The following is a 72,089-nucleotide window of genomic DNA, read 5'->3' as shown; positions in this document are numbered from 1 at the left end:
ACACAATTAGTGATATTCAGTCTGTGTTTTTATGGGTAGTGTATGTGAGTTAGTATGAAAATGTTCAGAAATAGTGAACTGTATGAGTACAGAATTTCACAGAAATTCTATATACAGTAGTACAGCCCTCAAATATTTCATTCACCTACTCACATTTTGCGAGTGGAAAATGAGGGCTGGCGAGCGTGCGCTGCCTCGGAGCCACCGCCGGAAAGCGTGGTTGAATGGGAGCCCTTCTCCCAGCGATTGCCCAGGGGAAGAGAAAGGAGAGCAGGCGGCTTGTTCATCAGAGCGTGGGGAACATAGCTGTGACAGCTTTCATTAGAATTGTCGAGCGTTCCCTGTACTCGCTATCGCACACAGCCCCACCTCCTAGCCCGGGTACTTTGGTAGACATATCACCCGTCCAATGCCAGGATGTGTGATGTGTATCAAAGTACCTGGGCCAGGAGGCGGGGCTGTATGTGACAGCGAGCAGTGGAAACACTCTGCAATTCAAATGAAAGCTGTTACAGCGATGTTCCACTGCGCTCTGATGATCCGGCCGGCAATCCTCTTCCTCTCCTCTCTCTTCCCCTGCACATGTGGGCTGCATTGATGGACACAGGTAGGCTGCATTGATGGACACAGGTAGGCTGTATTGATGGACACAGGTAGGCTGCATTGATGGACACAGGTAGGCTGCATTGATGGACACGGGATGGCTGCATTGATGGACACGGGATGGCTGCATTGATGGACACGGGTAGGCTGCATTGATGGACATGAGTAGGCTGCATTGATGGACACGGGTAGGCTGCATTGATGGATATGGGTAGGCTGCGTTGATGGACACAGGTAGGCTGCATTGATGGACACGGGATGGCTGCATTGATGGACATGGGTAGGCTGCATTGATGGACACGAGTAGGCTGCATTGATGGACATGGGTAGGCTGCATTGATGGACACGGGTATGCTGCAGGTAGGCTGCATTGTTGGACAAAGGTGAAGCAGCATTGATGGTCACAGGTAGGCTGCATTGATGGACACAGGTGGGCTGCATTGATGAGCACAGGTAGGCTGCATTGATGGGCACAGGTAGGCTGCATTGTTGGACACAGGTAGGCTGCATTGTTGGACACAGGTAGGCTGCATTGTTGGGCACAGGTAGGCTGCATTGTTGGGCACAGGTGAAGAGGCATTGATGGACACAGGTAGGTTGCATTGTTGGGCACAGGTAGGCTACATTGTTGGGCACAGGTGAAGCAGCATTAATGGACACAGGTAGGCTTCACTGTTGGGCACCGGTGAAGCAGCATTGATGGACACAGGTAGGCTGCATTGTTGGGCACAGGTGAGGCTGCATTGATGAGCACAGGTGAGGCTGCACTGATGGGCACTGATAAAGTTGTTGTTAATATTTATTTTTTGTAACTTAATTCTGCATAAAACATTTAAGTGTCATTTCATGAGATAATTTATGAGGGCGTGTTTAGGGGTGGGGCAGGGTAGGGGTTGGGTGGGGCAACTGGTGGCGAGTAACCCTTAAGGTCTGGCTAGTATCCCAGGACTTGAAATTTTGAGCCCTGCAGTAGTATATTTATAAAGTGGGAGTGAGAGATCGAAAGAGAGTCCAGAGGAGGACACTGATAAGAACAAAGGCTGCCCATATGGATTCAAGAGGAAACAAATGGTCCAGTGGAAGAGGCACTCACGGGTCTTGTATTGAAGCAATGCAACAGATTTATTAGTTGATGTTTCAATAAGGCAATGTTTGTCAAGCACTAAATCAGTATCAGTGTAAGATGCTTCAATATACTGTATACATACAGTATATATATTTCACCTTTTGACCTCAGAGTTACTGTATGTAGACTTAAAACTGAATGAGTTTGCTGAAGCACTGTGTATCATAAACAATTGCCATACTGTTGTCATCTCTGTGTTGCAGACCAATGCTGTTGATCTCCTGCAGCATCTTTACAACCAATTCCTATCCACATGCATGCATCCACCCCCCACCCCCACCCTTACACACACAATGGTTGCATGGCATTTCTCAGGGTGGGTTTCCCAATGATGACAAAAGTGTACCATGCATTCTATGTGCTTGAAAAGCCACTTGTAGTCTCTATTAGAAACCAGTGTGACAGGGTGACATTGCAGAAATACAGTTGGGAGATAGGGAAACTGTCACTTTAACAGGAAGTACCTGAACAAGGAACTTCATGGCAGGATCGCCACAAGCTGGAGATTTAAATATGTTGAAAATTACTGAAATTACATTAAAAATGGAAAGCTTATATGAGATTTCAGTGATTAGGATCTATATTGGACACCACACCTCTACCATTTAAAGAGACTCGGTCAACGGAACTGCAAAGAGGTCAATTGAGGAAGCTGCCTCTGTTGGCACTCATGGAGGCACAGTGAGGCGACACTGAGAATGGAGTGTCCTTATTGGAAAAGCCATCCTCAGTGCAGATCATAAACACTGAGCCTGATAAAATTGGAGGGTATCCCATACATGTGGCCTGGTGTAGTTCCCCTAGTTGGCCACTAGGTGCCCCCAAAGTTTGAGAGTGAGAATCAGCTTAGAAGCTGCTTGGCTTAGGTGCCAGTCCTGTCCTTGGTAGAAGAGGGACACCCTCCTGGGTGAAGATATACAGTATTAGGAAGGGGGAGGGGGGTTGGTAGAAGAGGAGTGCGGTAACTTTTACACAGTGAAGCTGAGCCTGCACTTTAAACACCAAAGTGACTGCCTGTTTATGTGTATCGGCTACTGCTGCCTGAAGCAGCCATTTATTGCTGTGAGGGGCAGCAAAAATGGCCATCTCAGATGGCATCCATCCAGACGTAGCCTTGTCTGTCAGCTATTTAGAATGTAAGCTGTTGCATTGGATGATATTGTATATGATATCATAGTCTGTATCATTGGTGTGCGCAGCCTATTACATTAGGGTGTGCACCCAGAGCACAAACACACGTGTGTATATCAGCAGAGCAGTGGGCCGTGTCAGTAGAGCAGAGATTGGTGTCAGTAGTTTCTTATTTTTATAATTATTTACAACTTTATTTCTTTTATTATTTTTTTTCAATATCATTTTTGACAATGTTTTTTCTAGGAGTGCCATTGGGGGGCATGGTGAAATAACAGGGGTCTAAACAGACTCCTGATTTCTCACTTTTGAGACAGAGAAAGGGACTGAGGACAGAGATTCCTCAGCTGCACTGGACAGTGAACAAATAGGAAGTGCTCTGTGCTGAGCGGCTTCATGTTCATTTACCAACTCAAGCGTATTAAACATAGTTTACTATGTTTCGGGTTAAGAATGAACACAGGAGCGATCGGTACAGATCACTCACTGTGTTTATTCAGAAAAGGAAGGGGCCGAAAAATGAAATATTTATTTGCCCCTTCCTCCGCTCTCTATCCTAAAACAACCCCCACTGGAGAGGGGGGAAGCTTGCAACATTGCAGGGGGGGCAGGGTGCACCAGGAAGCAGGGGGAATTGGTACAGCATGGTGTGCTTAGGGTGTGCCCAGGCACATCCGGCACACCCTGTGCCCACGCCTATGGTCTGCATTTAAAGCCAAATGCCAACATGAGTGAAAAACAGTCAAGGTTCAATAGCTCTTCCACATTGTATGTTAATGAGGCATAGCTCAATCTATGTGGGAACAAAGACACTGAGAGGCTTTCCAGAAATTCTTAGAACCAGCCATGACACCTTCTCCTTAGAAACATCTAAAAGGTAAGGAGTATTTTTTAAACATTTTTAGACATGCTGTGTGAATGGGAACACATGACATGTAGTGGGGTTTTCTCCAATCTGACGTGAAAAAGTAGAAATACCCTTTGAGTTTTGTGCAGATGATTGTGTAGCACTACCCCCATAGGAGCCAATGGGCCCAATGACATCGCATGACGTCAGAAGGGGGAGGGGTCACCTGGTTATGTCGCTGGGTGGCCCCGTCCTTGCCTATATAAGAGCTGTCAAAGTGAAGAGAGAGCAGTCGGCGAGAGCCCTGCTATGGAGGCGGAGCGTTTTCAATTTTTTTCGTTGTCTGTCGGGCGGCATGATTGATGTTGGATTTACATAGCGGGACAATTTTTTTTATTTTGTATTTTTTAATAAAGCATTTGTCAAAAACTATCTCTTGTGGTTTTTACTTTTTGACACTTTTTTGGTGAATAAGTAGGGGTATGATGTACCCAATACCCATTAACATGGGGGGGGCGGGATCTGGGGGCCCTCTTGTTAAAAGAGGCTTCCAGATTCCGATAAGCTAATGTACCTCAGGGCAGCCCGTACATTTAAGCCCCTGCATGGCTTCACGGGGGGGTGGAGCCATGCAGAGGACAGAGGAGGAGACTGATGTGTTGCCCTGTGGAGAGGTGAAAGGGGCACAGGAGCAGGACACATGTATGTGGAGAGGTAATATGAAGGTGGACAGAGGAGGAACTACTGTGAGGGGGTGAAGAGGACACTACCATGTTCGCAGCCTCGATCCACCTCCTGTATCATGTCCGCAGCCTCTGTCCACTACCTGTATTATGTCAGCAGCCTCTGTCCACCTCCTGTATCATGTCCGCAGCCTCTGTCCACTACCTGTATTATGTCAGCAGCCTCTGTCCACCTCCTGTATCATGTCTGCAGCCTCTGTCCATCTCCTGTATCATGTCTGCAGCTTCTGTCCACCTCCTGTATCATGTCTGCAGCCTTTGTCCATATCCTGTATCGTGTCCACAGCCTTTGTCCATCTCCTGTATCGTGTCCGCAGCCTTTGTCCACCTCCTGTATCATGTCCGCAGGCTTTGTCTACCTCCTGTATAATGTCTGTAGTCTGTATCAGGAGGAGTGAGATGTATGTGGACTGTGGAAAGGAGACTATAGAAAAAAACAGAGCCGCCAAGCTGGCCAGGCCAGTCAGGGGGGGGTTGCTGACGTAAGGGGGGAGTAAATACAATAATGTAAGGGGGCGCTGATATAAAGGTTTCCCTTAGTACCCCCTTTACCTTAGTGTATTCTCTACTCACCAGAGCCCCCCCTTACGTCAGAGTTCCCCCTTAGATCATGATCCGCAGCGTTCCCCTTTACATAAGAGATCCCTTTCACTCTAAGGGGAATCCTGCAGACTCTGATGTAAGGGGAAACTCTGTGCTGACTGGGTTATAGTAACCTGACCTTCATGTCAATTTAGAAATATGGTTTTTGACTTTTGTTTAACCTAAACACATTGCTAATAGCATTAGCTATGAGTTTATAGTTTAAATATTGATATTTGCACTGTTTAGCACTGAAAACTGTAATTTTAGTAACTTTTTTTTGCAATGTCAGTAAAAAAGTTGCCCGGTAAGTAAATTTCATGATTTTTGCTCGTAAAAAAATTGGTGCCGTTTGTAAATTTTGTCGTGCTGCCAGAAAAACTTCACTTGGGGGGGGGGGGGGGGGATTGGCAACACTGATGTAACTAATCCTAGCACCTACTTAGGTACTTAGGAGTGTGCTACAATTGCACATGATGAAATTACAATCATATTGTTTCTGCTCCCAACAAGAATACAACAATATTGAACAGGTGTGGACAGTAAATACCACCAAGTGGTATTGTTGGCCAATATACTAACGACCCTTAGACATTCATCTATTAATCAATGTCACTAGTCAGCAAGCCTTTGTTGGCTGTTTTATGATCTTCGTCAGCCCTAACACAAAGTCATATTTAGTATGCTCTTAACCACTTCACGGTTTTACTGCTGATGTCTACCAAATATATATATATATATATATATATATATATATAGTGGGGACGGAAAGTATTCAGACCCCCTTAAAATTTTCACTCTTTGTTATATTGCAGCCATTTGCTAAAATCATTTAAGTTCATTTTTTCCCTCATTAATATACACACAGCACCCCATATTGACAGAAAAACACAGAATTGTTGACATTTTTGCAGATTTATTAAAAAAGAAAAACTGAAATATCACATGGTCCCAAGTATTCAGACTCTTTGCTCAGTATTTAGTAGAAGCACCCTTTTGATCTAATACTGCCATGAGTCTTTTTGGGAAAGATGCAACAAGTTTTTCACACCTGGATTTGGGGATCCTCTGCCATTCCTCCTTGCAGATCCTCTCCAGTTCTGTCAGGTTGGATGGTAAATGTTGGTGGACAGCCATTTTTAGGTCTGTCCAGAGATGCTCAATTGGGTTTAAGTCAGGGCTCTGGCTGGGCTATTCCAGAACAGTCATGTCGTGTTGTTGTGAAGCCACTCCTTCATTATTTAAGCTGTGTGTTTAGGGTCATTGTCTTGTTGGAAGGTAAACCTTTGGCCCAGTCTGAGGTCCTGAGCACTCTGGAGAAGGTTTTAGTCCAGGATATCCCTGTACTTGGCCGTATTCATCTTTCCCTCGATTGCAACCAGTCGTCCTGTCCCTGCAGCTGAAAAACACCCCCACAGCATGATGCTGCCACCACCACGCTTCACTGTTGGGACTGTATTGGACAGGTGATGAGCAGTGCCTGGATTTCTCCACACATACCGCTTAGAATTAAGGCCAAAAAGTTCTATCTTGGTCTCATCAGACCAGAGAATCTTATTTCTCACCATCTTGGAGTCCTTCAGGTGTTTGTTAGCAAACTCCATGCAGGCTTTCATGTGTCTTGCACTGAGGAGAGGCTTCTGTCGGGCCACTCTGCCATAAAGTCCCGACTGGTGGAGGGCTGCAGTGATGGTTGACTTTCTACAACTTTTTCCCATCTCCCAACTGCATCTCTAGAGCTCAGCCACAGTGATCTTTGGGTTCTTCTTTACCTCTCTCACCAAGGCTCTTCTCCCCCGATAGCTCAGTTTGGCCGAACGGCCAGCTCTAGGAAGGGTTCTGGTCATTCCAAACATCTTCCATTTATGATTATGAAGGCCATTGTGCTCTTAGGAACCTTAAGTTCAGCAGAATTTTTTTTTCAACCTTGGCCAGATCTGTGCCTTGCCCCAATTCTGTCTCTGAGCTTTTCAGGCAGTTCCTTTGACCTCCTGATTCTCATTTGCTCTGACATGCACTGTGAGCTGTAAGGTCTTATATAGACAGGTGTGTGGCTTTCCTAATCAAGTCCAATCAGTATAATCAAACACAGCTGGACTCAAATGAAGGTGTAGAACCATCTCAAGGATAATCAAAAGAAATGGACAGCACTTGAGTTAAATATATTGAAAAGAGGGGGGCGAGAGGCTAACCTAGGTTATTAAAACAGTGCCGAATCCAATATGAAAGATAGATATGGAAAAGGGGTTCCCCTAGACGGACTTTAAAGGCACTTGGTGTTTAACTTAGCTAGAAATGTGTCGGAATGTACAACAGCATAATAATAAACACATTTTTTTTTAGAAACAACATTAAAACAATACAACGAAACATATCTAGGTGGTTCATTTATATCGTCATACAAAATGACTATATGAAAAAATGAAAAAGGGGAACTCTTCCCACACCCAACGTGTTTCGGGGTATAGTATAGTCCTTCTTCAGGGGTGCAGAGAAAGAGAAGAGAGGGATTTCTCTAAGATATAATTAAGATATATGGTTAATAATTTTACCATAGCATCTGAGAGCATAGTGCTGTATATTTAAAATAGTATAATTATAGCACTTACATAATATAGGATGGTAAAATAGTTGTTACAATGTTTCGTTGAATCACATTAAAAGCTTAGAATCAACATAGCACCGGTATGCATAGGTATTGATACTGGTAAAATTGCTGTCTAGCGACAACGTGGGCATCAGAGAGGTCTGTGCATATGTACCGAATAGTATTGTCCTTAAATGGAGGGGGTTCCCCCCCGCGTTCAATGGCAAGGTGGCGGCCAGAGCGATATACTGGGGCAAATGAAGTCCCTGGATGTAGAAAAGTATATCAAAAATATAATCCAGAACCTTGCTGGACATATAGTCTAAACATTTAAGTGATTAATAAAATGTGTATATACCTGTATATGTTGGTAAGATGATAAAAAAACAATGTTGAATCAAAAAGAGGAGGGGTGGATTTGGTAACTGAAAATAAAGCATATACATGATACTGCCATCAGAAGTCTATTTAATTGAGGTTAAAAGCATGATTGTAAGATGCTTAGAGGTATATTCAGGTATAACGGTAACTAACAAAATATTAGAATATTATTGTAAAAATTATATTGTAAAAAGCAGGAGAAAAATAGTTACATATTACCGTTAGCTAATAAAACACGGTAAATATTGTGTTGAAAACTTTTTGGGATAAGGCCCCTTTCACACTGGGGCGGTGGGGGCGTTGGCGGTACAACAGCGCTATTTTTAGCGCTGCTGTACCGTCGTTCTTGTAGCTGTATTCGGCCGCTAGCGGTGTGGTTTTAACCCCCGCTGGCGGCCGAAAAAGGGTTAAAATCACTCGTACAGCGCGGCTATAGCCGCGGTATTTCCGCGGTATAGCCGCGCTGTCCCATTGATTTCAATGGGCAGGAGCGGTGAAGGAGCGGTGAATACACCGCTCCTTCACCGCTCCAAAGAAGCGGTTTGCAGGACTTTTTTCACCGTCCTGCCAGCGCACCGCTTCAGTGTGAAAGCCCTTGGGCTTTCACACTGAACAAACAGCGGAGGCTGTTTAGGGGCGGTTTGCAGGCGCAATACCGCCTGCAAACCGTCTCAGTGTGAAAGGGGCCTTAGTATCAGATTTTGTGTGTGTAAATTAATTAATCAGTTTATGGTGTAGTGGAGAGTGTAGTAAAAAGTAGCATTTAGTTTTAGTTAGTTTACACTTTTTAATAAAAAAAAGAGTTTTTTTTTCCTCAAGCAAGAGTATAAACAGAGGGCTGGTCAGTGGTTATATAAATTAGTATTAGAGTATAGATTCGCATAGAGCAAAGAGTGTATGAAATAGGGTTACCTTAAACACGAGAGGTTGGGGAGACCTGCCACACGTCCCAGCATCAAGCTGTCCAGTGCCTGATCTGGAAGTGAGCTGGTCTGATTTTAAAAGGAGGAAACTCCAGTCAGCTGGCTCAATGAATTGCATTCAGCTGGAGCAGGAGGTGGTTGCCAGGGAGACCTGTGACTGCCCCCTGGGTCGAGTGTGCGCGGCGCATCCCCTGCCACGCATGCCAGAGCGTCAGCACGTAGGAGAGGCGTCACGCACAGCCAACCCACCGACACGGAGTACCTCACCGGCGGACTGCGCATGTCTGCCGGAGTGGCAAGATGGAGGCTGTGGGCGGTGTTGTTAAACGTCCAAACAGCCTCCATAAACGCCGCCCAGAATCTGGGCGGCTTTCCGTGCTGGGCAATCACTACGGGCGGCCATAGCGCCGGGGCAGCTAAAGGAGAAAACAAATTTCTCAGAAGAGAAGCGATGTTTAAATGTGGATGGAGCAAAGGGTAATCCATCCACATTGTATAATGAATGTATTGTCTGATTCCCAACTAAATATTGGCACGAGAACAGCAAAACCAGTTTACAGTAAGCAGCAATATAGTTACAAAAAACATGAGATAACATAACAAGTTTTATAAATAGCAGATTTGATCAGACAGGATTCATTATAGAACATAATATATATGCATCAATAATAAAAGGAAGTACTGAGATAGGGAGATAGGCAGGCATAAAGAGGTAGTTAATTTGCAGCTTCTCTGTTTAGAATAGTGGCTATTCTGTATATGTATCTATAATATAATATACTCATAATCAACTAGCATTTAATAATAGGGCAGGGGTGTGTATCCACGTCTGCACGAGTTTAGTCATGCACACACGGACGCACAGACCAGCCCATAGGTAGGTATTAGGAATACCAGAAGGAGAATATAGGTCTTTTGAGGGGGATATACAGAGCAAGAAGTGTGAGAAAGCTGACAATGGAATATAGTGTCACTAAACGTGTTTCTAGATATATTGGGAGAATAAGACAGTACCCTATATACTGGATGGGAAACTAGAGCGAGTAACAACAATGATGCAGCATATTTTAACAGAAACATAGATAGAAAAAGGCATCCTTAAGGTGTAACGGAAGGGGTGGGAGTTTATTTTTCCATTCCACCAGAACTAAATCCCTCAAGGAATGGTTTGAAGCATATAGCTTCGTTTAGGCCTGGGGGCAGAATGGCTTTCAATAAATAGATCCATCTCAATTCCCTTTGAAGGAGGGTTTTGTTCCAGTCCTCCCCCTGGGATTGGGATGTACCCGGTCGAGAATAAGGAATTTAACTTTGGGAAAAATCCCGCCGTGTACTAGGGACACATGGCGTCCCAGAGGTAAATCAGGGTCACAAGTTTGCATACTAAGAATGTGTTTGTACGCTCTCTTCCAAAATTATAATTTCATCTTTCCAATGTAAAAACAATTGCAGCTGCATTGTAACATGTATACCACCCCTGGGGTTCTACAATTAGCAAAATGTCTAGGGTAGAATGTTTTACCGTTAAGAAGACTTGGGTTTCTCTGCGTAAGCATGTATTTGCAGTAGTGACAAGAACCACATATATAGGTCCCTTTATATTTGCAGTGTGTTTTAGTTGTTTTGCTCCTAAATTCGCTGTTGACGATTTTGTCACTGATCGAAGTAGCTCTCCTGAATGTAAAGAGAGGTCTTTCCGGGACAAATTGACCCAATGATGGATCTAGGGTCAACATGTGCCAGTACCCCTCAAAGATCTTTTTGACTTGATATTGTTGTTGATTGGATTTGGTAATGATACATGATTCATTTGTATCATTACGTTTGGTGGCCTGAAGTAAGGTATTTCTAGGTTTCATCAAAACTTGTTTGAAAGACCTTTTCAGGGAAGCGTATGAGTAGCCTCTTATGAGGAGTCTGTCACGTAGATTACCTGCTTCTTCTATAAAGTGGTTCTCGTCTGTGCAATTGCGTTTAATTCTTAGGTATTGGGAATAGGGAATAGAGTTGATTAAGGGTTACGGGTGGAAGCTCGTGGCGTGAAGTATTGTATTTCCAGCAGTACTTTTTCTATATAGTTTGCTGCAAAGGTTTCCCTGTTTACCCTTATAGATTTCTATGTCCAAGAAAGTTATCTGATTTCTATTAAAAGACATGTTAAGTTTAAATTAAAATCATTCTTGTTCATTCTTAGAAGGCACTGCTCGAGTGCGTCGCAGGGGCTGTCCCAGATGACAAGAATGTCATCTATATAGCGATACCACCCCATGATGTGGTTGGTATACATGGTTAGATTATCGTCAGCCAGGAACATCTTCTCCCACTCCCCCAGGTACAGGTTGGCATACGATGGGGCACAGCATGTCCACATCGCAACCCCCTGCACCTGGAGGTAGTGGGAGCCATTAAAAGTAAACACATTATGTGTAAGTATGAACTCGAGCAGTGCTAGAATGAATTTGTTGTAGACATGTTCAGTAACAGTATTTTGTTGTAGGATATGTTTGATGGCTGCTAGGCCTCTCTCGTGTGGGATCAAACTGTACAACGTTTCCACGTCTATTGTTATTAGTAGAGCTTGATCCGGGACATTAAGTTCATCTAGAATTTGTAGAAGGTGAGCTGTATCTCTCACATATGATGGCAATGAAGATACATAGGGTCTTAGGAATTTGTCCACCACTTTGCTGGCGTTGTCACTAATTGAACCAATTCCCGAGATAATGGTCCTTCCAGTGGGTTTATGGGATTTTTGTGGATCTTAGGGAGTGTATAAAATGTAGGTACTTTGGGAAAGTCATTTCTGATGAAATTCCATGTCTGTTTATTAATTGTGTTGTTTAGAAAAGCAGAGTCTACTAATGCATAGAAATCTTTGTTATATTTTTGAACAATGGTTGGTCGGAATTCGGAGATACCAGTCGACATTGTTGAGAATCTTATTACATATGTTGACATAGTCTTCGTTATTAAGGACGACGATATTCCCACCTTTGTCTGAAGGTTTAATAGTGATTTGTCTATTCTCAGCGAGAGATTTTAGTGCATCTAGCTCCTTTTGATTTAGGTTTGAAGGACTCTTAGATTTTATCTTTAATTTTTCTAGGTCGTTATTTACTAGTTTCAGGAATGCTGCCGCATTTGGGCTGGTGCTGGGGGGTGGACAGAAGTCAGATTTTTTCTTTAATTTTGATTTAGATGGATTGGCTTTAGTATACGAATCATGTTCGTCGATAGATTGTAAAATTCGAGGTAAGTCTATTGAGTCGATAAGATCTGCTGTATCGTTCTCTTCAAGGAGAGCGATTAGCTGGTCTAAGGCTTGGTTCTCTTGGTCTGTGTTGCCCTGTTGTTTATGATAAAGTTTTTTTTAGAATTACTTTACGAACAAATAGCTGCAAATCCTTGTAAAGTTCAAATTTGTTTAGCTTCTGGGTGGGGCAAAAATTTAGTCCCTTCTTCAGGACTGATATTTCATCTTCAGATAGGGGGTGTGAGGATAAATTGATTACACTCAAATCTGGATTTGCCTGTGCTAGGGCTCCTTGTTGGGAAGTTAAAGTGTCAATTGTGTTAAGTGTTGAGGTTGGCAGTGTTGGATTGACGCCTGCTAAGATTCGGTCTAAAAAAGACGGTCATTTAGGCCCGATTCAAGTGGGGTGGGGGTTTCTGTGATAATAGAGGGTGTGACATCTTGTGGTGTTGATTTAATCGTGGGGGGGGTTAGTGGACTTTTCAGAAAGTGCCGAGCTGGTGTGAAGGGATTTGGGTGTATTTTCTGATACTTGTTTTTTAGCTTTTTGGTCTTGTGTTAAGTCGACATGGAATTGGCGTTTCATACCTGATGTAGGTTTCGGTTTTGGGTTAGTTGGAAAAGTGGTATGAGAAGTTGATTGGTTTGGATTGGGGTTTGGTCCACCATTGGGGTTACCTTTAGTACTATATTTGTTCTGATTCCACTTGTAGGCTTTGCCAGCCTCAAATGCGTTTTTGTCTCGTATGAATTTTTGGCCCTTTTTAATAAGGATTTCTTTATTAAAAGATTCCAAGTGTGTCTTTAGTCTTTTCTCTTTAGTTATTGCTGATTTATGTGTCTTAAATTTTTGTAGTTGCTCACACAGTTTGATGATCTCTGTGTCTAGGGTATTAGATCTTTTGGTGTATTCACCTATTAGGGTTTCCATAAGATTACATGAGCATGTCTGCAGTACGTTTTCCCATGTTTGTTTGAACCCACTGTCCAGATGATCTAATGTTGGGAAGATCTGGACATGGAGTCCAAGTGAGTTGATGTTATTATTAATGTAGTCCTGAAAAGATTTTACATGCCAAAACATGAGAGATTTTTTCTCTAAAAATTTTGATAGTTTGAAAAAGAGGGATGAAATCTCTGATTCAATTTGTTTATTGTCACCAAATTTTTTTTAGGTATCCCTGCATGAGGGATTCCCAATTTTCGCCTACAAAATGTTTCTCAATATCCATGCTGTTTGTTTCAGAGCTTAGTGATAGCAAAAAAGAAAATTGGAAGTATTATAAAGCTTTTGCCGATTTGTTCTACTGACTGTATTCAGTTATACTGCAAGAAGAAAGAATGTGCAAAAGCAGTATTCCAGGTTTATAAGTGTTTAAAACACCGGGTTGCCCCTCAGGCGCGGGAGTGGTATTTTCTACCGATTATTATAGTGAAAAGAGGGGGGCGAAAGGCTAACCTAGGTTATTAAAACAGTGCCGCATCCAATATGAAAGATAGATATGGAAAAGGGGTTCCCCTAGGCGGACTTTAAAGGCACTTGGTGTTTAACTTAGGTAGAAATGTGCCAGAATGTACAACAGTATAATAAACACATTTTATTTAGAAACAACAATAAAAACAATACAACAAAACATAGACACATCTAGGTAGTTCATTTATATCCTCATACAAAATGAATATATGAAAAAATGAAAAAGGGGAACTCTTCTCACACCCAACACGTTTCGGGATATAGTATAGTCCTTCTTCAGGGGTGCAGAGAAAGAGAAGAGAGGGATTTATCTAAGATATAATTAAGATATATAGTTAATGAATTTACCATAGCATCTGAGAGCATAGTGCTGTATGTTTAAAATAGTATAATTATAGTACTTACATAATATAGGATGGTGAAGTAGTTGTTACAATGTTTCGTTGAATCACATTAAAAGCTTAGAATCAACATAACACCTTGATACTGGTAAAATTGCTGTCTAGCGACAACGTGGGCATCAGAGAGGTCTGTGAATATGTACCGAATAGTATTGTCCTTAAATGGAGATATCAACAATATCAAGTCAAAAAGATCATTGAGAGGTACTGGCACATGTTGACCCTAGATCCACCTTTGGGTCAATTTGTCCCGGAAAGACTTCTCTTTACATTCAGGAGAGCTACTTCGATCAGTGACAAAATCGTCAACAGCGAATTTAGGAGCAAAACAACTAAAACACACTGCAAATATAAAGGGACCTATATATGTGGTTCTTGCCACTACTGCAAATACATACTTACACAGAGAAACCCGAGTCTTCCTAACGGTAAAATATTCTACCCTAGACATTTTGCTAATTGTAGAACCCTAGGGGTGGTATACATGTTACAATGCAGCTGCAATTGTTTTTACATTAGAAAGACGAAATTAGAATTTTGGAGGAGAGCGTACAATCACATTCTTAGTATGCAAACTTGTGACCCTGATTTACCTCTGGGACGCCATGTATCCCTAGTACACGGCGGGATTTTTCCCAAAGTTAAATTCCTTATTCTCGACCTGGTACATCCCAATCCGGGGGTCGGGGACTGGAACAAGACCCTCCTTCAAAGGGAATTGAGATGGATCTATTTATTGAAAGCTACTCTGCCCCCAGGCTTAAACGAAGCTATATGCTTCAAACCATTCCTTGAGGGATTTAGTTCTGGTGGAATGGAAAAATAAACTCCCACCCCTTCTGTTACACCTTAAGGATGCCTTTTTCTATCTATTTTTCTGTTAAAATATGCTGCATCATTGTTGTTACTCGCTCTAGTTTCCCATCCAATATATAGGGTACTGTCTTATTCTCCCAATATATCTAGAAACACGTTTAGTGACACTATATTCCATTGTCAGCTTTCTCACACTACTTGCTCTGTATATTCCTCTCAAAAGACTTATATTCTCCTTCTGGTATTCCTAACACCTACCTATGGGCTGGTCTGTGCATCCGTGTGTGCATGACTAAGCTCGTGCACACGTGGATACACACCCCTGCCCTATTTTTAAATGCTAGTTGATTATGAGTATATTATATTATAGATACATATACATAGCCACTATTCTAAACAGAGAAGCTGCAAATTAACTACCTCTTTATGCCTGCCTATCTCCCTGTCTCAGTACTTCCTTTTATTATTGATGCATATATATTATGTTATATAATTAAACCTGTCTGATCAAAACTGCTATTTATAAAACAATACGTTATGTTATCTCATGTTTTTTTGTAACTATATTGCTGCTTACTGTAAACTGGTTTTGCTGTTCTCACGCCAATATTTAGTTGGGCATCAGACAATACATTCATTATACAATGTGGATGGATTACCCTTTGCTCCATCCACATTTAAACATCGTTTCCCTTCTGAGAAATTTGTTTTCCCCTTTAGCCCCCCCAGCGCTATGGCCGCCCGTAGTGATTACCCGACACGGAAAGCCGCCCAGAGCTATATTCTGGGCGGCGTCTATGGAGGCTGTTTGGACGTTTAACAACATCGCCCACAGCCCCCATCTTGCCACTCCGGCGGACATGCGCAGTCCGCCGGCGAGGTACTCCGTGACGGTGGGTCGGGTGTGCGTGACGCCTCTCCTACATGCTGACGCTCTCGCATGCACGGCAGGGGATGTGCCGCGCACACTCGACCCAGGGGGCAGTCACAGGTCTCCTTGGCAACCACCTCCTGCTCCAGCTGAATGCAATTCATTGCGCCAGCTGACTGGAGTTTCCTCCTTTTAAAATCAGACCAGCTCACTCCCAGATCAGGCACTGGACAGCTTAATGCTGGGACGTGTGGCAGGTCTCCCCAACCACTCGTGTTTAAGTTAACCCTATTTCATACACTCTTTCCTGTATGCGAATCTATGCTCTATACTACTAATTTATATAACCACTGACCAGCCCTCTGTTTATACTCTTGCTTGAGGAAAAAAACTTTTTTTTTTTTTTTAAAAGTGTAGACTAACTAAAACTAAATGCAACTTTTTACTACACTCTCCACTACACTATAAACTGATTAATTAATTTACACACACAAAATCTGATACTTATCCAAAAAAGTTTTGAACACAATATTTACTGTGTTTTATTAGCTGATGGTAATATGTAACTATTTTTCTCTTGCTTTTTACAATATAATTTATACAATAATATTCTAATATTTTGTTAGTTACCTTTATACCTGAATATACCTCTAAGCATCTTACAATCATGCTTTTAACCTCAATTAAATAGATTCTGATGGTAGTATCATGTATATACTTTATTTTCAGTTACCAAATCCACCCCTCCTCTTTTTGATTCAACATTGTTTTTATCATCTTACCAACATATACAGGTATATACACATTTTATTAATCACTTAAATGTTTAGACTATATGTCCAGCAAGGTTCTGCGTTTAAATATATTTTGGTATACTTTTCTACATCCAGGGACTCCATTTGCCCCAGTATATCACTCTGGCCGCCATACCTAGGGGAACCCCTTTTCCATATTTGAGTTAAATATATGAGTGTCACAGCAAAGGGTCTGAATAGTTAGGACCATGTGATATTTCAGTTTTTCTTTTTTAATAAATCTGCAAAAATGTCAACAATTCTGTGTTTTTCTGTCAATATGGGGTGCTGTGTGTACATTAATGAGGAAAAAAATGAACTTAAATGATTTTAGCAAATGGCTGCAATATAACAAAGAGTGAAAAATTTAAGGGGGTCTGAATACATATATATATATATATATATATATATATATATATATATATATATATATATATATATATATATATATATATGTGTGTGTGTGTGTGTGTGTGACCCTACACTTCTGGGTAGCGGGAGCAAATTTATGAAGTTATGAAGGCCATAAAATAAAGATAGCACAAAATCCCCCCAAATCACCCCATTTTGGAAAGTAGACACCCCAAGCTATTTGCTGATAGGCATGTTGAGTCCATGGAATATTTTATATTTTGCCACAAGTTGTGGGAAAATTATTTTTTTTTTTGCACACAGTTGTCACTAAATGCTCTATTGCTCAAACATGCCATGGGCATATGTGAAAGTACACCCCAAAATACATTTTGCTGCTTCTCCTGAGTATGGGGATACCACATGTGTGAGACATTTTGGGAGCCTAGCCACGTACAGGACCCCAAAATCCAAGCACCGACTTCAGGCTTTGTAAGGTGCGTAAAATGGTGATTTCACTTCCTCACCATCTATCACTCTTTCGGAGGCCATGAAATGACAAGATAGCACAACCCCCCCCCCCCCCCCCACATGACCCCATTTTGAAAAGAAGACTCTTCATGCTATTTGCTGAGAGGCATGCGGAGTCCATGGAATATTTCAATATTTTATATTTTGCCACAAGTTTCCGGAAAATTACAATTTATTTATTTATTTTTTTTACACAACGTTGTCACTAAATGATATATTGTTCAAACATGGCATAGTTATATGTGTAATTACACCCCAAAATATATTCTGCTGCTTCTCCTGAGTATGGGGATACCACATGTGTGGGACTTTTTGGCAGTCTAACCGTGTACAGGACCCGGAAAACCAATCACCGCCTTCAGGCTTTCTAAGGGCGTACATTTTTTATTTCACTCCTCACTGCCTATCACAGTTTCGGAGGCCATGAAATGCCCAGATAGCACAAAAAAAACACAAATGACCTAATTTTGGAAAGTAGACGCCCGAGCTATTTGCTGAGGGGCAATGTTGAGTATTTTGAAGATCTTGCTTTTTGTCACAAAGTTTTGAAAATTGAAAAAAGAAAAAAAAAGTTTTTCTTTTCTTTCTTCATTTTCAAAAATAAATGAGATCTGCAAAATACTCACCATGCCTCTTACCAATGCCTTGGGGTGTCTACTTTGCAAAATGGGGTCATTTGGGGGGGGGGGTTGTGCTATCTGGACATTTCAGGGCTCTATAACTGTGATAGGTAGTAAGGAGTAAAATCACAATTTTACGCCTTTAGAAAGCCTGAAGGCGTTGCTTGGTTTTTGGGGTCCTGTACGCAGCTAGGCTCCCAAAAAGTTTCACACATGTGGTATCCCCATACACAGGAGAAGTAGCAGAATGTATTTTGGGGTGCAATTCCACATATAACCATGCCATGTTTGAACAATATAATATTTAATTACAACTTTGTGTAAAAAAAATAAATTGTAATTTTCCCGAAACTTGTGGCAAAATATCAAATATTCCATGGAAACAACATGCCTCTCAGTAAAAAGCTTGAAGTGTCTTCTTTCCAAAATGGTGTTATTTGTGGGGGTTTTGTGCTATCTTGACATTTCAGGGCCTCTGAAACTGTGATAGGTAGTAAAGAAGTGAAATCACCATTTTACGCCCTTAGAAAGCCTGAAGGCGGTGATTGGTTTTCGGGGTCCTGTACACGATTGGCTCCCAAAAAGTCTCACACATCTGGTATCCCTGTACTCAGGAGAAGCAGCATAATGTATTTTGGGGTGTAATTTCACATATTCCCATGGCATGTTTGAGCAATAGATCATTTAGTGACAACTTTGTGAAAAAAAAAGTGTAATTTCCCTGAAACTTGTGGCAAAATATAAAATATTCCATGGACTCAACATGCCTATCAGCAAATAGCTTGGGGTGTCTACTTTCCAAAAAGGGGCCATTTGGCTTAGCTTATGTCACACATCACCCACTCTTCTAACCACTTGAAGACAAAGCCCTTTCTGACACTTTTTGTTTACATGAAAAAATATGATTTTTTTGCAAGAAAATTACTTTAAACCCCCAAACATTATATATTTTTTTAAAGCAAAGGCCCTACAGATTAACCACCGCCTGCCATATAGCAAAATGACGGCGGCAAAGTGGTTTCAATATCCTGACCAGACGTCATATGGCGTCTGCAGGATATTAAGCCCCGGGGGCGAGCATCGTGGCGATCGTTGTTGCAACTCTGATCTAGGTAAAGAGTCTCAGATGGAGACTCTTTACCATGTCCAATCACAGCTGATCATGATATATACAGGAAGAGCCGATGATCGGCTTTTCCTCACTCGCGTCAGACAGACGCGAGTAGAGAAGAGCTGATCAGCTGCTCCTCTGACAGGGGAGGTCTGTGCTGATCGATTATCAGCGCAGCCCCCCTGAGGATGCCCACACTGGACCACCAGGGACGCCACTAGGACCACCAGGGATGTCAGCACTAGGTATGCCACCCTAGGCCACCAGGGATACCAATCAGTGCCCACAATGGATGCCAATCATTACTGGCAGGCATTACTGTTTGGCACTTATTGGCATCCATCATTACCATACGTTACAGTAAATCAGTACATCAGTGCCCATCCGTGTCGCCTATCAGTGCCCATCCGTGCCTCCTATCAGTGCCCATCTGTGCCGCCTATCTGTGCCCATCTGCGCCACCTATCAGTGCCCATCCGTGCCGTCTATCAGTGCCCATCCGTGCCGCACAGCAGTGCCACCTATCAGTGCCCCATCAGTGCCGCATATTAGTGCCCACCATCAGTGCCACCTCATTGGTGCCACCTCATCGGTGCCCATCAGTGCTGCCTTATTAGTGCACGTTAGTGCAGCCCCATCAGTGCCTATCAGTGAAGGAGAAAATGTACTTATTTACAAAGTTTTGTAACTGAAACAAAAAAATTTTTTTTTTCTTTAATTTCTGTCTTTTTTTTATTTGTTTAGCAGAAAATAAAAATCCCAGAGGTGATCAAATACCACCAAAAGAAAGCTCTATTTGTGGGAAATGCTAAAAATTTAGTTTGGGTACAGTGTAGCATGACCGAACAATTGTCATTCAAAGTGCGACAGCGCTGAAAGCTGAAAGTTGGAAAAAACTGGGCACGAAGGTGTATAAGTGCCCTATATTAAAGTGGTTAAAATGGTGGGTGTTGCAAATGTTTTTTTCACACAGTATTTGCGCAGCGATTTTTCAATCGCAATTTTTTGGGAAAAAACACACTTTTTTAAAATTTTAATGCACTAAAACACACATTATTGCCCAAATGTTTGATGAAATAAAAAAGATAATCTTATGCCAAGTACAAGGATACCAAACACGACATGCTTTAAAATTACGTACAAACGTGGAGCGGCGACAAACTACATTTTTAAAAGCCTTTACAGGTTACCATTTTAGATTTACAGAGGAGGTCTACTGCTAACATTACTGCCCTCGATCTGACCTTCACGGTGATACCTCATATGCATCGTGCAATTGCTGTTTACATATGACACCAGAACGACACTTGTGTTTGCATTTGCGCGTGAGCACGAGAGGACAGGGGTGCTTTTTTTTTTATTATTATTTATTTAGCTTTTTTATTATATTTTTAAACTGTTCCTTTCATTTTTTTTTTTTTTTATAATTTTTATTATTATCTCAGGGAAAGTAAATATCCCCTATGATAGTAATAGGTAGTGACAGGTACTCTTTTTTGAAAAAATTGGGTTCTATTAGACCCTAGATCTCTCCTCTGCCCTCAAAGCATCTGACCACACCAAGATTGGTGTGATAAAATGCTTTGCCAATTTCCCAATGGCGCTGTTTATATCTAATGCACACATGGTCGGACTTTTCGTCTACAAAAGTCCGACGGACGCCGACGGACCAAGTCCGGTGGACAATCCGATCGTGTGTGGGCTTCCCTGGACTTTCAGCTGACTTTTCCAGCCACAAATCTGACGGACTTTAGATTTGGAACATGCTTCAAATCTTTACGCCGTAACTCCGCCGGACCCAGAAATCCACTCGTCTGTATGCTAGTCCGACAGACAAAAACCAACACTAGGACAGCTATTGGCTACTGGCTATCAACTTCCTTATTTTAGTCCGGTGTGCGTCATCACGTATGAATCCGTCAGACTTTTGTGTGATCGTGTGTAGGCAAGTCCGGTCATTAGAAAGTCTGTTGAAAGTCCGCCAAAAGTCCGTCGAAAGTCTGTCGAAAGTCTGTTGGACGGGCTGTCGGACTTTTGTAGCTGAAATGTCTGACCGTGTGTACGCCCCATAAGTCATAAAATGCTCGTAGCTTCTGGTTTCTTAGGCCATAGAGATGATTGGAGCCCTTCTGGTCTCTGAACAGTTCTATGGTTCTATGCAGAACCAGTGGCTGCTTTCTCAGGTTCCCTGTTAGGTCAGGAGAGCCCGAGAAAACCATGGAAGGCGGTGGGGGGGGGGGGGTCCCTCCCACTACTTATAAAAGCAGTCTAATTAGCCACTGGGATTGCTTTTACATGAAAGCCAACCGCTGGCTGAAAAGAATGATACCAAGATGATACCTAAACCTGCAGGCATAATTCTGGTATAACCACTCAAAGTCCAGCAACATACCAGAACATTGCTGGTTCTTGTTGGGCATACATTGTAATGTTCTTTTTTTCATGCAGCCTGTGGGCTGCATGAAAAAAAGAGATTGATCGATAGGTATGCCCACCATTAGAATACCGCCCTTCATCCACTCACTTCTAATGATAGGCATACATGCACCATTTTTTGAGGTGGTGAAATCACCTCCTACATCGCTGGAGCCACTGATTTATGTATCGTGGGAGCAAACGCTGTTGCTGTCAAGATAAATAAACCAGTGCTGCAGCTGAATGGCATACCTGCTAAGCAAATGATGGTTAACAATAAAAAAAGTAACATTACAGTATAACAGTAATGCCCCGTACACACGGTGGGATTTTCCGAAGGAAAATGTGTGATAGGACCTTGTTGTCAGAAATTCCGACCGTGTGTAGGCTCCATCACACATTTTCCATCGGATTTTCCGACACACCGAGTTTGAGAGCAGGCTATAAAATTTTCCGACAACAAAATCCATTTTCGGAATTTCCGATTGTGTGTACACAAATCCGGCGCACAAAGTGCCACGCATGCTCAGAATAAATAAAGAGATGAAAGCTATTGGCTACTGCCCCATTTATAGTCCTGACGTATGTGTTTTACGTCACAGCATTCAGAACGATCGGATTTTCCGACAACTTTGTGTGACCGTGTGTATGCAAGACAAGTTTGAGCCAACATCCGTTGGAAAAAATCCTAGGATTTTGTTGTCGGAATGTCCGATCAATGTCCGACCGTTCGTGTGTACGGGGCATAAGACTTACCATACCTGCAAAGCAAATACAATAAAACATAGTAAAAATAAAACATTGCAATCTATGCCTAAAAATATATGGCGAAGCATGGGGGCAATCTGCCCCTAATGTTAGGAGCAAATCGCTCCTCCACCCCTGCCTCCATGCTTCGGCATATATGCTCTTTTTTTTTAACTATGGTGGTGAAATCACCTCCGACAGCGCTGGAGTCGCAGCTTTATGTATCGTCGGAGCAAACGCTGTTGCTGTCAGAATAAATAAACCCATGCTGCAGCTGAATGGTATACCTGCTAAGCAAATGATGGTTAACAATAAGACAAACATTACAGTATAACATACCATACCTGCAAAGCAAATACAATAAAACATAGTAAAATTAAAACAGAGAGAGAATGATAGATATAGAACAACAGTGAGCAAACAGTAGAGCGGACAGTAGAGGGCGAACATAAGAGAGAGAACAATAGAGAGAGAAGAAAAATAAAACCACAACTATTTTTGGCTTTTTTTTGTGTGTTTTTGTGTGTTTTTTTCACTTTTTTCACTTTTATAAAAACTGTAAAAAAACTGTAAACTGAACGTTGCAGATTAGGGTCTCTCAAAATGTGATGGCCATCACATCTTTCGAGACCCTGTGTATGTGTGCCCTACGCTAATACTCAACTAGTGTGTGGTAGCGTTCGAAACAGTCACCAATGCAAAGACCAGGTTGGTCAGGACAGGAGGGACAATAAAAGTGGGTATCACGCCTATATCCGCGCTTTCTACAGACACAACATTTTCTTTGGGGGTTTCTTTGGGTAGGGGTACCACAGAGGACATGCTGAAAATGCCTGTCATGCAGCCGGCTTAATGCATTTGGATTGGGAAGTTGGGCCACAGAACCGTCTGGAAACAGAAAGGATGTGATGATCTCTTCCTGGAATTTAAGGAAGGATCCAGTTCGTCCTGAAGCTTTGTATAGCACATAAGCATTCAGCAGAGCCCATTGAAATAAGTATACAGACACTTTTTTGTACCAGCATCTGTCCTTACGGGCAATTAGATACAGCGCCAACAACTGGTCGTTGAGGTCCACGCCTCCCATATTAAGGTTATATTCGTGGACACAGAGGGGTTTCTCCACAACACCAGTTGCCGTAGGAATTTGTACCGTTGTGTCTGCATGAAGGGAGGACAGAACGAAAACATTCTTATTATCCACCCACTTCACAGCGAGCAAATTATTACATCTCAAGCAGGCTCTCTCCCCCAGCCTAAGACGGGAATCTACAAGCCGCTGGGATAAGCCCCGGCGATTAGATCGCATGGTGCCACATGCGATAATTTGGTGATCAAACAAGTGACTAAAAAGTGGCACACTTGTGTAATAATTGTCCTCATACAAGTGGTACCCCTTTCCGAAAAAGGGTGACACCAAGTCCCACAAAATCTTACCAGCACTCCCTATGTAGTCTGGGCAGTTCTCCAGCTCTACGTAACTATCTCTTCCCTCGTAAACCATAAAAATATATGTATAGCATGTGGCCCTGTCACAGAGCTTATACATCTTGACCCCATATCTGGCACGCTTGCTGGGAAGATACTGTTTGAATGACAAGCGGCCAGAAAACTTAATCAGGGACTCATCAACGCAGACAACTTGATGGGGAGTAAAAAAGGCTGCAAAGCGTTGGTTGAATTTTGTAGAGCCAATCAAATTCAGAGTCACCCTGAGGATGACAGAGTCCATTATCGTTGAAGTGCATGAACCGCAAGATCTGCTTGTATCGTGTCCTGGTCATGGAGGCAGAGAATACAGGCATATGGTGAATTGGGTCAGTGGACCAATATGACCGCAATTCACTCTTTTTAGTTACGCCAATGAGGAGGGATAGGCCCAGGAAGGTCTTAAATTCAGAAACCGTAATTGGTTTCCAATCTCTGGCAAGGGTCAGCTGGGGATTAGTGGCGATGAATTGACCAGCATATAAATTGCTTTGGTCCACAATAGATCTACAGAGATCTTCAGTGAAAAACAGCAAATAAAAATCAAGTGACGTAAAATCAACTGTTTCCACCTGAATTCCGGGTTGGCCAGTGAATAGGGGAAGTACGAGTGCTGCAGAAATGGTGGGCTCCCAATTAGGATTGGCGAATGCAGCAGGAAGGGCACTATGGGCTTGACGGGCCTGTCTTTGTCTTCTTGGTGACAGTGGGACAGTACTCGTGCTAGCCACCTCTCCAGCTTGAACTGCACTTATGGGACTCACCATGTCACTATGTGATACTGCAGTGCTGGATGTACGACCAAGATGTACTAGCCGCTGGTGCTTGCCAGTTCACCAGAAGGATGAGCGGCACTAGTACTGGCTCTCTGCTCCATACAAGAGCCCTGCGGTTCTTGCACCTCAACAACAGCAGAAGAACGGGGTCTGGTACGCCTGACCTTGGCAGAGACCACAACTCCGTCGTCAGAGCTATCTGTCAGGGTGCCGCTGTTGTCTACAGGTTTGTATTCTGAGCCTGAATCTGACAGATGAGTGTACCTTTGATTTGACATTTTGGTCTCTAAATTTACTGGTACACTAGTGAGACTCACAAGAAAAAAAGCACCTGACTGTCAGCGACTGATTCAAACGTTACCAAAAAAACTGTTAGCATTTGCAGGGATCAGGCCTGACTCTGCGAACGCTGCAGTTATGTGTGTTGTGTTTTTGTAAGTGACAGTGATCGATTGATACTGCACTTGGGTGGGCTGGGCTGGGCTGGGCGGAGGGGCTAAACGTAGGTGCTAGCAGGTATCTGAGCTGATCCCGCTAACACTGTGTTTTTGGGAATCCTAAACTGCTGGGGACGCTAATATAGTTCGAATCAGATCAGATATTGATCCGTTCAGACACTATACTACTAAGGGAGGTGTATGGTGCGTGTGTGGGTGTTAGCACTACTGGCACTAATCTGATGCTGTCTGGGGCAACGCAGACCCTGACTGACTCTAAAAGCTAACTGATCTCACCCGCTGGGTGATCAGGGGGTTAAACTTTTATTGGGTAAAATATGGCTGGTGCCCTGACGCTATAAAAAGAAATCTAGCTAACCAGCATCACTCATGACACTTATACAGTGATCACTGGTGACAGGAGGTGATCAAGGGGTTAAACCTTTATTAGGGGAAGTTAGGGGGGTCCCTAGACCTATCTGGGCCTAATACTAATTACCCTAACGCTGATTTTTGTCACTAATGACACCAGTACAGCAATAAAAAAAAATCTGAATTCTGCACTGGGTGACACAGTGACAGGGGGTGAAGAGGTTAACTGAGGGGGTGATCGGGGGGTGGCAAGTGTACCTATGTGGACTGGTGTCAGTGTAGTGTTGGTGCACTTACTATGAGATGTTCTCTCTCCTCGGTCTGGAACGGAAAAGAACGACATGAGGAGAGATGACATCACTTCCCCATCACTTCACTAAGTTTACACTTACACATGCAGGGGAAGAATCTCATTCACCAGGAGCGATCACCAGGTCCAGGCCAGATTTCATGGGCCCGGGCCTGGGGATTGATTGGTTCTGGATCAAATCCGATCATCGCGGCCACCGAGGGGGCCACGAGCCAGACGTAACATGACGTTGATTTGCCTGCCCGTGCCATTCTGCCGCAGTACAACTGCGGCGGCTGGTCGAGAACTGGTTAAAAGCTGACCAATTTTAAGCACCCCTGCCAGTGTTAAATGGTCTGTCTCATCACTGTAACTGCAAGTTTTTCTGTTGAAAAAAGAAAGAAGATAGAAAGAAAGACAAGAAAAGAAAACGAATGCAGCCATCAAATCTAAGAATTGGTAAGTTGCAATATAATAAATGTTTGCTTTTTGGTTTATATATTTTCTCTTATTATTATTATTATTATTATGAATTTAAAAGAAGCAGAAAGTTACACAAAACTTTGACTTACAAGTACAAAGCATTTAGCATACAGCTTCTATTAACCGTAACCTAGCTTTTGGGTTTAATACTGCTAAAAAGTGTATGCAGGGCATTTACATCATGACCATAATAATAATATCTCACTAAATGTGATTATTACCATTACTTAAGACATATTTCCACTTTTGCAGCCCAATTTGAATAACACCTATTTTATATTTTTTACATGTTGCCATTCTTACAGTATAAATTAACACAAATTAAACATTGCAGCCTATCTTTTTTAGATGATCTTTTTCTTGGCCCTCCAGCAAAGGAAAATGCTAGGTAGTTGTTTTGTTTATGAGGGGACTGGGCAGCTGTTTTTGCAATAATTAATCCTGTCTGTATAGAGCAGGCAGAACTTCATTATCACTTGTAACTAGATTTGAACACTGTTCTAACAAAGGATTCAGTGCAGAAGCTGTGCTTTTTGCATTGTATGTTATGTTATGTTCACCAGTTAATAATAATATTCCATTGTCCATGGTAGAAATTTTAATTTTTTTTATCTAATATACATGTGTGCCTATAAAGTCCATGTTTCTACTCTAATTCTTTCCAAACTATATTGGGACGTTGGCACACTGCTACTTGTGTATCCACAGTATCACCATGTGTTGATACACGTAGTTCACGCTTTTTTGTCAAGGTAGAAACTCCTTTGTTCACATTTCTAGCTGTTAATGAGGACAGACTTGGGACAGGCTCGCTCTAACATTGTTCAAAAAACCTTGCAGTCAGCCATGATACCTTCGCCTGAGAAACGGCTAATCGGTAAGAAATATATATTAAAAAAAAAATTTAGACATGCTATGATAATCGGAACACATAACAAATATATCAGGGGGTTTTCTCAAATATGACTGCAAAAGTGAAAATACACTTTAAGGTGATATTAACGTCTTGTTTTAAAAAAAAAAAAAATAACATGGTTTTGCACAGAGCAGCCCGGATCCTCCCCTTCTCAGGTCCCCTGCCGGCACTCCTTGCCTCCTACCAAGTACCCCAGAGCAAGCAGCTTGCTCTGGTAGCACCCAAGCAGGCTCGCTCCCGAGCTGCGGCTCTGCTTGTCCATTCACACACAGAGCCGCAGCTCGGCCCCACCCCCTCTCTCTCCTCATTTGCTCACTGGTTGTGATTGACAGCAGCAATAGCAAGTGGCAAGCCAATAAGGAGTGAGAGTCCCCGGAGAGCCGAGGTTCTTGTGCACATCGGTGATTCAAGATGAGGCTCAGGTGGGTATTAGGGGGGGCTGTTGCACACAGAAGATTTTTTCCCTTTATGCATAGAACCTTACAACCACTTTAAGATCTTAACTATAATCCCTTACTATCAGCATTCATAGTTTTTACACAGAATTCCTTAGTGAGCGCCAACATTTTTCCAATCAATTTATACTACTACCTCTACTGCTCATATGTATTTTAATTAAAATCTTTTTTTTTTCAAATGATTGACCTACAAATGATTGAAAAAGTGAAAAAAAAAATTTCCAACCCAACTTGATGCATTTGCAGTAACCATACGAAAATCGAATGATCTGTCTACTGACGTGACTGACGTTCAATTTTCTATCCATCTATGGCTAGTTTAAGTTTTGAAGTAATCTCCTTCACCAATTAATAATAATATTCCATTGTCCATGGTAGAAATTTAAATTTTTTACCTAATATACATGTGTGCCTATAAAGTCCATGTTTCTACTCTAATTCTTTCCAAACTATATTGGGACGTTGGCCCACTGCTAGTTGTGTATCCACAGTATCACCATGTGTTGATACACGTAGTTCACGCTTTTTTGTCAAGGTAGAAATTCCTTTGTTCACATTTCTAACTGAAATGCCTCAGGCAGCATCCTCTCTCCAGTCAGATGAAAGCACTGTTTAGGTATTCTGACAGCCAACGCTGGCAGCTATCAGAATACAATAGTCGCAGCAGAAGATTCATCAATCCATGCTTGCAGGCTGAACAAAAAAATAAAGTCTATCTAAAGTGACACTAAACTCTGGTTAAAGAAAATTATATTTAAGTTTATATCTTTAACTCATAAAGTACCTTCTATTGTTCTCAGCCTCCCTCTCATATATCTCTATGAGTCCCCGCTAGCTGGGTAAGAAACCCTGATTGGAGGTATGTGATTTTATATAAGAGGGGAATTGACACGGAACCGAGCCACGTGACCTTATATACACAGGAGCTACTGTATTTCACCCAGGCCAGAAGCAAAGAATATTAGGCAAGTATTCCTATGTTCCAATATCTCTATCTAAAATCTCTCCTTTTTTTTTTCTCTCCTCTGGGTACATTGCATGCCCCATGTGGGCCTGTCCTGCTTCTGTCAACTGACTCCCGTACGGACGCCCAAGGGTGTGCCCTGGGTCTAGCGGCACGCCTCTTTGTGTGCTGCAGCTCTGAGCCATGCCCGCCCTAAGGGGCATTGTTTTCTGCGGCATCCAGGTTACATCTGCGTGTCAGCTTTCGCTGTACCGCACTGTCTGCAGGGTCTGTACTTTGTCCCTGCTCTGACAGGCACCGGATATGACACCAATTCCGGAATCCGGATGACAGTCCACAGTGCCCGCCCCTCTCATTTGCGTCCGCAGGGCGTCCATGCGACGTGACGTCACACACCGATTTTGGCGCCACAGGGGGGATATTTAAACTTGACATTGCAAAGATGAATTTGGCTATAACTCGAGAGCTTACGATGTGGTACGGCGGGGACTTTATAAGGTAATTATCTCAACTTTGGGTTAGAACCCTTGACTGGCTCAATTGGTGGTCTGTGAGACTAGATACTGATTTAGATATACCTGTTATGTTGCAGAGTTTGCCTGTAACCTCCTCTGTGTTGGTGATAATGGGGTTGGACGTTTCTTTGCCATTCCCCATGCAATTTATCATTCTATGTGTTTACCAGAGAAGGGATTGAATAAGGTATTATTTATTTCAAGGTGAGGTAATTCTTTTCTTTGTGGATTCTGAAACAATGAGATATGGGGGCTGGACACCCTTTATTTAGGACATTACCTGATAGTTGCTTGTATGTTTTACTGTCTGTGTAGATCATATGAAGCTTACCACATGGAGTGAATTTACAGACATTGCTTATGACTGTCCTGTCGGCATCGCTCTTGGGCATGTATACTAACTTATGTGCTCACAGAATTGTGAGTGTGGTGAGTACGGTTCATTTACAGTCAGTTTTGGACTGGTATCTCCCAAAAGTCAAGTCACTTTTTGTATATACATTTCTTTCTCCCATTCTAATCTGGATTCATTATCCATTGCAGATACTGCAACTTTGCTTTTCTTGCTTGATGTGTTTGGAAACTACATCCCCCTCTACTGACACTATAGGAACTGGCTTGGGGTCCGGGCGCTTGGGGCATGCATTTGTTCCTTTCCCTTTTCTCCCTCCCTCCTCCCCTGAGTGTGCATCCGTGGGATCCATCAGGTACGGAGGGGGGGATTTTTGGGTGGTTGTGTATGTTAATCAAACCATGCATTTATAACACCAATATTGTATTCATCATTACGAAGTTTTGTGTTTATTTTGCTGTTTTTTTATTATAATTCTGTTTTTCTTACACCTAAGGCTCCATACAAAATTATTGGTTTTAACACGCTGTGTTTGAATATCTTCGTCCTATTCCTGATGAAGCCAATTCAGCGAAACATGTCGATATTGTAGGACGTAGAACCTTTTGTATATGCAGCTCCAGTTCCTATCATTTGGTCATTGTTTAGTCAGGTGTTCACTCCCAGGACCAGGACTGTAACTGTAGCTGCATTTTTTATGCTATTTAATGTACTTGTTTGTATTTAAATAAATGATTTACATTTTTATTACCACTTTTTTGATTATTTTTGTAGTACCTTTAAAGTCCCATTCACATTAGACTCCTATTCCTATGTTCTAATAGATTAACTGCAACTGTCCATAGCATCTTGATTGTGTATCTGAATCCCTATTACAGAATCCCTGTGACAGACGTAGCTCTGTCCTATTATTATTATCTCACATGCACTGTGCCAGATAGCTAGGTCTGTTCTACTATAAGTGTGTAGTGGTCACCTTCTAGTATATTAGTAGGTGAACCTATTAAAAGCAGTATAGGCTAGAGCCAGGTTAGGCACCCAATGGCCACTTCTGGTCAGAGCTGGTACAATGGGGGGGGGGAAGGGGCAGATGCCCTGGGCAGGACCATTTACTGGAGGAAGAGAGGCGCAATAGAAGCGCCAGTGAACCGGCTGCGCTAAATAGATAATTCACAACATGTGCCGAGTGCGCTCCTGCACCCGGCACAACCCCAAGACCAGCCCCACCCCGCCTCTCACTTCCCTATCAGGCGGAGTTTCTGTCCTGCATTGGAGGTCTGTGGCGATCTACCCGTCAATCGCCGACAGCTGGCGTCTGACGGGTAGATCGAGATGCATGCAGAGAAGTGCAGGAAGCGTCTGTGATAAGTTCGCTCTAATGTCATGCTGCTCCCCGGCGGCCCCTCCTCTTTTCTCGTCCATCCCTATTTGCTTGTGACATCATCTGGGATGGACGAGAAGAGAGGAGGGGCCGCCGGGGAGCAGCATGACATGAGAGCGAACTTATCACAGATGCTGCCTGCGCTTCTCTGCATGCAGGCTAGTAAACACCGTGCCCCATAATGTGCTATGTGCCCTGATGTGCCCTGATGTGCTCCATGATGTGCCCCGATGTGTCCCATAATGTGCCCTGATGTGCCCCATAATGTGCCACATGATGTGTCCCGTGATGTGCCCTGATGTGTCCCATAATGTGCCCTGATGTGCCCCATAATTTGCCCTGATGTGCCCCATAATTTGCCCTGATGTGCCCCATAATGTAGCCTGATGTGCCCCATAATGTGCCATGTGCCCCATGTGCCATTATGTGCCCTGATGTGCCCCATGCCCTGATGTGCCCCAATGTGGTATGTGCCCTGATGTGCTCTAATGTGCCATATGCCCCCCGTGCCCTGATGTGTTCCGTGCCCTGATGTGCTATGTGCCCTGATGTGCCCTAATGTGCCATATGCCCCCGTGCCCTGATGTGCTCTGTGCCCTGATGTGCTCTGTGCCCTGATGTGCTCCGTGCCCTGATGTGCCATGTGCCCTGATGTCCCCCATGCCCTGATGTGCTATGTGCCCTGATGTGCTATGTGCCCTGATGTGCCCCATGCCCATATGTGTCATGTGCCCTGATGTGCTCCATGCCCTGATGTGCTCCGTGCCCTGATGTGCTATGTGCCCTGATGTGCCATGTGCCCTGATGTGCTATGTGCCCTGATGTGCCCCATGTCCTGATGTGCTATGTGCCCTGATGTGCCCCGTGCCCTGATGTGCTATGTGCCCTGATGTGCCCTGTACCCTGATGTGCTGTGCCCTGTACCCTGATGTGTTGTGCCCTAATGTGCCCTGTACCCTTTCATATAGTATGGTATTTTGTTTTGTTTTTTTGCTCTTATTACCAGAACATCCATCTCCTGAATAAGCACATCTGTGAAATGTGTTGAGAAACTGTAACTCCTCCACAGTTTATGTCTTTCATCGCAATGTAACATTTTATGTACTGTACTCAGCCCTCAAAAATTCCACTCGCCTGCTCGCATTTTGTGAGTGGATTTTGAGGACTGGCGAGCTATGGCTGCCTGGGAGCGGGGGGGTGGGGGGCAAGCACCACCAGCAGGTGGGTTGTATGGGAGCCGTTCTCCCAGAGATCGGAAGGGGAAGCCGCGCGCCGTCACATACAGCCCCTCCTCTTTGTCCGGGCACTTTGATAGACAGATCATCTGTCCAATCCTGGGACAGGTGATCTGTCTATCAAAGTTCCCCGGACACAGGGGAGGTGCTGTATTTGACGTCGCGTGTCGGGTAGCACACAGCTATTGAAATGAAAGCTGTTATGTTCCCGGTGCTCTGATCATCTGGGCGACGGCTCTCCTCTTTCTTCCCCTGCACAGGTAGTCTGCATTGGTGACACAGGCTGAATGGATGACACAGGCTACATTGGGGACACAGGCTGCATTGGTGGCACAGGCTGCATTGGTGCATTGGTGGCACAGGCTGCATTGGTGGCACAGGCTGCATTAGGACAGAGGCTGCATTGGTGGCACAGGCTGAATTGGGACACAGGCTGCATTGGTGGCACAAGCTGCATTGGGGACACAGGCTGCATTGGTGCATTGGTGGCACAGGCTGCATTGGGGGCACAGGCTGCATTGGGGACACAGGCTGCATTGGCTGGCACAGGCTGCATTGGCTGGCACAGGCTGCATTGGCGAGCACAGACTGCATTGGTGGCACAGGCTGGATCGGCAGGGACATTGGCAGACACAGGCTGCATTGGCGGGTGCAGGCTGCATTGGCGGGCACAGGCTGCATTGGTGGACATGGGAAGGCTGCATTTTGTGGATACAGGCAGGCTGCATTGTTGGGCATGGATAATTTATGAGGGTGTGTTTAGGGGCGGATTTAGCGGCAAGGCAGAGTAGGGTTTGGGCAAGGCAACTGGTGGAGAATAACTCTTGAGGCCTGGCTAGTAGCTCAGGACTTGACATTTTGAGCACTGCGATTGGCTATACATCTGGTGGGCTGGCTTTAGTGGTCGTTTCTGGAGTATATATATATATATATATATATATATATATATATATACACTGGTGGTGTTATGGATATAATGGGCATGGTTCATTACAATATTCTGTAGATTAGATTTTTTTTTTTTTTTTCAATTTTTTTCCATAACAACAAAGATAAAAGCAGAGACATGAGATCAATGCAGACAATAACCAAGTCCAATCAGGTAACAGTCAGTGAAGTATTTGAATTTAGTCAAGTGAGGGGTGCTGAGACATAGGAAACATCATAACTGTGTTACTGCTGCTGAACACTTACACTATTTGAAGTCTCACAACCACCTGCATACATTGGAGCTCATGGGGACTATGTATCTAACACCAGGTCATAAGTCCAGATACATTCAAAAGAAAAAGTAAAGTAAAGTGGGGTAAAGGAGTAAGGGCAGGAAAAAAGAGGAGGGAAAGGTGAGAGCAAGTATAGAGAGCAAAGCAGCACTCGACTACATAATGTGATATAACATAACATAGCAGGTTTGACTGGTAATAAAGAAAAATTAGGGCTTAGGGGTCATTATGCACAAAACTGGTAGTGTTCTGGGAGAATCAAAGGTCTCCGGGAATCCCAGCCAGACCTGACGCAGGAGTCATAAGAGGTTGAGCTCTTTGAGAGCTCACCACAGTGTTATTAACATAGTGTATCCAAGTATCCCAAATACCATAAAATTATAATAGCGGTCCCTATATGTTGCTATCCATTTCTTTGCCACCATAATGTAATTTACTGGGCGGATCCAGTCTGCTCGGCTAGGAATCTGAGGTTTCTTCCAGAACACCGGAATCAACCTCCTTGCTGCGTTTAAAAGATGGGGCAGCACAGATTTGCTATAGTGCCAGAAAGGAAAATAAAAAATATATCAGAATTAGGTGGTGTGCAGGCCTGCCGTCATCCTATGAAATATTTAATAGATTAAATGCAGCAAAGTACATGAAGAGAAAGCCCCCTTGGACTTTGTAGGGCAGGAAAAAAGTATGGAAAGTAGTTATGAGTAAAAGGCAAACATATGCCAACTTTATTAGTTTACAAAAATGAAAAATATCTAAAATACACAAGTACAATAGACTGGGTGAACAGTATAGAAATGAGTTGATATAAGACATACAAAGCATGAATAGTAAATATCACCCAAAGCCAGCAAGCCCAAGAAACCAGCCCAACGTGGTTGGGTATGGTTGGGGTTGGTGGCTAGTGTGTATATCCCCACATGTTTTGGAAAAAAACGTGATCAGACGTATATATTCCTTCTTCAGGGGGGTTTACACAGATGGGTAGAAGTATTTCTTGTTTATAATCAGACTCATGTGAAGGATAAAAAACATATACAAATAGGGAGTCACATGCTGGCTGCAGGGGTCCACATATGGCAAGGGAGGTCCGTGTGTCGGTGTGCAAATTCGCCAAAGCGCATTCACAAGGGATGCCCGATAGTGGCAGAAAGGAATAGAGGAGACATGAAGGAGGAGCTCCAAAAGGGAGACAGGAAATTCAATATATAGAATTTCTATGAATTAGGACCTGATGTCCTGCCAGTAGGGCTGCTGCCTGGGGCACTCCCACCAAATGTGTAGGAATGTACCCCGTTGTCCACAACTCCTTCCAGCAGGCATCTGACACAGCTGAATAGATCTGAGCCAATTTCATAGGGACTCTATCATAACTCCCAACTTTTTGAGATGGGAATGAGGGACACCTATCAGCAAAAGTATGCAGGCATAGGACACACCCCCTACCACGCCCCCTTAAAGGAGAATTGTACAAAAAACAAGTGCTTTTTTACCATTGCTATTCCCTTAAATTGGCTTTTGGAATTTACAGATCCAGCAATTTAGAAATCAGATGAAAGGTTTAGCTCTGGAAAACACTCTTTTGATAGATAAAAAGTGCATTTTATATACATCTATAGAGATCAGACCAAAATGAGGGACAAATGAGGAAGAAAGAAGGACAGAGGGACATTGCTCGAAATCAGGGACAGTCCCTCGAAATCAGGGACAGTTGGGAGCTATGCTCTATACCAATGGGTAAGAATCTTATAGCCATTCTCCTGCATTTTCGTATCCACAGAGCTGGAGTGGGTAAGGCGGTATAGATGGTCGATTAGGGCCTCAGTGAATACATGCTGCAGGTCTCTTTCCCGACTCCCTGATATAGGCGGGCTTTACCCTATTCTCCAATGACTGCAACATCCCATACAGCACCAAGATGGAATGGGGAATTACAGAAGATGACATACATAGTTTTTTGAATGGGGTCGCTGAGGTGGGAGATCGCACGGCTTTGGGGCAGACTCCGAAGGAGATGTTGGATCTGCCTGTAGCACCAGTCATCCATTGGAAAACTGCCATATTGTGCCATGGTCTTGTACAAATCTGCCCCAGCGCATCTCTCCATCAGCCGCCCAGGATCGGAAAAAGGTGAGGTGTTCCCCTGGAGCGAACCAGGGGAAGCCTCCAAGGGGAGTGAGAGGAGAGAATTGAGGGGCAATCCATTCCTGGCCATTGAGAACATCTTCAATGCATGGATAGTGGTGGGGGAGGTGAGCTCAGATAGGCCTCTGCCTTCCCTGGGGAGCCGGGGGGCATGGGAGAGATTGCGGCCTGCCAACATTTTTTTGAGGGTGACCCATATTTTTGTGGATACACTATGATACCAATCCAAAATCCTCTGAAGGGCGATTGCCTCATAGTATTTACAGTGATCGGGAACATCCATAACACCTGCCCTTTTGGGTCGCTGCAGGATGTGAAAAGCTAAATGGGGGCTCTTCCCATTCCAGATATATTTTATGAACAGGCTGCTGAGGGTAGAGAAGAAATACCTGTGTAAAGAGATAGGCACTATTTGCAAGTGGAAAAGGATACGGGGCAGCACATTAATTTTCACTGACACTGACAAACACTGACTCGGCCCATTGAAGAAAAGGTTGTGCGATCCCAACGCTGTAAATCCACTCTAATGGTAGAGAAAAGTGGGGCGTGATTACATGTGTACAACTGGTTGCAATAAGCTGAGAGTTGGACACCTAGGTACTTTAAGGAGGTGCGGCACCAGGTAAAGGAAAACGAGGCTTTCCGTTCCCTGCACATAGTCAAGGGCATAATCAAAGGCAACATTATTATAATTAATCTTAAAGTTTGAAAGTGAGTTAAATACCCGTAATTCTGCTATAATATTAGGAAGGGAAATCAAGGAGTCAGACACGTAAAACAAAACATCATTCGCATATGCGGACAATTTATATTCCGTTGGTCCCACCGTGAACCTCTTAATATCTGGATTTATGTGTATTTTATAAAGGAAGGGTTCAAGGGTGAGAGCAAATATGAGAAGGGATAGGTTGCACCCCTGTCTCGTCCCATTATGGATAGGGAACAGATCTGAAAGGATGCCATTTACCTTAACCCTAGCTTCCAGGGAGCTATAAAGCAAAGCTATCCAAGAAAGCATATTGGAACCTAAGCCCAGCTTGACTGTCCGAGACTGTCCAAAAGGTAAGTCCAATCCACCCTGTCAAATGCCTTTTCGGCATCAGTGGAAAGCAGGAGTCAGATGGTCAGTCTGTAGTTCAGCTCAATGAATCAGTTGGATCGCCCGATTAGAGTTGTCTCTCGCTTCAATTCCAACAATAAACCCTGTTTGATCGGGTGTGCTATTGTTGGTAAGATGGGTTTAAGACGGTTAGCCAAATCCGTGCCAATATTTTAATTTATTATAGGTACACAGCTTGATAAGAGTGAGTGAAACTTACAATAGTAAGCATTTATAAAACTATCCGGCCCTGGACTCTTCCCTTTTGGAAGGTCTTTAATGACCACTGTGAGTTCTGTCAGGGAAATGGGGGCTTCCAATTGATTTCTGGTTTGAGTGGAGAGCTGGGGGAGCTGAACATCCTCTAGGTATTGCGTTATTTGCTCAATACTCTGACTCTCAGGGAGGTGGTAGAGCCTGGTGTAAAGGTCCCAAAAGGCATCCGCTATTTTCGATGAGTGTACCATTAGGTGTCCTGTTGTGGTATGAAGCGTATGGACATGACTGGAGGCACGTTGTCCTCGAAGAGCTCTAGCTAGGAGTCTTCCGCACTTACTGCCAAATTCATAAAATTTATGAGAGACATGGAGTAAGTGGACCCAAATTTGCGTGTCAAGTAAGCTAGCTAATTCCTGACGGAGAGACCGAAGTTCCTCCGTCAACTCTGGGGTATTGTGTCGTTTATACAAGAGTTCTTTCAAGCGAATCTCCAACAGAAGCGATTGCAACCCTGGGAGATAAGCTCCCCTAGAACCACCGCCTTGTATCCTTCCCATATAGAGGCCACCCTCACATTGTCCGTCGAGTTCTCTGCAAAGTATAGAGAGATAGTGTCAGAAACCTGCTTTTGTGCCACTGCATAGTCTAAGATGTTCTCATTCAGGCGCCAACTCCAGGACCGCACCCCCAAAGCTAACGGGTGCAGGGAAATGGAGACCGGGGCATGATCAGAGATTGTAGGAGAGCCAATTAACGCAGTGGAGAGGGACTCAAGGAGGGACTGATCCATCAACAGGAAGTCTATTCGGGTGTACACATTATGAACAGCCGAATAGCAACTATAGTCTTTCACTGTAGGATGGAGCAATCTCCAGCAGTCAACCAAGTGGTGGGCGTGCAAGGATTTACGAAAGTGTTTTAGAAAGGCAAATGAGTGAGCAGAGCAGCCTGCGGAAGTGTCTAGATATGGATCAGGGCTCACATTAAAATCACCCCCCAGTATCAATTAGGCCTGTCTAAAGGGTAAGAGGGAGTCTAGAATCGAGTCCAGAAAGGTGAGCTGCTTTGTGTTTGGGGCGCAAAGGTAAACTTTCGTCCCAAGATAGTGCCCTTAAGGAACACATATCTACTATTTGGGTCAACCAAATGTCCATGAGGACAAAGGGACATTGTTTATGGATCGCTATCCCGCCGGACCCCGACCTCGCCTCAAGCCACAACTTACTGCATCTGAAGGGTAAGCCCAGACCGTAGACATTGTAGGAGATGATCTTCAGGGAAGCCATGAGGAGAAGGGAGTTGAGAAGTTACCCTGGCCCTTGTTGACAAGGTAGAGAAACCCACAGCATGTCGAACCAGAGATCAAGAAGTGCTAAAAAAAACATAACACCAAGATAAGAACCTAGAAAAGAGAAAACAGTCATAACACATAAACAACCTAATGCTTGAGGGGCATTAAGTGTCGCCAGGGCTGGGGTCAATTGGGTGCAGATCGCCAATCCTGAATATCCAGGGAGGGCAAATCCAGGTCTTTCAGGAAATGAGGCAGGTCATCTTTAGGGATAAGCTGAACACCCCTGGTTCGGTTCCCAGCAGAACATGTGAACAGGCAAAACATTTATGCGAACACGCGAACACTGTTAAAGTCTATGGGACACGTGCTCATTTTAAAAGCTTATATGCAAGTTATTGCCATAAAAAGTGTTTGGAGACCCGGTCCTGCCCCAGGGGACATGTATCATTGCAAAAAAAGTCTTAAAAACTGATGTTTTTTCAGGAGCAGTGATTTTAATAATGCTTAAAGTGAAACAATATAAATGAAATATTCCTTTAAATATCGTGCCTGGGGCGTCTCTTTAGACTGCCTGTAAAGTAACATATCTTTCCCATGTTTATAACAGCACAACAGCAACATTACATTTCTAAAGGAAAAAATGTAATTTAAAACTGCTTGCGGCTGTAATGTATTGCCGGATCCTGGCAATATAGATAAAAATCATTGAAAAAATGGCGTGCCCCCCCCCTTTGGGTCTGGTATGAATATTAAGGGGAAAACCAGTGCCAAAATAAAAAAAATGGCATGGGGTCCCACCAAAATCCATACCAGGCCCTTCAGATCCCACCCCCCCATGTGAATGGGTATCGGGTACATTGTACCCCTCCACAGTCACCAAAAAAAAAATCAAAAAAGTAAAAATGACAGGAGACAGTTTTTGACAATTCCTTTATTTTAAAAAAGTGTCCCGCGATGTAAATCTATCTTCAATCACAGCACCGACAACCCAAGCAAAAAAAAACGGAAAAACTCTGCCTATGTAATGGGAGGAGTCCCCGCGACTGCAGCCTTTTCACAATGACAGCTGTTATATAGCTGAGGGCAGGGCCACTCGGTGACATAACCGGGTGACCCCGCCCCCTTCTGACTTCATGTGACATCACGTGACATCAGAGGGGGCTGGGTCAACTGTTTATGTCACCAGGTGGCCCTGCCCTCAGCTATATAACAGCTGTCATTGAGAAAAGGCTGCAGTCGGCAGGATGCCTCCCATGGAGGCAGAGTTTTTCTGTTTTGTTTTTTTTTCTCGGGTCGTCGGCACTGTGTTTGAAGATGGAATTACATCGTGGGACACTTTTTTTTTTTTTAAAAATACTGTAAAGGAATTGTCCAAAACTGTCTCCTGTAATTTTTTACTTTTTTGACACTTTTTTTTGGTGAATGTGTAGAGGCACAATGTACCCGATATCCATTCACATGTTGTTGAAGGGGGCTTCCAGATTCCAATAAGCCCCCGCCCCGAGACCCCCACAACCACCGGGCAAGGGTTGTGGGGAAGAGGCCCTTGTCCCCATCAACATGGGGACAAGGTGTTTTGGGGGGACCCCAAAGCACCCTCCCTATGTTGAGGGCATGTGGCCTGGTACGGTTCAGGAGGGGGGTGCTGTCTCGTCCCCCCCTTTTCCTGCAGCCTGCCAAGTTGCGTGCTCAGATAAAGGTCTGGTATGGATTTTGGGGGTACCCCACACCATTTTTTTTATTTTGGCGTGGGGTTCTCCTTAATACCCATACCGGACACAAAGGGCCTGGTAATGGACTGGGGGGGAACTCACGCCGCTTGTTTCAATGATTTGTATGTATATTGCCGGGATCCAACAACACATCACAGCCACGAGCAGTTTTAAATGACACTTTTTCCTTTAGAAATGTCGTTTTGCTGCTCTCATTCATTACACTATGTACGGCCGCTATGTAAGCAGCCTTACATAGTGTGGGGTGTGGACTTAGCCCCCTGAGCCATGATTGGCCAAAGGCACCCTGCCTTTAGCCAATCATGGCTCTCACAGCAGAGCATGCTGTGGTTGGCCAAAGCATGCAGGTCAGGTGCATGTTTTAGCCAATGAGCAGTCTCATGGTGCATTATGGGGCGTTCCACGGGCGCTCAAATTTCCTGCGAACGCCCCATAATGTTCTAAATTTGGCGAACGCGCGAACACCTACTTACGTTTGACTCGAACATCGGGCTCATCCCTGGTCATCTTTATTCCGCAGGGTAAAGTGCTGGCCATCCTCAATGACCAACGGGCTAAAGGGGAAACTCCATTTGTATATCAACTTTGCATCCTGAAGCACCGCCAGCAGTGGCTTCATGGCTCGTTGCTGCATATGGGTGCGTCAGGAGAGGCACACGCTGGAGACTCCTCATCCACCACCAGTGCACACACACAGACAACTTCTGGAAACGTCACAGGCTCCTCCTCCCCATGCATTGCGTCACTAGACACGTGACTTTTTTAACGTGTCGGGAGGAGGAGCCTGTGACGTTTCCAGCAGTGTCTGTGTGTGTGCACTGGTGGTGGATGAGGAGTCTCCAGTGTGTGATCATTTTCTCTTATGCGATCATTTTAACGGGGACATGTGAGTGAGATCACCCTAATCTTATTTATAATCACTCTGGTACGATTCCTGCGCAATGGTTTTGTTCCCCGTTTTTGTTTTACATATCGTACTAGTCCTCTGAAAGCTGGGAATTCCACCTTGTATTACCGGCAGTGGAACGTTGTCACTGAACCCGCTGTTATTCATCTAAGCTTGCTTATAAGGTCCCGTCATCTACTACAGAAGATCTTTTTTCGTTACACAATGAGTGGATGATTTATTTGTGTATATCTATTCATCCAGTGTATATATTTTTACTTCACAGGAGGATTGTTCATTATTTATTTTACATTCACTCAATCAATGTTTGGCAGTTCACTCATTTATGGTATTTATGTATTTAAAGGTACACAGTGTAATATTAATTGGTTAATATCAGCGCAATTATTTATTTATACTTATTTATTCATTTTAATATATTCTCACATAATTTGGTTCACTTTTTTCCACTTTTTTCCAGCGCTTTAGTAAACCTATCACTTTTTAGAGGAAAAAATAGTGCCCCATCTTTGATGTCATTGGAAGGAATTGTGCCCCATCATTGGGGAAACTGGGCCCCATTGTTGGTATCATTTGGAGAAATTGTGCCCCATAATTGGTGCCATTGGGAGGAATTGTGCCCCATCGTTGGTGTCATTGGGAGGAATTGTGCCTCATCATCGGTGTCATTGGGAGGAATTGTGCCACTTCATTGGTGTCAGTGGGGGGATTTGTGCCCTTTCGCTGGTGTCAGTGGGGGGATTTGTGCCCCTTCATTGTTGTCAGTGGGGGGATTTGTGCCCCTTCATTGTTGGATGAAATAGTGCCTCAAGGGCCGGATAAAAGCAAGCAAAGGGCCGCATCTGGCCCCCGGCCGCAGTTTGGAGACCACTGTATTAGAGCTAGCATGGAGTATTCCTAACTCCATGCTCTAGTGTAATAACTGGTTGTTTTGCAAACAGTATTTTTTTTGCATGTATTTTAAGCTATATATCTGGATGCAGATTGTGAACCAGGTTTTTGGATAACTCTGTTTAACCTTGTAAAACTTATAAAAGTTGCAACTGTCTCAAGAAGTTTATTTTAATTTTTTTTTTTCCTTTTTTGTAGCTCCTCTCTAAGTTTTACCTTTCCTGCACTCAGATATAAGCATACCACCACGAAATACCACAGTGGGTCTTACTGGCAATGTTCAAACAACCCTCAAGCATTTATCCAGTAATCATTGTCACTGCTCAGGAAGCCTTTGTTGGCGGTTTTATGATTTTCATCTGCCCCTAACACAAACACAACTGTCTGCATTTCAGGTGACGGGTGTTAAATTTATATTAAAGTTGCATAGATATCAATTTTATTATTTCAACATCTGACTATCCCTGGCCCAGCCCTCTCATTCATTGGATCTTTGTTATTGGAGGTCATGGAGGCTCAGCAACACATGTGGTTGTTACCTAGGATGGTCTCCATACAAAATCTTGGAACATCCATTACCGCAGACCAAGCCCCACCACCAAGGAACCACCAAGGCATTTTATTTATTTGCAGACCTCCCCCCAAGAGACAAATACTTGTTGCATCAGGTTTGTGGGCTCTTTCAAAGAGTACCAAGGCAGGGTGCTGTGATGTTTTTACAAAGTTATAAACAGCACCCTGTTGGTTCCTCCCATGAGCCTTGACATGCCTGCATTGCATAGCACAGAAAATAAGAATTTGCATGACTGGTTCTTGAAAACAGAGAGATAAGAAGAAAAAAAAATCACATTAGCATGTTAATATGGAAAATGGGAGGATAAAATATAAGCAGGTAAACGTTTAAATGCAGTATTTAAAAAAACGTATTGAAAAACTCAACAACGCAATTGAAAGCAACATTCACATTTCCAGATTCTAAAAACAGCAACGTAAAAAAAAAATGCTCATCTTTGTAGCAAATGATTCTGTTTGCTAACGCAACCATAATCATGGGATTACTACCAAATACAGGGCAGATGGGCTAATTCAGTAATAGAGTATTAAAGTCTGTCTGGGGACAGTAGCCTTAAGTATGTAATCAGTTCTAGTAAGGTATGTTACTGAAGAGGTGTAAGGTGAGGTGGATCATTATTTATTGCTTTGTAACAGGATAAAAAGAAATCCCAGAAAATGTTACATAAATAAAATGTACAGCCTGGATAGTTGATTGCAGTAAAACTCACAGGAATATGTTATCAAAGGAAGCATTGGTTTTTGTCAAAGAATGTTATTTTGCTTGAAACTTTAATTTTAAATATAAAGAAATTAAAGTGTTCTCCACGGCTTTTTTGATTGTAAGTTAAAAATTAAAATTATAGTTAACAGCGGTAACAATAATAGCAATGACTTGCAATATTGCTTTGCACTTTTATACCTTTTACAACAGCTTTCTAGGTGTCCTTTGTCTCAAGCTAGTGATGATAACCACGGTACAGCTTTATTGATTCTGAATGATCACACATTTGTCCAAGTCATGTAATCCTTTGATAATGTATAATAAGATTTTGTCTGAGCTTTAGCATTAAGGCAAATGTATTAGCCTGCCCTCAGAAGGCAGAAAAATTTGAGAAGATAAAATAGAGTTCCTATCAACAATTTGAAATGTCCAGGGATTAAATAAATGCATTAAATTGAACAAAACTTAATTCCATAAAGATTTTAATTATAGTAAGAAACTGTCATTATCAGTGGCATAACAATAGCCATAGCAGCAAACATGGCCGCTATGTGGACTGGGGTAGGAGGGGTCCCCATTAGTGAGAACACTAAACTTGTAACAGCTCTTTCCTGGTCTCTGTCCTGACAGGAAGTGCATTATGAGGTCACAAATAAGTGTATAGCTTCTACAGCATGTTCATATAGAACAGTCTATAGTAGACATGTGCAATTCGTTTAGTTCCTAATTAGTTTTTTTAACGAATTTCGACAAATTCGTTAATTCAGAATTATCCGAATTAACGAAAACCCATTTAACAAATTTTTTCCAATATTCGGAAATTCAAAAATTCGAAAATTCGTACATTCGTAAATTAGTAAATTCAGAAATTCAGAAATCTGAAAGAATAATTAACTATTAATAACTTAACTATTACTAACTATTAAATTATAGGTATTGTCATTTCCTTTCAAATTTGGTTGTTAGTGAATGTAACACATACAAATTTATCCAAAGTTACGTATTAGCCGAAATAACAAATGCCGTATCCAAACGAATGAAATGTAATGAATTAATAATAATAAATAACAATAATAATAATAAAAACTTTTTATTATTATTATTTATTATTAATTTGTTCCGTTCCATTTGCTTAGATGCAGCATTCGTTATTTCGGATAATTCGTAACTTCGGATAAATTTGTATTTGTTACGTTCACTAACAGCCAAATTTGAAAGGAAATTACAATACCTATAATTTAATAGTTAGTTACTATTTCAGATTTTCAAATTTTCGGGTTTTTGGATTTTCAAATTTCGAATTTACAAATCTCCAAATTTTCTAATTTACAAATGTACGAATTTACGAATACACAAATTTTCTAATTTACGAATGTACGAATTTACGAATATATGAATATGCGAATGTATGAATTTACAAATGTACAAATGTACGAATGTGCAAATGTGCGAATTTACGAATGTACGAATGTGCGAATGTACGAATGTACGAATTTACGAATGTACGAATTGCGATCATAACGAATGACCCAAAAAACGGAAAAAAAATAAACGAATGAAACGAAAACAAACACATTTTTTGGCAGTGCACATGTCTAATTTGAACCCATATTTGCCGATTGTGACACAGTAGTGCGGCAATTAGAGGTTTAAATCAGGTGTGAGGAGGTGACAGTGTGCCCAGTGATCTTTGACTTCTCCCATGTTGTTCAGGTAGATCTCCACCTCTTTAGGGTTGCCTACCCCTGCTTTAGGGCATATGACATGACATAAGAAGGACAGATACCTCCAGTTTTCTTTCCCAACCTGTTATACAATAACCTTCAAACCCCCCAATTACCCGATAAATGACATGACAAGGTTTTGGAGTAAAATGGCCTTACGGCCTTTTATTTAGCAATTAACGTAACTTAAATAAATAACGTATAAATAACCATCAACCACATCTCTATACCTTGGTGGTCTTTGAGGGCAATGACACACAACTTGGTCACTGCGACAAACTTCTTTTAAAACTTAGGCCTCCAGTCGCAAGACACCGACTCGGAGACGGTACTCGACATCCGCAGTAACCTGCATTTTTACCCCTTCCTGGTTAAACCCCTCGTTAACCGGAAGGTACCCGAGAACCCCATACCACAGATGGGTCCCAACCATGCTATATGCCAGCCTTCTTCTCTTCCTCCAAAGACCCACCACTGCCGGGCTGACATGACAGCCTCACTGTAATACTGACCAAAAAATCGTGAGGGTGGGTTGGAATCTTCTCACCTCTCTGCTCTCGACTGACGTCACAACTTCTTCCTTCTAACTAAACTTCCCCAGTATCCCTCCCGGCTCTTAACCACCCCCCTTTCCTTAAAGGGGACACATTCCTAAACTACCCCTGCCTGTCCTGCTGTCCGCCTATATCATGCAGTCCCTCCGCCCATTTTTTTTATTCCTTTATTCCGGGACTCCCTTTAAAAAGAATTGGATAAAATAATTTTTCCAATTGCCTGGTTTTGTTTCTTTTTTTTTTTAATACACTTTACTGCCTTCTGTAGGTTTCCTTTAAAGGCAAGCTATCATGATCGTTACTAAACTTGTCATTTCTGACTTGTTTTTAAAGACACAAGGGCCAGGTATGTCATCCTTGTCTTGATTTTTTTTCACAAGTATGGATCATGGTAACTGTGGTGATTGGCGTGGAGTCAATAGTCCTAAAGTAAGATTTCCGGTCAAATACTAACTATACCTAAATCTGCTCCCACCTAAATTTGAAGCCTATCCTATCCACCCTGAAAAGGAAAGATGGCTTTACCTTCCTGTTCTGATGATGCTCCAGTTCGGTCACATGGTCTGGTCCCAGTGGCGGCTTCAGTGTAGAAGAGGAACTGCTGACAACGGATGCCCCATAGTTTGCCTTTGAGTGATGTCATCTCCCAGGCTGTGTAGCCGTTGTCTGCAATCTCTTCTCCGCTGAGGAGATCATGTGACCGGACCGAAGTGACTTCAGAATAGGTAAGTATAGACATCCCTTCTGTTACAGGGTAGAAAGAATGGGGGGTGGGAGTAGGTTAGGATTTGACTGGAATTCTACTTTAACCACTTCCCACCCGCGATATAGCAATATGACCGAAGTGGTTTAATTATCCTGACTGGACATCATATGATGCCCAGCAGGATAAGCCGCGATCGCATGCCCATGGGGGCGCGCAGCCCGGTGATCGGTGGTGTGGTGTGTCAGTCTGACACACCGCATCTCTGATCTCGGTAAAGAGCCTCTGACGTAGGCTCTTTACCATGTGATCAGCTGTGTCCAATCACAACTGATCAGAGTGTAAACAGGAAGAGATGTTTATCGGCTTTTCCTCCACTCGCACTGACCGAGGTAAGTAGAGGAGAGCCGATCGGCTGCTCTTTTAACAGGGGGGTCTGCGCTGATAATCATCACATTGATTATCAGTGCAGACCCACCAAGGATGCTCACTAGAGCCCACCAGGGTTGCCAACCCATGCCCACCAGGGATGCCCACCCATGACCACCAGGTATACCCACCTATGATTACCAGGTGCCAATAAATGCCCATTATAGATGTCAATCGGTGACATTCAGTAATGCCTGCCAGTGCTTCCTAATCAGTGCCACCCATCAGTGCTGCCTATCAGTGCCCATCAGTGCCGCCTTTCATTGCCCATCAGTGCCGCCTTTGAGTGCCCATCAGTGCTGCATATTAGTGCCTCATCAATGTCGCCTTTTCAGTGCCCATCAGTGAAGGAGAAAACATACTTATTTATAAAATTTTATAACAGAAACAAAAAAAATTGTTTTATTTTTTCAAAATGTTCAGTCTTTTTTTATTTATTTAGAAAAAAATCAAAACCTAAGAGGTGATCAAATACCACCAAAAGAAAGCTCTATTTGTGGGAATAAAATGATAAAAATTGTGCTTGGGTACAGTGTTGCATGACTGAGCATTTGTCATTCAAACTGTGACAGTGCTGAAAGCTGAAAATTGGCCTGGGCAGGAAAGGGGTAAAGTGCCCTGTATTGAAGTGGTTAAAGTTATTGTAAATCTTGGACATGATGAACAAAGCATACAGTAAATGCTTTAATGGTGTATGGATTGATTGATGGAAGTATAGGTTAGAGTAGAACTAAAGTCAAAACTATTTTTTTTGTTTTTTTTTTAATTTTGTATAGGGTAAAGGTGGGTAATAACCCCTATCAGTGTTTTTACCATTTGTGTCCCATTGGGGAGATTTCTCTTTACTTCCTGTCCCATAGCCAAAACAGGAAGTGACAGGAAGTCCCTGGTTATCACCAGAACTAATGTCCCCAATTGCAAAATTTCCACTCTATTCCTGTTCTGGCGACAACCCAAAATTTGGGATTTTCTTTCAATCTTGGTGATAATGGTAAACATGACAGAGGGTGAATTTCCCTAACGGGGGGCACAAACAGTAAAATTGTGATGGGTTCTAATCTCTCTACACTCTATCCAAAACTAAGTAAGGTTTTTGCCTTTAATTACTCTTTAACACTGAATGATTCCATTGGATTAGATGGACTATGAATGTAAATGACAAACGTGCCTTTCAACAACATTAAAGTGATTGTAAACCTTCAGTTTTTTTTAAAATAACAAACATACCATACTTACCTCCTCTGTGCAGTTCATTTTGCACAGTGTGGCCCTGAACCTTGTCTTTTGGGGTCCCCCAGCAGAGCTCACGGCTCCTCCGCGCATCGGTAAACCACCTGGGAGAAGCTCTCTCCCGGGGGGGGTTTCCTTGCGGGCGCGCTCCTGAGTCCAGCATTTGTGTCCATAGACACAGAATGCCGGACCTTAGCCCCACTCCTGGCACCTGCGTCACTGGATTTGATTGACAGCAGCGGGAGCCAATGGCTGCGCTGCTATCAATCTATCGAATCAAGAGCCAAGAATCCTAAGAAGGGCTCAGGTGAGTAAAATGGGTCGGGGGGCTGGGGGGCCAGTCAGTGTGAGAAGCTTTTTCATAAAACAGGTCAAAAAACACAAGGATTTACAACCCCTTTAATGATGTCTCAATCCAATGACCTACTTTATGGCTCTAAGTATCTATTAAAGCTTATCTAAATGCAGCACCCAGTATGCTGTGCTGTATGTTACCCAGTCCCTACCTCTGTACCCTATGTGTTATGTTGTTCAATATGTACTCCTGATTCTGAATGAATCCTCAGCACACTGTTATACACCCTTTCTAGCAAGCATATGGACAGGAATTTGTATTTCACATACATTGCAATACATGTTTAAGCTGGCCAACTGTGTCAAAGTAATCCCTTTCTGACCAGTCCCTACTCTACTTTGCAAAATATTTAATTACTTTCAGCATACTTCAGTGGATATATTGCCAATATGGGGCAAATAGACACAAGATGTAGGCAAGCTACAGGTTCAAGTCTGGTCACACTAAAGCCATGTACACACGAGCAGACTTTTCGACCGGACTGGTCCGATGGACAATTCGACCATGTGTGGGCTTCATCGGACCTGCAGCAGACTTTTTCGGTCAAAAATCTGACGGACTTTAGATTTGGAACATGCTTCAAATCTTTCCGACAGACTCGAGTCGGGTCGAAAAATCCGCTCGTCTGTATGCTAGTCCGACGGACAAAAACCGACGCTAGGGCAGCTATTGGCTACTGGCTATCAACTTCCTTATTTTAGTCCGGTTGTATGTCATCACGTACGAATCCATCGGACTTTGGTGTGATCGTGTGTAGGCAAGTCCAGTCATTAGAAAGTCCGTCGAAAGTCCGTCGTAACTCCGTCGAAAGTCCATCAGAAAGACCGTCTGACCTTTGTTGTCAAAAAGTCCAACCGTGTGTACGCGGCATAAAAGTTCTGAATGAACCCTCTGCACACTGCTATACATCCTTTTTAGCAAACTTTACATAAAAACAGGAAATTTTAGTTCACATGTATTGCAGTCCATATTTAAGCTGGCCAGCTAGGTCAAAGTAATCCCTCTCTGGGCAGTCCCTACTCTGCTTTGCAAAATGCAGAATATTTTCAGCTCAGTGTGAAAACTGATATGATGGAACCATCTTCTTGAATCATTCTACCGAAGAACAGGAGTCGTGGCTCTATAGAGACAATGGACCGGTCCGGTTGTTGGAAGGTTGTTTCTTTCCTGCAGGAGAGAAGAGCATATAAAAATTACTATATATTTTCTGTTATCTGTACATAACAAATATCAGCATTGTTATAATAAAATTCTTCAAACCAAAAAAATGTACATTTTTGTTAGCCTGAAATATCTACTAACATTTCTTGCATAAATCACTTTCTTCCACTATGCCGCATGGCCCAGCATTAATCCATTGGTACAGGATAGATATTGGCCAGCTGCGGAACAGTAATGTACTGGTAAACCCCCTAAAGGCTAGCAGGGAGCTGTTATTGCAGCAATGATGGGATTGTCCCTGGCTATCACTGAGCTGCTGGTCCAATTCTGTTGTAGAGGTGAAGTGATGGCACAGCTCAGTGTGAAAACTGATATGATAGAACGATCTTCTTGAATCATTCTACCAAAGAACAGGAGTCGTGGCTCTTCCAGTTGTTGGAAAGTTGTTTCTTTGCTGCAGGAGAGAAGAGCATATAAAAATTACTATATATTTTCTGTTATCTGTACATAACAGATATCAGCATTGTTATATTAAAATTCTTCAAACCAAAACAATTTACATTTTTGTTGGCCTGAAATATCTACTTACATTTCTCCCACAAATCGCTTTCTTCCACTACGCCGCCTGGCCCAGCATTAATCCATTGGTACAGGATAGATATTGGCCAGCTGTGGAACAGAAATGTACTGGTAAACCCTCTAAAGGATAGCAGGGAGCTGTTATGATGGGATTGTCCCTGGCTATCACTGAGCTGCTGGTCCAATTCTGTTGTAGAGGTAAAGTGATGGCACAGCTCAGTGTGAAAACTGATATGATGGAACCATCTTCTTGAATCATTCTACCAAAGAACAGGAGTCATGGCTCTTCTGGCTATTGGAAGGTTGTTTCTTTCCTTTTTTGTTGGCCTGAAATATCTACTTACATTTCTCTACCGAAGAACAGGAGTCGTGGCTCTTCTGGCTCTTCCGGTTGTTGGAAGGTTGTTTCTTTCCTGCAGGAGAGAAGAGCATATAAAAATTACTATCTATTTTCTGTTATCTGTACATCACAGATATCAGCATTGTTATAATAAAATTCTTCAAACCAAAAAAATAAACAATTTTGTTGGCCTGAAATATCTACTTACATTTCTCGCCCAGCATTAATCCATTGGTACAGGATAGATATTGGCCAGCTGCTTCTCCTTTTCCTCCGGACCGATGAAAGACACAAAAAGCAGGAGAGATTCCCTCATGAGAATCAAGTTGTGTTGCTGGCCCCGAGGGAAGTGGAACCAAACTTCTAGCATACGGACGAGTCCATTATCTTTATAGATCCACAACTCATGTTCATCAGTAAAATTATTCAAGAAGATCATTCCATCACATCAGTTTTCACACTGAACTAAGGGGGTTTGCAGCTTGTCAACTGGAGGGGTTAACCATTACACTACACTGACCACTACACTACACACTGGGTGGTCAGTACTATTGTAGGAAGGGAAGGGACTCAGGGCGTGCTAAAAGTCCGCAGGTTAGGGGGCCAAATAACTTGCCTTGCCCTGGGCACTGAAAACCCACGCTACGCCACTGACCACCACATCCCTCCCCCTTTGAAATGATAGGCTGTAACCCCCTTCCCCTTCAAGGTGACAGGCTGCAACCACCACCCCCCTCCCCGAGGTGACAGGTTGCAACTACCACACCCCCCCAGGTGATAAGCTGCATTCCCCCCTCGAGGTGACAGGCTGCAACCACCACACCAACCCCCCCAGTTGACAAGCTGCAAACCCCCTCAGCTGAGTGTGAAAACTGATGTGATGGAACGATCTTCTTGAATCATTTTACTGATGAACATGAGTTGTGGCTCTATAGAGACAATGGACTTGTCCCGTTGTTGGAAGGATGTTGTTTTTCCTGCAGAAGACAAGAGAAGGAATGTTCCAAACTGGAACTTCATGGGCCTATCTGTAAAGATATTGACTTATTATACTGTGTACTAATTTTATATTGTGAAGAATGTACCCCCTGCTTTAAAATACAAGAATATTAGAAGTCGCACTCAGGTGATTATAAAACACAAGGCTAGATGTATGTTACAGAACTCTGACAATATTTTCCTATCAGAGTAAACTGATTCATTATTCCTCATAATACACAAGACTCCATTTAGAACAATGCTGGTTGTTATACATTGTCATTGCTTGATCCAGGGAATATCTGATTGCCTCTTGGGGGATCAGGAAGGGCTTTTTTTCCCTGCTGGAGCAAACTAGATCATGCTTTGCTGTTTTTTTCCTTCTCCTGGATTGTAAACTTTTTTTGCTTTGTTTTGTTTTTCCCGTTTTATTGGTTGAAATAGATGGACTTTTTTTAAGCAAACAAACTATGTAACTAACTATGTAATAATGCTTCATTGATGGAAACCTGTGCTGAGACAGTTACGTAGGTTGTCATTGCTGACCTCTCCTTTTATGCTAATTGATGGACTGTAATACTTGCCCTATGACATGAACAGCAGGCCATCAGCATTGCCAGGAGGAGGTCAGCAATGATATTATCACAGTTCAGATTTTTCATCCTCGTAGGCAGAAGTACAATTGTAATAATACAATTTTCACATGTATATGTATATGTGATAATGTTATTGCTAACATATCAGCACTGTGATATCGAAATTCTTCAAACCCAAAAAACTTTAATTTTTGTTGGACAGAAATATCTACTTACCTTTTTTATGGAAATCACTTCCTTCCCCTAAGCTGCCTGACCAGGCATTATCCCATTCATATAGAATAGATATTGGCCAGCTGCGGAAACAGTAAGGTAGTGTCCAGTCTTAGCAGAGAGAGTGGCGCTCTCCTCCTGGAAGACTGGGTGGACGGCAGATTGATGGTGTGGAGCTGCTGCTTCCCAAGTTGAAGGCCAAATTTCCACAGCAGGCAGATAGGCGCTCTCCTCCTGGAAGACTGGGTGGATGACAGCTTGATGATGTGGAACTGCTGCTTCCCAAGATGAAGGCCAGTATTCCACAACAGGGAGAGTGGTGCTCTCCTCCTGGAAGACTGGGTAGACAGCAGGTTGATGGTATGGAGCTGCTGCTTCCCAAGCTGAAGGGCAGTTTACCACAGTAGGGAGTGTGGCACTCTCCTCCTGGAAGACTGGATAGATGGCAGGTTGATGGTGTGGAGCTGCTGCTTCCCAAGGTGAAGGCCTATTTTCCACAGCATAGAAAATGACACTCTCCTCCTGGAAGACTGGGTGGATGGCAACTTGATGGTGTGGTTTCCAAAGCTGAAGGCCAGTATTCCACAACCGGGAGAGTGGTGCTCTCCTCCCGGAAGACTGGGTAGACGGCAGCTTGATGGTATGGAGCTGCTGCTTCCCAAGGTGAAGGCCAAATTTCCACAGCAGGAAGAGTCACGCTTTCCTCAATGGCTTGATGTTGTGGAGCCGCTGTTTCAGAAAGTGATGGTACATTTACAACAGCAGAAAGAATGGCGCTGTCCTCCTGGAGTATTAAATGGACAACAGCTTCATGTTGTGGAGCTGTTGTTTTGGACAGCGATGGTACATTTACAACAGCGGAAAGAATGGCGCTGTCCTCCTGGAAAATTGGGTGGTCAATGGCTTGATGTTGTGGAGCCGCTGTTTCAGAAAGTGATAGTAAATTTACAACAGCGGAAATAATGGCGCTGTCCTCCTGGAAAATTGGGTGCTCAATGGCTTGATGTTGTGAAACCGCTGTTTCAGAAAGTGATGGTACATTTACAACAGTGGAAAGAATGGCGCTGTCCTCCTGTAAAATTGGGTGGTCAATGGTTTGATGTTGTGGAGCCGCTGTTTCAGAAAGTGATGGTACATTTACAACAGCGTAAAGAATGGCGCTGTCCTCCTGGACGTTCTTCATTTCCTGTTGCATGGTGCCCAGCCGATTTCTCATGCTGTCAATTTGGCCATTCCACACCATTATCTGGCCAATGAGTCTTTGTGCACTGTCTGTGCTAAATGGCTCCGCTTGGCCTTCCACAACTAGAACATCACCTAAAATGTGTGGATAAAAAAATTGGTTAAAATATGCACGCCTAAATAGATTACCTTAAGCTGGGGTGTCAGTCACTCACTTGCTGGGGTTGAAATCTCGCACACTTCCTCCAGCTCGTCGGGTGGGCGTGGTCTTGGGCTGGAGCTTGGGGTATATTCAGTTTCAGGCTGGTGACTTGGGGGGGTCCTGGGATCCTTGGACTGTTGTCTGAGTCTTTTCTCCCCTATGATAATTAAACAAAAGGTATAGTTAAAACACAGTGATATTTCTTTTTTTTTAAAATAATATGAAACGTTGGTTAGGATTTGGTTACAATTGTCATTTTTTGGCCACAAAAATTTAGAAGACAGGATGAAAATTCCCTCTGAACAAAAATTATAAACAATACACATTTTCATGCAAGTTTCACAGATGCAGACACCTCAATGATCTCCTATGTGTATTACCCCTAAAAAATTTCTTTAGGGTCACATAGTACACTAGTGCTCGTGAGTCCAGATGTGGAAACAGCTGCAGTGTCCTGTCCTTACATTACACTGAATCATTTTTGAAGAAGCATTATATTTTCAAAAACATCTACACAACATCACCCCATTTTTGGAATATGACAAATTCTCAAGACCTAAATGTATGTTCAACCCTGTACCATCGTTTTTGGCGAAAAAAAACCGTCATTTTCTTAGAATCATATGTATTTTACAAAGAACGGTCTTTACGAACGATGCTGTATAAACGAAAAACATATGGATTAGCATGCAAGTTAAGTATCTCAATAGGAACACACAACAAGTACTTACTTTTTTTAAGCAGCTTCTTTATTCGCCAATATTGTTCAGGCTCCCTACTTTTGAGGTCAGACCACCGCTTCCTCAATTGATCTTTAGCCAGTTTAGTGCCAAATTTTTCTTCTAGAGCGGTGACAACTGAGGCCATTATTTTGTCCTTCCGCATATTGGGTAGTGTGTACGGTCCTTTTTTCCCATCATAGTCCTCCCTTCTCAATATGGACACCATCTCCACCATCTCTTCAAAAGCCATGTTGGTGGCCTTATATCTCCTCTTGGATGTGGATGGTTGTGGCTCCAAGTTTTCCTCCGCGCTAGTTGCAGAGAATCTCTCCGCCATCTTTCTCTGTATACTCCCACTGCGCAACGAAGAGTGAAGGGGTGGGGACAAATCGTACTAAAGAACGTCAGGGGCGGGCGACGCAGGCGGAGCATGACACATGCGCAGTGTATATAAAGCTATTACGATGGCCTACGTATGTCCGTGCGGAAGTAGCGAGCATCAGAAACGAAGGTAAGATGAAACGTGGGGGTGTGTGTGTGTGTTTGGTGAATATGTTTTGTGTGTGTGTGTGTGTGTGTGTATATATGTGTCCCCTAGATTCTGCCAAAAATAATCCTGGGAGTTCTGACTGACATTACAGTTTTTATCTTGTGTCTTGTCTTTCAGCAAAAATGAATCCCTTTAAGGAGGCTGAATTTTTGTCAAGATTCATTGATTTGTATCAGGAAAACAGAAACCTGTGGGAGGTCAAACACCCATTATATTCCAATAGAGATGTAAGGAAGGCAACACTGGGCACACTTTTGGAATTTGTGAAGACTCGAGTCCCCCAGGCAGACCTCAAGTTTGTGGACAAGAAAATTGGTATCTTGCGCAATATGTACAAGCGGGAACCCAATAAGATCCAGGAGTCGCTCAGATCCGGAGCAGCAGCAGACCAGGTTTATGTACCCAGGCTGTGGTACTACCAAAAAATGCGATTTCTGGATGACCAGACAGAAGCAAGGCAATCACTTTCGACCCTTCCCTCCACCTCCACCCTTCCCTCCAGCCCTCCCTCCAGCCCTCCCTCCACCTCCACCCCAGCTGAGGAGTCCCAGGAAGAACTGGGCCCTTTCATCCTTGATGAAGTGGATGCGCCCAGCTTCAGTCAGGTATACTTTTTTTTTTAATTTGTGATTGTGTAAATATTAATGATGTAAACGTCTCAAATTTTTAAGTGCTTCACCAAAAATGACTTCATCACAAATATTAATATGTAGACATATCACTAGACAGTAGTGGCCAAAAATATACTTCAGCATAGGTGTGTGCAGCCTATTGCATTAGGGTGTGCACCCCAAAGCTCAAATACATATGCATGTGTATATGTACTGATGGTGTCAGTAGGGCAGTGGACAGTGTCAGTAGTTGTATTTTTATTCTTTTAAAATTATTTTATTTTGTAACTTTTTTTTTGGATGAAATATCAGTGGTCTAAACAGGGGGGAATATGCACCACACAAAGCGATTAGGGTATGCCCAGGCACACCTGGCACACCCTGTGCGCACGCCTATGTACTTCAGATATTGGTGAGCAGCTAGAATAATGGTGGGGTCAAATAGATAGCCTTTACTATTTGTTTAGAATTATTTTGCAAGTCATGAGCTGAAAATTGTGTGTGATTGCGTGACCCAAAATTACAACTATGTCCCTTTTTTTTACCCAGGATGAGCTCAGCCAGGAGGAGGCCTTGCCCAGTGGGAGAGAGAAGGAGGCCTTGCTCAGTGGGAGAGAGGAGGAGGCTGTGGCTGGGCCCAGTAGAAGGCGCACGGAGTGTCAGGTGCCTCCCCTCCGCATTACCACCAAAAGGCCCAGAAAAATGACCCAAACTGAGGAGGAATCACTAGCCCTCATTCGGGAAGCCAGCAAAATTATCAGCACACCACCCAATGCAGAAGAGGCGTATGGGACATATATGGCCACCAGATTGCTGGAACTCGAAAAGGGGCAACGCCTCCTCTGTGAGGGTCTGATTTTTCAGGCGTATCAGAAGGGCTTGAGAGGGGAGCTTACTGCTAAAACATATCTAGCAGATGAAGCCACTCCTCCTCCTCCTCCTGCCCCAAGTACACCACCAGAGGCACAGCCTCCAAGGAAGGCTGCAGAGAAGCGTGGAGGGAAGGCTCCACGGAAGAGTCGAAAGTGATTGCCTGGCTTCTGTCTGGCCTGACTGTGCTCCCTGTGCTCCCTAGTCGCAAGATACCAATTTTCTTGTCCTAAAACTTGATGGTGTCCTGGGGGACGAAAGGCTTCACAGATTCCAAAAGTGTCTCCAGTGTTGCCTTCCTCATTTTTTTTTTTCAAAATAAATGGATATTTTCTTTAGCTTACATTATTGACTATGTGTTTTGATTCAAAAACGACATTTGGTTTCGGAGTAGTCAGGTACAGGTCAAAAAGACTATGTGGGTTTTTTTCCAAAAGGCTAAATCATTTTGAAAATCAAGTGCAAAGTACTAGTGAAAAGTGCACTTTAGAAATTGCACTGCAAGTGCACTTGTTGGAAGTGCAGTCGCTGTAAATCTGAGGGGAAGATCTGAAATGAGGGGAAGCTCTGATGATTTTATCATACAATCATGTGCAAGAGAAAGGTTTTTTTTTTTTTTTGTGGTTCCTTGCATGTGCCCCTCGGATCCACAGCGAATGCACTTCCAAATGCTCTTTCTGTGCAATTCCAAGTAGAATTTGCACTTGTAGTGAAAAATGAATTTGCCTTTGGAAAATAAACCCCCCTATGTCTAATTAACAAGGGACACCAACCTCATTAAGGTTCATTAAAACAACACAAAATATTAAGGTTATTGTGGTAAATTGAAACTCCAAAACTAAAAAAAAAAAAAAAAAAACATTTTGTATAATTTAGCACACATTGTAAAATAGATAGTGTTTAAATCTAAAAAAAAGAAAGATGAGTCCAAAATCTAATTTAATACTTTATTTATGGAGATCTGGCTTTTTAAAAATATCATATTAGTCATGGCATGAGGATAAATCACGAAGAAAGTAGTTTGTGAAAACTCTGTGTGAATATAAAGCAGCAAAACAACTTAATTCCTCTCACATTATAAAGAAAAAAAAAGCGCTGTATTAAAAGATCACAGAAGAGGAATGTGCTAGCTTCAATACGAAGGCTAGTTTTACCAGACCGAGCGCTTCCGTCTTGTACTTACTTCAGAGCATGCGTCAGTTTTGGTCCGTCGGACTAGCACACAGACAACCGGTTTGTACGCTAGAAAGCAGAGTCCGTCGGACAGATTTGAAACATGTTTCAAATCTAAGTCCGTCAAACTTTTGGGGAAAAATAGTCCGCTGAAGCCCACACACAATCGAATTGTCCGACGGACTCCGGTATGCCGGACCAAGTATGCCGGAAAGTCCGCTCGTGTGTGCGCGGCATAACTGTCACTTTTCAGTCTCCCTCTGCTGTCTGTCTATGGGGCAGCCGTTATGTTATGATTTCCCCCCATGTTTCTGTACTAATATCCCGGCTTATACTGAAGTCTTATATAACACTGAGCTTTGCTCTGCCTGCACCTTCTTATACCACCTCCCTGGACATCACCATGGCAACCTAACTGCACATGAGCTCTCACTGTTTGCATCAACGTTATTGACAGTTAGTAAACGCACACTCCATTCGAATCTATGCACTTAAGCAGGTTGCAATACACTTGTATGGTGTAAACAATAACTGTTTTTTTTTAATGTGTCCTTGCATTTAGGGCCAGTTCACACCACATGCAGTCCAGTGCGTTTCTTTTCTGCATCAAAAACACATGTAAAGTAGGTTATATGGTTTTCAATGGCATAGTTCACACCAGTGCTTTCAGTTCCAAGGCTGTCCAGTTCCAGAAAAAAAAAGTAGAACATGCTGCATTTTTCCTGCACTGGACTGTACTGGAACGCTGTAAAACGCATAAAAAAACGCACTGGAACTCACATGTTCTTATTTAAGGTTAATAAAAAAAGAGGGAGGGGGGGAATGCACTGGACTGCATCAAAAACACACCAAAAACACACTGGAATGCATCAAAAATGCGCATGCAGAAAAGCATCTGGAAAGCATTCCGGACTGCGTTTCTATGGTGTGAACCAGCCCTTAGTCTGTGTTGATCACCTGGTGTGAATCAGCCCTGATCTCTCCATAAAGAGGACCTGTCATGCTTTAATGCTATCACAAGGGATGTTTACATTTCTTTTGACAGCACTAAAAGTGATGAAAAAAATAAAGGGATAGTGTAAAAATAAAACAATTTTAATAAAATAAATAATCATTTTTTAAAAATGTTAAAGCGTCCCCATCCCCCGGTGCTTGCACACAGAGACCAACATAGAAACATAAAAAACTGATGACAGAAAAAAGACTGAATAGTCCTTTGAGTCTGCCCATTTTTTGTATTTTGTTTTGTTTTTTAATACGTTTCATCCCCCGCTGATTTTGTATGTTTGCCCACTGATAAAGAAATGATCAGTCTGTAATTTTAATGGTCGGTTTATTTTACCAGTGAGAGGCAAAATAACAAAAATATCAAAAAAAACGCATTTCAAACAAGTTATAAATGGATTTGCATTTTAATGAGTGAAATAAGTATTTGACCCCTTCGCAAAAGATGACTTAGTACTTGGTGGCAAAACCCTTTTTTGGTTCAATCACAGAGGTCAGATGTTTCTTGTAGTTGTCCACCAGGTTTGCACACATCTCAGGAGGGATTTTATCTCCAAGTCATTAAGGTTTCAAGGCTGAGGTTAGGTAACTCGAACCTTCAGCTCCCTCCACATATTTTCTATGGACTTAAGGTCTGGAGACTGGCTAGGCCACTCCAGGACCTTAATGTGCTTCTTCTTGAGCCACTGCTTTGTTGCCTTGGCCATGTGTTTTGGGTCATTGTCATGCTGGAATACCCATCCATGACCCGTTTTCAATGTCCTGGCTGAGAGAATGAGGGTCTCACCCAAGATTTCATGGTACATGGCCCCGTCCATCGTCCCTTTGATGAGGTGAAATTGTCCTGTCCCCTTAGCAGAAAAATGCCCCAAAGCATAATATTTCCACCTCCATGTTTGATGGTGGGGATGGTGTTCTTGGGGTTATAGGCAGCATTCCTCCTCCTCCAAACACAGCGAGTTGAGTTGATGCCAAAGAGCTTGATTTTGGTCTCATCTGACCACAATACTTTCACCCAGTTCTCCTCTGAATCCTTCAGATGTTCATTAGCAAACTTCAGACGGGCCTGTACATGTGCTTTTTTGAGCAGGGGGACCTTGCCGGCACTGCAGGATTTCAGTCCTTCACGGCGTAGTGTGTTACCAATTGTTTTCTTGGTGACTATGGTCCCAGCTGTCTTGAGATCATTGACAAGATTCTCCCATGTAGTTCTGGGCTGATTCTTCACTGTTCTCATGATCATTGAAACTCCACAAGGAGAGATCTTGCATGGAGCCCCAGACAGAGGGAGATTGACAATTATTTTGTATTGCTTCCATTTGCGAATAATTGCACAAACTGTGGTCACCCTGTCACCAAGGTGCTTGGCGATGGTCTTGTAGCCCATTCCAGCCTTCTGTAGGTCTACAATCTTGTCCCTGATATCCTTGGACAGCTCTTTGGTCTTGGCCAGATACTCTAGTTGAGTGCAAGAACAAGCCCTGATGCGAAATATTACAGCAAAACTTATAATTATACGCCCCTGTTAAACAGAGGCAGAAAAATTCAGCCTTAGGCACTGGTGGTGGTGCCCTGAAACAAAAAGGTTCTTAGAAGCTATCAACATGAATATTGAGGAGGAACAGGATAGTCACTCAGCATAACAGGATAGTCACTCAGCATAGGCAGTCTTCAAGGGATCACACATTCATAGAAAAATGAATCTGTTACATCAGCATCAGGTGCTTGGTAGCTGGTGATCCAAGACTGATTCATTTTTATGAAGGTGAGCCGATCAACTGAAATTGTGGACAGGCGCACTCTGTGATCGGTTACAAAGCCTCCAGCAGCACTGAATATGCGTTCAGAAAGAACGCTGGATGCAGGACAGGCCAGTAACTCAATTGCATATTGTGCAATCTCTGGCCAGTGATCCATCCTCAAGACCCAGTAACCCAGTGGATATTCGGTTGGAAAGGTCTCCAAGTCTGATCTTGCCCCTAGGTATTCCTGCACCATGTAAATCAGAAGCTGGCAATGGTTGCTGGGACCGATCAGACCTTGGGGCTGTGGACTAAAGAATTGTCTGAACGCATCGGTCAGACAGCCACCTTCTCCACCGCTCCGTCTGTGACTGACCGAAGCCTCAGCAACAGGTTGTACAGGAGGACTGGGAAATTGTAACCTCTCAGGCTCTGGAAACGCATTGCACAAACTTTTCTGCAAGGCCTCCCGAAGATGTTTCATCCTCTGCTCTCTCTGCGAAGGCTGAATAAATTCTGCAACCTTACCCTTGTAACATGGATCAAGAAGGGTTGCCAGCCAGCAATGATCCCTCTCCTTGATACCAGGAATCCGAGGGTCCTTTCGCAAGCTTTTCAGGATCAGGGAGGCCATGCAGCGAAGGTTAGCTGAGGCATTTGATCCTGACTCCTCTGGGTCACTAAGGATGACACGATCCACAGCCACCCCCTCCCAGCCACGTACAAGTCCATGGGTTTCTGGGGACTGAAAACGATCCCTTGAAGACTGCTGCTGATGCTGAGTGCTAGGCTCCACCTCCATGCTGACACACTCCTCCTCCTCCTCCTCTGTGATCGGCGGGCCCACAGGAATACTGTCTGGATAAAGGGGGCCTTGAGAGGTAAGGAAGTCCTCCTCTTCCTCCCTGTGCCCTGTCCATTATTCCACGAAGCGTGTGCTCCAACAGGAAGACAAGAGGGACAGTATCACTGATGCATGCACTGTCACTGCTCACCATCCTCGTGGCCTACTCGAATGGTGAAAGGACAGTGCATGCATCCTCGAATAAGTAGCCACTGGCATGGCGAAAAAAAGCCAAGCTCCCCTGACCCTGTCCTGGTGCCATACTCACACAGGTACTCATTAATGGCCCTCTGCTGCGTGTGCAGCTGCTGCAGCATTGCCAACATTGAGTTCCACCTTGTGGGCATGTCACAAATGAGGCGGTTCCTTGGCAGTTTGCATACCTTTTGAAGGTCAGCCAGCCGAGCACTGGCATTATATAATTAGTGGAAATGACCACAGACTTTCCTGGCCTGCCTCAGTAGATCCCGTATGCCCAGGTACCTGTGCAAGAACTGCTGCACCACCAAATTAAGGACGTGAGCCAAACAGGGAACATGGGTCAAGTGTCCAAGTCGGAGGGCAGAGAGAAGGTGCCATTGTCGCAAACCACCATTCCTGGCTGAAGCTGGCGTGGCTTCAAGCACCTCTGAGTCTGCCCCTGCAGAGCTGACAGAATCTCTGCCCCAGTGTGGCTCCTGTCCCCTAAGCAGACCAACTCAAGCACCGCATGGCATCTTTTTGCCTGAGTGCTTGCGTAGCCCCTTGAACGCCTATGGAGCACCGCTAGTTTCCGAGGACAAATCTGCAGAGGAAGAGGCCATAGAGGAAGAAGAAGAGGAGGGGGTGGAGGAGAGAGGTGTGGCAGAATCACCACTACTAGCATTTTGAAGGCATGGTGGCGGATCAAGCTCCAACAATACTGCACCCTGTCCTGCATCCTTCCCAGCTGCCAACAGAGTTACCCAGTGTGCCGTGAAAGAAAGTTAATTTCCCTGTCCATGCCTGCTGGACCATGAGTCAGCGGTATGCACCTTAGCGCTGACCGCCCTGTCCAACAAGGCCAAGACATTGCCTTCCACATGCCGGTAGAGAGCCGGAATGGCCTTCCGTGAAAAGAAATGGCGTTTGGGAACCTGCCACTGAGGTACCGCACATTCCACAAATTCATGAAAGGGGGCAGAGTGTACCAGCTGAAAAGGCAGCAGTTGGAGTGCTAGCAATTTAGCCAAGCTAGCATTCAGCCGCTGAGCATGTGGATGGCTGGGACCGAATTTCTTTCGACGGTTAACAACTGGTTTGGGAAATTTGCCAGCTACAATCGGATGTTGGTTTTGCGAAAGCAGATTGCCTGCAAGTACTTGGCACACCTTATTCTACACTTTCATTCCTCTCAGTGCAGGTTTCTGAGAGGACTGAAGGTATAGCGGGGTTGGAGATCCCAGCTGATGAGGAGCAAGGAGAGGTCCGCCTTGTTCTTTGGTGTGGATCTTTTAAGTACTGTTGCCAACGGACTGCATGGGAGGTCGACATATGTCTGGTCAAGTATGTGGTGCCCAAGTGGCTGCTGTTTTGGCCACACTTGATACGCTTCAGACATATGTTGCAAACAGCAACAGTGCGATCTGCTGCACATGTATCAAAAAAGGCCCACACCAAAGAACTTTTCAAAATATGCGAGGAGTCAGCAGCGCCCTGCACATGAGAAACTCTGCGGTGTGATGCAGTCGGGTGACCTCATCATCCCCTCCCTCCTCATCACTAGAGCAAACCTGGCAGTATGCTGCAGCTGGGGGAACATGCCTGCCAGTTTCTTGTCCTTCTTGGGCACCCCCTCTCTCTGGGCTTACGTTATTGCCTTCCTCAACCTGGGCACCATCATTGGAGCCTTCAAAACGCTGCGCATCCTCCTGCAGCATGTACCCGACACTGTGGTCGAACAGTTCGGGGGACTCCTCCATGCATGATGGTGGGGCTAGGGAAGAAGTGACTGATGACTTTGAGCCGATGGAATAGGCCGCTTTGGCAGCTGCATTGGCAGGCAAACTACTCTGAGCCTGGGTGACAGAGGATGAGGAGGATGAGGACAGCTTATGGTTATCCACTCTACCAACTCTGCATGTTGTGGATCAACAAGGCCAGCTGCCGAAAAAAAGGACAAGCGTGCCCCACGGCCACGTGCTGAGAATGCACCGTGTCCATGACTAGCACTGTTGGCTGTAGAAACAGAGCCTGCTTGCCCTCTTTTAGTGGCCTGTGAGCGTCTGCCTCTCCTTGGTGGCCTTCCAGACATGCTGTAAGATTTTATTAGCAAAACACCGCCTGAAGTTTCGTAGAAAAAGTACACCAGGAATGGCCTGCAGTCATAGGCTTGGCTAGATTAGAATGCAGTGGATCAGTAGGAGACTATATATATTTAATGCACTGCAGATCACTGAATCACCTGCCTGCCTGCTTTGAAAGTATATTTGAAAACGTACATCAGGAATGGCCTGCAGTCAGATATAGGCTTGGCTAGACTGGAATGCAGTGGATATAAATATATGTAGGAGACTGTATATATATTTAATGCACTGCAGATTGCTGAATCACCTGCCTGCCTGCCTGAAAGTGTATTTGAAAACATACACCAGGAATGGCCCGCAGTCATATATAGGCTTAGCTAGACTAGAATGCAGTGGATATATATATGTAGGAGACTGTATATGTATTTAATGCACTGCAGATCACTGAATCGCCTGCCTGCCTGCCTGAAAGTGTATTTGAAAACGTACACCAGGAATGGCCTGCAGTCAGATATAGGCTTGGCTAGACTGGAATGCAGTGGATATATATATATGTAGGAGACTGTATATATATATATATATATATATAATGCACTGCAGATCACTGAATCACCTGCCTGCCTGCCTGAAAGTGTATTTGAAAACATACACCAGGAATGGCCCGCAGTCAGATATAGGCTTAGCTAGACTAGAATGCAGTGGATATATATGTAGGAGACTGTATATATATTTTATGCACTGCAGATCACTGAATCACCTGCCTGTCTGAAAGTGTATTAGAAAATGTACACCAGGAATGGCCTGCAGTCAAATATAGGCTTGGCTAGACTGGAATGCAGTGGATATATATATGTAGGAGACTGTATATGTATTTAATGCACTGCAGATCACTGAATCACCTGCCTGCTTGCCTGAAAGTGTATTTGAAAACGTACACCAGGAATGGCCTGCAGTCAGATATAGGCTTGGCTAGACTGGAATGCAGTGGATATATATGTATATATATGTAGGAGACTGTGTATATATTTAATGCACTGCAGATCACTGAATCATCTGCCTGCCTGCCTGCCTGAAAGTGTATTTGAAAATGTACACCAGGAATGACCTGCAGTCAGATATAGGCTTGGCTAGACTAGAATGCAGTGGATATATATGTAGGAGACTGTATATATATTTTATACACTGCAGATCACTGAATCACCTGCCTGCCTGCCTGCCTGCCTGCCTGCCTGCCTGAAAGTGTATTTGAAAATGTACACCAGGAATGGACTGCAGTCAGATATAGGCTTGGCTAGACTGGAATGCTGAGGATATATATATATATATGTAGGAAACTGTATATATATTTAAAGCACTGCAGATCACTGAATCACCTGCCTGCCTGCCTGAAAGTGTATTTGAAAGTGTACACCAGGAATGGCCTGCAGTCAGATATAGGCTTGGCTAGACTAGAATGCAGTGGATATATATGTGGGAGCCTGTATATATATTTTATGCACTGCAGATCACTGAATCACCTGCCTGCCTGCCTGAAAGTATATTTGAAAACGTACACCAGGAATGGCCTGCAGTCAGATAAAGGCTTGGCTAGACTGGAATGCAGTGGATATATATATGTAGGAGACTGTGTATATATTTAATGCACTGCAGATCACTGAATCACCTGCCTGCCTGCCTATAAGTGTATTTGAAAACGTACACCAGGACTGGCCTGCAGCAGAAGCTGTCCCCCGCCAGAAGACTGTGATTATCGCTAGCAGTTATAGCAGCCGCCATCAATAATCGCAAGAGAATCCAGCAGGCTGGTTGTACCCAAGCCAATCAATTGATCAACTTGGTACTTTCAGCCTGCCCATTAACGGATCGAATCTCAGCCAGTTCTGCTGAACTGCCCGAGATTTGAACTGTGTATGGCCAGCCTATGGCCGAACCCACTCCCAGCCACACTCCAAGACCACTCCATACAACTTGTGTAAGAAAAGACCTTCACACCTACCCACTCTAACGCCACTCCGGTCTGGTCACAGACAATGGCTGCAAATGCCTGCACAGTGACGTCACCCACAGGCCAACTATGGGGCATCCATTTTCAGCTGCCCCTCCTCTACACTGAAGCCGGTGGTGGAACCTGATCATGTGACCTGATCGGAGCGGCCCCAGAATAGGCATATACTGCTCACTGCCCCCCCACACTGTATACTGCCCACTGCCATCCCCATATACTGCTCACTGCCCCCCCCCCCACTATATACTGCCCACCGCCATTCCCATATACTGCTCACTGCCCCCCCCACTATATACTGCCCACTGCCATCCCCATATATTGCTCACTGCTCCCCCTCCCACTGTATACTGCCCACTGCCATCCCCATATAATGCTCACTGTTCTCCCCTGTATACTGCTATACTGCTCTGCCCCACTGTATACTGATTCCATTTAATTTGATCATCCTCTAGTGTTAAATTGGGGGGTAGGGGGTGAGATGCAGATGCGCCACCTCCCTGAAATTCGTTTTTGCAGGTTGGGATGTCTGAATTTGGTGCAAGTCAATCTATCCAGCTCTTATAAATCATAAAGATAATAAAGTGCAAATGTGCAATACATTATAAACCAAAAATCTCCAAAGGTTTGCATCTCTTATGAATCAATGTGCAAAACCAAATAATTTGTGCAAAGAAAAACAAATATATAAAAAGTTCATATTTCATTAATCAGTAAATAAATAAAACAGTCTCTCAAAAATCCATCAATATATTCTGTGAATAAAGTTCAATCTTTGCTGATATGCGTTAACAATTCCGTGTCTCTTCTCTCGCTCTCATGTGTCCTCCACCCCACTCGGGTGCACACTCACCATTCATCAATCACCCCTTAATTATAAGAAGGTCGTTATGTCTTTATACTGTTCAGGATTCCTTCAATCCACAGATCTCTTGTCTCCCTCTCTTTGGATACGTTCCATACAGTGATGGGGGTGGTGGGGGTGGATTGGAAGAGTTCTCTTCCGATGTATTCTGTCCAACTACACCGGGGGGAGGTGGTGAACCCTTTTTTGGGGGCTTGGGCTCCTTTAAGACGTTCCTGCGTATAATAGTAGAGGTAGAAAGAGAAGGGAGCGTCCGATATCCAATGGAGTGCAAGTTGAGAGGTGATTTGGTAGTTGTTTATTGAACGTAGCAACATGTGATCAAGCCAACATGTTTTGGGGAAAAGGACTCCCCCTTCATCATGGCTTCATCAGGGTTTGTTGGGGGTAAAGCCAGAAGGATCCCAACCTGTGGTGCCTGTGGCACCAGGATCCGTAGGATCCGTGTTCGCTGTGTTTGCAGCGGCAGCATAGCCGCTACCAAATCACCTCTTGACTTGCACTCCGTTGGATATTGGGCGCTCCCTGGCTTTCTACCCCTACTGTTTATACCTGAGGTCACTTGTAAGTTGTGAATTTCAGTTTATTGGCTCAGGTAGTTTAACCGCTTCCCTACCCGGCCATAGACAAATGACGTCCACAGATGGATGTCATATGACGGCCTCGGGTTCCCGGCCGCCTAGTGGGCGCGCACGCTCCGCCGGGCACCCCCGATTGCCCGTTAACACAGAGATCCACGTCCTGTCAGCTCAGAGGAGAGCGATCTGTGTTCCCAGAAAGGAGGAACACTGATCGGTCTCCTCCCCTTGTGCGTCCCCTCCCCCTACAGTTAGAAGCATTCCCTAGGAAACACATTTAACCCCTTCCTGCCCCCTAGTGGTTAACCCCTTCACTGCCTGTCACATTTACACAGTAATCAATGCAATTTTATAGCATTGATCGCTGTATAAATGTGAATGGTCCCAAAAATGTGTCAAAAGTGTCCGATGTGTCCGCCATAATGTCGCAGTCAGGAAAAAAAATTGCGATCGCCGCTATTACTAGTAAAAAAAAATAAATAAATAATTTTTTTTTAAAAATGCCATAAATCTATCTCATATTTTATAGACGCTATAACTTTTGCGCAAACCATTCAATATACGCTTATTGCGATTTTTTTTTTTACCAAAAATATGTAGAAGAATATGTATCGGCCGAAACTGAGGAAAAAATTTGTTTGTTTTTTTTAAAAATTGGGATATTTATTATAGCAAAAAGTAAAAAATATTGTGTTTTTTTCAAAATTGTTGCTCTTCTTTTGTTTATAGCGCAAAAAATAAAAACCGCAGAGGTGATCAAATACCACCAAAAGAAAGCTCTATTTGTGGGGGAAAAAGGACGTCAATTTTGTTTAGGTACAACATCGCACGACCGCTCAATTGTCGTTTAAAGTGCGACAGCGCTGAAAACTAAAAATTGGTCTGGGAAGGAAGGGGGTGAAAATGCCCGGTATTGAACCGGTTAATCGGCTATTGAAGACATGCCCAGGTAAGAGCCTCATTCTGCCATGTTTATTGGCACTGCCAGTCAGCATCCATTTAGTGGGCCTGCTGCAGCCTTTGTGGCTTTCCAAAGCAGTATTTTATGGCTGGTTTTAGGGTGGGGGGTCATCAACCTTTAGATCACGGGCAGGTGATTGGTAGAATGCGGTCTGGGCTTGCTGACCCACCATCCCAGAGCCTCAGAGTGCAATTCAGAGAGACTACTTGTAAAGTTGGAGGTGTAGTAGGGAGCAAGAGCCACATAAGCCGATGCCTCCTCTGTAGTGCCAGCTCCTGTCCCATGGGGAGGGATACCAACTGCACTCCACCTTTATCCTGGCTAGTGGTCTCCAGAGTGGTGCCAGCAGCAGATAAGAAGAGATCTTCAGGTCAGTGTGAAGCAATACACCAGGCATAATAGTATAGGGTTGCATTCATACTGATGTGCTGCAGATTACCCACACCATGGGTGCAGTGCAGTGTACCAATAGAAAAAAAGAGAAAAATGGCGCAAGATCTCAACGAAACATGAAAAAAAGAAAAGAAAACAGAATAGTGTCCCAAATGTTCAAAATGTCCAAAAGGGCAATGTGTGGCTATGATAAAACAAATAGGTATACAGGGCACATATACACTATACCTAAAAAATCCAAAAAAATGGCAATAAAAAATATACAGTTCAGATGAATGAGATACTAAGCACCAGCGGCTGCTTTCTTGAGAGTGGAAGCAGAACTCTGAAATGCAATGTGGAAATAAAAAGTGAGAAGCGCCAATCTATGTGCAGTATCAAAAGCTGACTTTAATAAAAATATAAAATCAAACGGCCAAGTGGCTACTCACAAGAACAAAGTGAAAATAAGGCACATAAGGACATGTAGCTGGCCCAGGGATGTCATCTCAGCTGTTCACGGTGCAGGCTCCAAACTGTGTTGTCAAAGGCGATGGGGAGAGTGTGGAGAGGCGGTCCGTGATGTAAAGGTCTCCGCTGATGGGTGCTGGACTGTGGGGAGGATGGTGAAACCCGGGTGTCTGCAAGGAGAGCTGGCATCTAATCGGGCACCGAAAGCCAGGACCGGAAGCAGAAAACAGGAACCGGATGGAAACCAGCGTGAGGCGCACCATACACCAAGAACAAAGAAGCGGAAGTGACGTATGGATGTGTCAGATGACATGTTTCAATGCATCTGCATTTTCTTCAGATCTAACAGGCTAATGGAGCAGGTGTCCTTTATATGGAAGCGCTGGAGTCCGTCGCTAAGCAACGGCGTCAGCAGAAAGGAGATGGCAATGTATAAGGGAGTAGTAGGAAGAGCAAGTGGTGATGCAAATATTAAAAGATGAAATTTGTACACTAGGCACACCAAGAAAATGGTGGAATATAAGCAAGTATAAAGAAAATAGTGAGAATAAATATGAAGATGAAAGGTGGAGAAGTATGAAAAATGTATGAAGCATGTAAGAATATCAAAATAAAATAAAATAAAATAAAATAACAATAAGAATAAGAATGAAAAATTAATAAAAAATAAAAAAATGAAAAAATGAAAAAACGATAATGATAATAGAAAATAATAATGAAAAAATGAATGAGAAATAAAAATAAAAATAAAAAAAATCATATAATAAAGTATAAGAAATAAAGATAAAAATAAATATAAAAAATAATAATAAAAATTAAAAAATAAGAATTAGAAAAAATAGAAAAAAATTATTAGAAAACAATGTAAAAAATAATAAAAATAAAAATAGGAGTAGGGATAAAAATAAAAATAAAAAATAAAAAATGAAAATAAAATAATAATAAATAAAAAATATATATGGTGAAAAAATCAGAGTGAAAAAATGGCAATAATAATGGAAATATTTCAGGGAAGAGACATATATGGAGCATATGTGTGGAAGATAACTAGAAAAATCAATAGAAAATATATATGAAAAAATAATATATATAGAAGTTACAAGAGGAAGAAATGAAAACTAATGCAAGGAGAAAAAAATAATTAAATTATAGTGATAAATTGTCAAAAAATTAGCATTAATGTATATATCTCTAAAAAAAGTTATATGTATATAAGTATATAGTACTGTATATATGTAAAGGAATACATACACATACATATAAATGAAAAAGGAAAACAAATAGGAAACATTGGTGATGGACGGAATTAAAATTATTAGTGCTAAATCTGGATGTGAGGAGACCTAAAAAAAGGGGGACTGTGGAAAAAATGTAGAATGATGAAAAAAATGTGAGGGAGTAGACTATAACCCTTTAATGACTAAGCCTATTTTTGAAATTTGGTGTTTACAAGTTAAAATCCATATTTTTTGCTAGAAAATTACTTAGAACCCCCAAACATTATATATATTTTTTTAGCAGAGAATCTAGAGAATAAAATGGAGATTGTTGCAATATTTTATATCACACGGTATTTGTGCAGCGGTGTTTTAAATGCACATTTTTGGAAAAGGGACAATTCCATGAATTTTAAAAAATCCAAACAGTAAAGTTACCCCAATTTTTTTGTATAATGTGAAAGATGATGGTACGCCGAGTAAATAGATACCAAACATGTCACGCTTTATAATTGCACGCACTCGTGGAATGGCGACAAACTATGGTAGCTAACAATTTCCATAGGCGACGCTTTAAATTTTTTTTACGGTTACCAGGTTAGAGTTACAGAGGAGGTCTAGAGCTAGAATTATTGCTCTCACTCTGACGATCGAGGCGATACCTCACATGTGTGATGTGAACACCGTTTACATATGTGGGCGCAACTTCCATATGCGTTTTCCTCGCTGCGCGAGCTCGCGGGGACGGGGGCGCTTTAAAAATTTTTTTTTTTTTTTAATTTTATTTATTTTTATACTAATAAATGGTGTTTAAAAAAAAATGTTTTTTTTTTTTACTTTTATTGCTGTCACAAGGAATGTAAACATCCCTTGTGACAGTAATAGGTGGTGACAGGTACTCTTTATGGAGGGATGGGGGGTCTAAAAGACCCCCCATCCCTCCTTTACACTTAAAAGTATTCAGATCGCCGAAAACGGCGATTCTGAATACCGTGCGTTTTTTTAAATTCGGCGCCATTGGCAGCCGAGTAAACGGGAAGTGACGTCATGACGTCGCTTCCGCGCTTACATTGAAAAGGCTGGAACGAAGCTGCCCACAGCTTCGTTCCAGCCCGCCCCCAGCTGCCGAAGGTACCCGATTGGACACCGGGCCTCCCGATCGCACGGGAGGCCCGGTAAGAGCGGCGGGAGGCGGCGGGAGGGGGGGATGTCCCCTCCCGCTCCTCCAGTATAACAGCTGAGCGGCTTTTAGCCGCATCGGTTGTTATATACGGATAGCCGATCACCCGCTCTAAACAACGGTACCGGGATGATGCCTGCAGCTGCGGGCATCATCCCGGTATAACCCCCGAAAGCCGAGTATGCAGATATGCGTACGGTCGGCGGGAAGGGGATAAGGAAAGGGAGAAGAGAACGGAAAGGAATATAAGGCCTAAAAGAGCATGATGATAAGCTAACAGCATAAATCATGAACACTATACATCTTGAAACAATATATATATACAGATAGAACTTATCAGAAACCTGAGAACAGAGAACATGTTATATTACTGTATTTATCTCTATTTCTTCATTGAGGCCATTAGGTGTCATACTGTTTAAAGTGTATATCCAGAAAGTTTCTTGCCTACATAGGCGTTGGAATCTTTCGGCTGGGGTAAAGTGATCTGATATAGATTCAATGACCCACACATTTAGGTCTGAAATGTTTTGTTGATGATGAGTGGTAAAGTGACGAGCAGTGCTGTATAAGGGATTGTTAGCTTGGACTGCTCTTCTATGCTCCCCAAACCTGGTGCGTAGAGTCCTAATTGTTCTACCTACATATAAAAGCCCACAGGGACAAGAAATACAGTATATCACGTAGGTCGTTGAATAATTAAAAAAGGATTTGAGGGTATATTGGTTGCCATTGGTGTTAAAGGTTTTTCTACCATGTGTGACGTGGGAGCAAGTGAGACATAGCGCTTTATTGCCCCGGTACATGCCAACTAATGGAATGAGTGTAAGTGGTTTGGGTATAAGAGATTTTTTCTGAACTTTAATTTTGCTTGGAGCAATTTTTGTCTTGACATTGGGGGCCCTACGATAAGCAAATTGGGGAACAGTAGGTAAAGAAGGTGCTAAAAGAGGATCCTGAGTCAGAATGGACCAATGTTTTTTGATAATTTGTTCCATCTTTTTATGACTAGCATGGAACTGCGTGATAAATCTGGTTGTTGGTTCTGTTTTCTGTTTCTTTGAGTTGGGTAAGGTATCTGTCAAATAAAGGGAGGCAGCTTCACTGATGGTATTGGATGGGTAGCCTTATCAATAAATTTGTTAGAGAGAGTAGTGCATTGGGAACTGTAATCCTTTAGTCTAGTGCAATTTCTCCTAAGCCGATGGAACTGGCTTTTGGGTATATTATTAACCCACCTGGGGTGATGACAACTGGAGAAATGCAAAAAAGAATTTCCAGCTGTGGGTTTAGTGTAGTTCTTAGTAGCAATCTGGTTGTTAATATGGAATAATTCCAATTTCAAAAAACAGATGGATTCTGGGTCCATAGCAGATGTAAATGATAAACCGATTGAGTTGTTATTACAGTGGGTGATAAAATCATGCATGGAACTGGGGGGACCATCCCAGATGATGATGATATCATCTATATAACGACCGTAGAAGACCAGGTGTGCAGAAAAGGGATTGTTGTCCCAGATGTACCTGGTCTCCCATAGTCCCATGGTCAAGTTGGCATAACTCGGTGCAAAATTAGCTCCCATGGCTGTCCCCTGTTTCTGTAGATAGAACTGACCATCAAAGGTAAAGTAATTGTGTTCTAAACAAAACTTAGTTG

The sequence above is a fragment of the Aquarana catesbeiana genome, linkage group LG02 (assembly GCF_042186555.1).
Source record: "Aquarana catesbeiana isolate 2022-GZ linkage group LG02, ASM4218655v1, whole genome shotgun sequence".
Classification (NCBI taxonomy): Eukaryota; Metazoa; Chordata; class Amphibia; order Anura; family Ranidae; genus Aquarana; species Aquarana catesbeiana.
The sequence above is the reverse complement of the archived record's forward strand: the minus strand, read 5'-3'. Positions refer to the sequence as shown.